The sequence below is a fragment of the Agelaius phoeniceus genome, chromosome 7 (genome assembly GCF_051311805.1).
Source record: "Agelaius phoeniceus isolate bAgePho1 chromosome 7, bAgePho1.hap1, whole genome shotgun sequence".
Lineage (NCBI taxonomy): Eukaryota > Metazoa > Chordata > Aves > Passeriformes > Icteridae > Agelaius > Agelaius phoeniceus.
The window spans coordinates 8,073,823-8,145,342 of NC_135271.1; the positions used below are offsets into that span (position 1 = coordinate 8,073,823).

A 71,520-nucleotide genomic window follows, 5' to 3' on the forward strand; every position below is an offset into this window, starting at 1 on the left:
GAAGCTGCCCCTGGGCCAGGTTTCAGGCCAGTGCCTGAGGCAGGCAGATGCAGTGGGGGAAGGAGGATGGAGAGCTCTGGAGAGGCGGCCTTGGGGCCAGCAAAGGCCACTTGCAGAAACTCACAGCCAGGCCAAAGACACCCGTTTGGCCCCATCGGAGGTGCATGTGCTGTGCTCTGGCCAGCTCCCCAGCACATCCAGGAGAGTCAGCTGTGCCAGCTCTGCAGTCCTGGCTGAGCCCATGATGGTCTTCCACATGGCCATGGCAGCTCTGCGGGGTCAGAGCTCTGTCTCAGGGGGGTCTCAGACACAGCACCGGGGGGAGCTGAGCTGGCTGCCAGTTCTGCCTCTGCCCACTGGCCCTGGCCAGCAGCAGCCAGGCAGCCCAGGCCTGTGGGGACAGAGCCCTGAGGGGCAGGGAGGGAGCATGGCAGCAGGTTTAGGGGCCGACATGCCAGGGCTGGGAAAGGCAGCAGCCAGAGGGCCCTGGAAGTCTCTGTTCCTCAGACACCTGCAGCAGGCTGTACAGGGTGATGGGATGGGGAGGCCTGAGCCCTCTGGGCAGGTGGGCCCCATACCTGTCACAGGACGGGGCCACACGCAGGAGCGTCAGGACTGCGTCATCTGGCTGTGCTTCCGTGAGGTCCAGCAGGGCCTCGTCCAGCCTGGGCTCAGCACAGTCATTGGCCATGAGCCACTGGTGGATGAACCTCACCATGGCGGGCACCTGGAGAAGGCACAGGGAGACTTGGGAAGCTGCCAGAGGGAGCAATGTTCCCAGCTTGCCCAGAGAAGTGCTTCCCTTCCCTGCGCACTGCCATGTGGCCTCAAAGGCTCACAGCAACCAGCATGCGCGGCTTGGGAGGCCAAGCAATTCCTGGCAGGATCAAACCCTGCTCACAGGCTGCTTACTTGGTCTGGATAGTAAAAACCTTCCTCTACAAGCATACACAGGAGGGCAGCGCTGGTCTTGGTTTGGAACATGGGCGAGTATGCTTGGAGCCCAGTGCCCATGGCGATGGTCTCTTCCTCCTGCATTCTCTTTAGGAATTTGCAGATGAACTGTAGGAGAAGGGCAGGAAGCCGGAGATGTTGCATGGAGTGCTGCACACACGGTGCTGGGCTGAGCAGGGACAGCAGGCCCAGCCCAGCTGGGGGTGGCTGCAGGTACCTGGGCTGTACTGCGGAAGCGGCCACGGCTGGATTCCTGCTCTTGTGTGCGCACCAGGGCTGCATCTGGCAAAGAGCGAGCGCAGCCAGAGCTGAGGGGCTGCGGGAGAGGCCGGAGAACACAGCCCAGCCCTGCGCTGCCCAGGCAGGGAGAGCCCCAGGATGGCCCAGGGGATGGAGCACGGCTAGCGGGGTGTCTGCCCGGGCCCTCTTCCATCCTGTCCGTGGGCATTTCCCCATGGGATGGGATGGGATGGGATGGGATGGGATGGGATGGGATGGGATGGCATGGCATGGGATGGGATGGCATGGCATGGCATGGCATGGCATGGCATGGCATGGCATGGGACGGGATGGAATGAGATGGGATGGGATAGGATGGGATGGGATGGGGCCAAGTTGGCTGCAGCCTCCAGCCCTGCAGCCCAGCTCTGCCACTCACCCTCCTGTGGTGGATGGAATGGCACCACCTCCTCAGTCTCCTGTGCTGGGGCAGCTCCAGGGCCTTCTTCCTCCTCTTCCTCCTCCAGCCAGGCCATCTTGGGTACTCTCGGGGGTCTCTGCTCCATGTCTCTGACTGGAGCTACTTGCGGGAGAGGTGCCCTGGGAAAGCTCTGGGGCACCAAGTCCCACGCTCTGCCCTTGAGGGCAGCTGCAGAATAGAAGCCTCGCAAGGCCACGGGTCACCGAGTCCTGTGCGCTGGCCTCGAGCTCAGCTGCAGGAACAAGGCTGCGGAAAAGCTCGGGCTCAGACGGGAACGAGCGTGCTGTGCGGGGGCTCCTCACAGCACTGCTCTGTCCCGTTGTGCCCCGTTGCGTGCTCCCAGCTCCCGGGCAAGCTTCTATTTCCCACGTGTCACAAAGGGCCCTTGGACACCGGGTTCCGTTCCATGGCACGGTGACCATGCTGCAGCGTGCCACCCAGGGCCCTTGCACACACTGCCGCCTGCTCTGGAGCCGCCCCCATCCCAGCCAAAGTGGCCCAGGCTGGAAGGAATGCCTGGCCCCAGGTGTCTAAGGCAGCCCCACAGGATCTTTACGAAGGGCTCAGAGCATCAGCAAACGCTGCCCTGCTCTGCGGGCTCAGGGCAGCAGAAGGAGCCCCCAGGGCTGCCGACGCAGCCGTGCTGGGAAGGGCATGGGGCCTTCCAGGGAAGCTGGCACGGCCTCCGTGGGACACGTCCCGGCCCGTGGCCATCCTAAACCCGTGGGTGTGACATGCACAAGGAACGTGTGGGCCCGGGCACGAATGCTGCTCTGAGCCCTGGGGCCCGGGCAGCGCTGACAGCAGCAGCTGTAGCAGAGTCCCCGCCCAAGCAGAGCTGCCACCCCCCGAGCCCTGGCAGCGCTGGTGCCCGTCTCCTGCCCCAGAGACCTGTGCCCCCGGGGGGCTTCTGTGCCACAGGGAGCCAAAGCCCACCTGCACTGGGGGCTGTGCTCCTTCCTGCAGGGGCTGATGGCCGGAGCACCTGGAGCAACTGCTGGCAACACTTGGTCTCTGTCAGATGATGTTGTTCCTTCCTGAAATGTATTTTTTTCATGGAAGGGATTGGCAGTAGCACCACAACACCATCCATTTCTGAGTTTCTCAGGGCAATTAGATTGCAAAGTAACACTGTCATGTTTCCTTGTGCTTTTCTCACTCTCTTTCCTCCATTCTGGAAAAAATAGAATCTGCCCAATCTCTGATATTCTTGGCTTCAGTTGCTGCCTTCACTGCTGGTTGTGGCAGCTCATGTCCAAACAAAACTGTGTCCCTGCTGACTACAGCAATGGGTGGCCACAAATAGGGAGGTTCCCCAGTGAACATGAAGGCAGACATGTGGAAGTACAGAGGATAAGGATAACTCTGGGAGGAGAAGCTGTTCAGTGTCTCTGATTGTGGTGCCCGCACCCTGAAGCAGCAGCCAGGAGAAGTGCTGTAAGCAGACAGGGGCAGTTTTGGGCACCACAATATAAAAAGTAAGCTATTAGCCAGAATGCAAAGGAGGACTGCAAGATGGAGTGTGGTCTGGAGGGGCAGCCCTAGGTGCAGCTGAGGCCACTCTAGTCTGTTCAGCCTGGAGGAGAGTAAAGGGCGTCACTGTGGTCTCCAACATCCTCCTGAGGGGAATCAGAGGGGCTGCTGCAGCTCTCGTCACTGTTGGGAGCAGTGACAGCACTCGAGAAAAGGGCAGGGAGCTGGGACAGGGCAAGTTTCATTTCCATAGCAGGAAAAGGTTTTTCACCCAGAGCACGGTCGGGCACTGGCACAGGTTCCCCATTGACGCAGCCCAGTGGAGCCCGGGCCGGCTCTGGGGAAAACTCCGGCGCTGTGCCAGGAGTGGGGAACGGCCAAGGCGTGGGCTCTGCCTGCGGCTGAACCTGATGAGCCACTGCTCAGTGGCTCAGGATCTAATAACTGCGGCATGGAGCAGGCAAAAGAGAAGGAGGAGGCTCCTCCATTGTGAGGTTCCACAGGCAAAGGTTTATCCCAAGGGCAGGATTCAGAAGCAAAGAGCCACCAGCACTTCTGTGCATGGGATTTTATAGGGGTACAACTCAGGGGGTGGATACAAACCTTTGACCAAGAAGGAATCTGCAGGGCAGGAGCGAGGGGATTACATCAGTTGCTTGGGACTAATTAGGACAGATGGGAGGAGAGGGTAGGTGCCATGGGCCAGTGGGGTTTCCTGCAATAGGGGAATTCCAAAGGGGTGGTGCAGTCAGGGATTGGTCCAAGACAAAACCAACAGGGAAGGTTCAGGAATAAAGAGCTGGGTTACCTTGACAGGCAGGGAAGGAGCTGGAACAAAGAGTGGGGAATGAGGGACAGCTTTGAGGGAGGGCAAAACCTAGGGGTAAACCAACTTGGGAAAAACAGGGTGTACATTAAAACAAACTATTATACAATAACTGATAAAAAAACACAAACTGCAACACCCCAGGGAAATGGGCACAGCACCAAGCCCCTCTGAGGCTGAGAAGTCTTTGAACAACATCGAGCAGTCACTCAAGCTGTTAGACACTACATCAAAAGTCAAGGGTTGTGAACTCTGGATTTACATGTGTATATACTCCTGAGTTTTACTTTAAGCAGTGTTTTAAGAAACTTGTTTTATGTCCGATCATAGCCCAGTTCCTTGTAGATTGTGTGGAACGTGTAATCCTTTTGTTTTCATTGCTTGTTAGGACTATAAAAAAGAATATTGGTGCTGGGTGACTCAGAGACACCCAGTGTGTGTTAAGTGCAGTATACAGGGCATAAAGAGAAGGAAAAGAGAAGAAGTAGTAATACATACTGGTAAGTTTGGAAATTAAGATAGCATTAAGAATGAATAACACAAGAAGTAAAAATGTTATTAAAAAGAGTCCACTAGAATGTATTTTAGCACATAAGAAAGCTTTGGGAGGAATCCCGGAGGGTATTTTTTCAAAGAAAGGTAATCTGATTAAATACTCTACCCAATGGTAGTAGCCTTGGTATTAGTTAGAAAGTGGGGAAAAGCGATCCCCTTATGGAACTTTAAATTATCATACATTGTGACAGTTGATGTTATTTTTATGAAAAGAAGAAAAATGAGATCATGTGATGTATGCAGACGTGTTTTTTACCCTGGAGAATAAACCTGAGTGGCAGAAAGAATGTGGCTTTGATTTGGCCCCACAGGACCCTTTAGTCCTAACTTTGGAAAGAAATAACAGGCAGAAAATAAAGAGATGCTATTCAGCATGTAGCATAGGGCAGAGATGTTTGAAATTGGCTAAAAAGCATGAGGAAGATTGTGTTCTAGGTGTCCAAGAGTTACAGCCGAGTTACCCCAGGCCAGCTTGGGTACACTCCCCCTCACCCAACCACTCCGCACCCTGAATGAAACCCAAAAGGCAGTGAGGATGAGATGAATAATCCTGGGGAGGGGACAATTTCAGAGACCCCAGTGACAACCAACACAAGGAATAAAACCAAGGAAACTCTTCCTTTAGTCACCCCTTAAGGCAAGTAGTGGGTCCCCAAGAAGAAGCCATGTGGGTGAACTTCTGCTTTTCTACTAGTGACCTGAAGAGTTGGCAGGAAAAAGTTAAAATTTCTAGAGAAAACCCCAGCAAAGTAGCAAAACAATTTGAGTTCATAGTCAAGAATCGAGACCCAGACTGAGGTGATACTGATTTCATGCTGACAGAGCTAAGAAAACCAGCAAAAGAGTTGGTGATAAAGGTAGCCAGAGCCCATGTGCAGGGACAAATTGTTAGTGGAGCCTGACAAGGTTGACCAGCTGTTTCCTACTGTAAACCCTTTGTGGGACCCAAATGATGCAGGCAGCTGTGCAATGTTAGCCAGATACCAGGAACTAGTCAAATTTGAATTAAAAATGCCATTCCAGAAGCAATAAATTGGTCAGTAATATATAATGTTACACAGGGACAGCAGGAGTCACCCACTGACTTTGTGAACAGGCTCTGAGCAGCTGCACGGAAACGCACAGCCCTGGATCCCTGGTCGGATATGGGAAAGCAGCAGTTCCTTTCCCTGATGTTTGGGCAATCTAGCCCAGATGCCAGGCAGGAACTTGAGAAGCTGAAAGAGCCTGTAAAGAGAGACTTAAAGGCATTAATGAAAAAGCATAGAAGGTGTATGATAATAAAGACAGAGAAAAAGAAAAAGAACTCCCTGCAGCCACGGTGGCAGCTCTGGATCAGCTCCAGGGAGAGGACGTGGGCGGGGATGAAGCAGAGGCAGGGGCCAAAATTCCAGAGGCAGAGGAGGTTCAAACCAGCCACAGGCCAAGCTGGGGCCAAATCAATGTGCATATTGTAAGAAAGGACACTGGAAATGCCAGTGCCCAGAGTTAGCAGACACAGTGCACAAAACTCTTGTAGCCACTCTAGATGATAAGAAATGACCAAGACTGGCAGATCTTACCCTAGCAGGCCCACTGGTTAAAATACAGCTGAAAAATGATAAAGAAGTTGAATTTTTAGTCAAGCATTGATACCCAAAAGTGAAAACTGTCTTCAAGCAAGAGGAGCCACTGGCCAGCCAGAACAATGCATTAAATGTAAAATTGAGAAGAAAATGGGAATACATCAGTTTCCTGATTCACCAAACTCACCCAAATCTGTCCTAGGCAGGGATTTGCTGCAAAATTTAGAAGCGACAGCTCAGCTTAAAAAAAGAAAAATGAAATTTAAGGTACCTGAAGACAAATTGGTTTTAGCATTAGGACTGACAATTGACACAAGACCAACAAACAATAAGAACTCTTTAGAGGAAGTATTGAACCAGGTGTACCCAAGAGTAGGGGATACTGATAGGCCAGGAAAATCAAAATGAGCTGACCCTGTAAAAATCGAGCTACAGACAAGAGTTAGGCCAGCAGTCAGAAAGCAATAGCCTTTAAGATTAGAAGATAGGAAAGGAATACAGGCAACAATCAATAAATTCCTGACATTAGGATTATTGGAAGAGTGGGAGTCCAAATTTAATACTCCTAGATTGGCAATAAAGAAACACAATGGAACTTAGAAACTAGCGCCAGATTTACAGGCAATTAATGATTTATGCCTGACTACCTTACTAGCTAAGCTTGGAGGTGATTTAATTTAGTTTCCAGTGATAGATGTGAAAGAAGCTTTCTTCTGCCTGCCACTTGCGGAAGAAAGTCAAAATATATTTGCTTTTGAATGGGAGAACCCTTGCACAGGCAGGAAAAATCAACTTAGGTGGGCAGGATTACCTCAGGGGTACAAAAACATTCCCAGTTTTTGTGAATCAATCAGCTGAAGAATTAGAGCTATGGCAATCACTGCCTGGGGAAGGAACACTCCTACAGCATGTAGGTGGTTTGTTAATTGCTACTGACTCTACTAAAGAATGTTTTGAGCGGGCAGTGAAGCTTTTGAATGTTCCTGGACTGAGTGGTTATCGAGTATCTGCACAGAAAGCCCGGCTGGAGCAGCAGCTGTGGCTGTGCCCCTCCGAGGGGGTGCTCGCAGTCCCCGGCTTGCCCTGGCACAGAGAGCGGCGGGGACACTCTCCCGCTCCTCGGGAGGCCGCGAGAGCGGCTGAGGCTTTCGCCTGCTGCGGACGAGACACCGAAGCCACGCTGGCAGGAGAAGGAGAGGGGACTCCAGCTGGGGGCAAAGTCCAGCTTTATTACAGAGCTCCAAGGAGATCTGCATTGGGCATCCAGAGAACTGGAGACAGAGAACTGGGCTGTGCAAGGTGTTATAAAGGGGAGGTGAACAGGGGAGGGGATGGCCCATCTGCCAATGGAATTCCAGGAGGGCGTGGGGAGCAGGGAAACAGACATGTAGGGGAACCAATGGGGATAAACCAGGGGAGGGGCCCCGGTGCCTGAGCCTATCACTCGACACCCTTGGGAGAAGTTTCTGGAGGGAAGGGATGGGCTGTGGAGTGACAGGCAGGACACAGGGGAGGGGTTGAGGGGATGACAAGGCAGTTTTCAGGGAACCAGGGAAGGAGGCAGCGAGATTGACATTAAAAAGGAGGGAAGAGGCAACGGGGGCAGAACCACTGTAACAGGGAGGAACTGCAACAAACCAAAGTACAGCTTAATGCAACTCAAACATATAAGAACACAATACAACAAGCAACAAGTGACCTGCTTGGATATGGGGTCTCCGGAGGACAATGATCTTTGGGAACTGCCTGGAAGGAGCAATTTGCCAGACACTCGACCACAAACCATAAGATAACTCCATGCTTTCCTTGGAATGACAGCTTGGTGCCAACTGTGCATATACAGCTACAGATTGTTTATGAAACCTTTATACAAATAAGTGAAAATCTCTAAAAATACTGTGATATGGATCCCTGAATTGAACAGGGCCTTTGAAGAACTGAAGGGTGAGTTCATGAGGGCCCCTGCTGTGGGGCTGCCTGACGTGAGCAAGCCCTTTTGGTTTTTCCCACATGAAGGACGGAATAGCTTTAGGGGTTCTGGCACAACACCTGGGTCCTTACAAAAGGGCAGGGGCATTTTTTTCTAAGCAACTGGATACTGTGAGAAAGGGCTGGCCCTCCTGCCTCAGGGCAGTAGCAGCAGTGATCATGAACATTGAAGACACAAGGAAGTTTACACTAGAACAAAAGATGACTGTCTCAGTGTCACACACGGTGTCAGCTGTTTTAGATCAGAAAGGGAACCATTGGCTGTCTTCCTCGAGGTTCCTAAACTACCAAGCAGTCCTGGCTCAATCGGATGATACTGGAATTCAAGTGAGTGACCAATGTTGTTAACCCAACCTCTTTTCTGCAAGGAAAGTCCAAAGCTGAACCTGTAGTACACGACTGCCTACAGCCCATGGAAGCTGTGTGCTCCAGCCGCCCAGATCCAAAGGAACAGCCACTCCCAGATGCCGTGAACAGGTTCAGCCATGAACTGCTGCTGTGATGGCAGCAGTTTTGGGAGACAGGGAGTGCGAATGGCGGGCTACGCCGTGAGCACAGTCTCAGAGGTAATCGAGTCATTTCCAGCAGGAACCTCAGCACAAGAGGCTGAGCTGATAGCCCTCCCTCTAGCATTAGAAGTGGCAAAAGGAAGGGAAGTTAGTGTTTGGATGGATTCCAAACATGCCTATGGAATTGTTCATGCCCACGGAGCCATATGGAGGGAAAGAGGACTCCTGACTGCACAAAAGAAGATGGTGAAATATGCAGCTGAAATCCTCAGGCTCCCTGAGGTGGTGGAGCTCCCACTGCAAGTGACAACTGTACATTGCTGAGGGCACTCTAAAGGTAACACCCTTCTGGAAGCAGGTGACAGATTTGCAGATTATGAAGCTCAAATTGCTGCTGAAAGAAATGAACCACTTGTGGCAGCTCTAAGACCTACTGCAGTATCAACTAACCCTTGTGGGGCTGCAACAGCGCGCTGATGTTTTTAAAATGGATAGAGAAAGGCAAGCAGCATAAGATTTATTTACTAGCTTTTTACAAAAGTGTCAGGTTAAGGGCATAGATTTGCAGAAAGAGCTTCCTGGGTTGTTAGCTTATGGGTATGAACAGGGACTTTTTCAAAATCCTCACACAGTACATGAGTTAACAGAGTGGCGTAAATTTGGAGATAAGTTGTGGCAGGCAGTCATAGATGGTGATAAAACTGCAAAAAATTTGGGAAAGTTGTGGCGAGTTGTGCATAATGAGTTATTACAAGATCAGGCAGAAGAAAAGGCTGCTAAACAAGCTACTGTGGCACATGAAAAGAATAAAAGTTATGGGGACTGGTATAACTGTCCATTACCCCCTGCCACGTTCACAGTCAATCTGCCACCAGCATCGGCTTCTGCTTTAAGCAGCAGCTCCCCGCCAGCATCGGCTCCTGCTTCAGGCAGCAGCTTCCCCCCCGCGTGTGCTCTAACAGCACCGTCCGCACCAACTGTGCCTGTGTTAAACCCTCCATCTCCTCCTCCTAGTGATGAGCCGATCCCTGGGTCAGAAAATGACCTAGCGGGGGCCATTGCACGGGAGCAAAGGAAGGCATGGGCAGCGGTAGCAAAAGAAATCATGGACACGGGGGATGAGGAGGCTATAAAAGCTGCTATGGATGTTGCCTGTCCGGTGATTTATTCTCCTGTGGCAGGGGGAGGGTTTCAAGCAACAATAACTGCTTTAGATTAGAAATTGTTATCACAGTTATGATCCACGGTTAGTCAATTTGGAGTAACCAGTGAGCCCACAAAACAAATGCTGGATTACATCTGGGGCACTCAGGTTTTGCTGCCGGCAGATTGCAGAGCATTAGTAAGGCTTATTTTCACTCAGCATCAGCAGCTTCTGTTCAATGCCCATTGGCAAACGATCTGTCAGCAATGCGTGGCAATAATACGGCAACCAGGCGACCCGTTATATGGGGTAACCCTGGAGGAATTAATGGGGCTCGGGCCTTTTCTTTGAATGGAAGCACAAGCATTAATTTTTGGTCCTGAAAAATGTAGGGAGGCTATGCTGTTGGTACGTTTGGCTATAGATAGAATAAAAAAGACGGGGGGAATTCCTCCTTACATGGGAATAAAGCAAGATAGAGATGAGTCATTTGGAGCTTTTATAGATAGGGTAGCCAACGCTATTGAACGGGCAGGAGTCCCTGAGTTCATGAAAGGGACCTTGCTAAAGCAATGCGCCCTCCAAAACAGCAATCAGCCTACCAAGAATGTGTTAAATACCCTGGGAGCTAATTGGTCTATAGAGGAAGCTTTAGAACGATTAGCAAATGTTCCTGTTGGATCACAAGCAATGTTAGTAAATGCTATTAAAGAGATAGGAGCGTTGGTTACAGAAACAGGCAGAATCATCACAGAACCAAATGCTAGCCGCCCTCACCCTGCTCCAGGCAGCAGCAATAAATACTCCACGAGCTCCATCTACTGGCTGATTCAAGTGCTACCGGTGTGGAGGTATAGGGCACACGCGACGGGCTTGTCCCGCAATCAGTGTTTGGTGTAACAATTGCCGCCTGGATACCCACAATACCGGAATCTGCAGACGCCGCTCGGGAAACGGCAGAGCCAGCGCGCCCACCAGCCGCCGCGCTCAGACACGAGTAGCAGCTGTCACCGCTTCAGCTCAACCTGCCTCCAGCCAGCCACCGCCGGGAGCCTCGGATTGGACAGCAACAATAACTTTGATGACCATCCACCCAGAAAAGGTTCCCCTGGAATAAAAGGACCACTCATTATTGATGGATTACCTATGGGAGCTTTGCTTTTAGGTCGTTCCTCGGCTACCATGATGGGATTATTTGTTTTATCTGGAATAATAGACGCTGACTATACAGGAGAGATTTCTATTATAGTGCATACTCTTTTTCCACCTATGCAAATCAAAAAAGGACAAAGAATAGCTCAATTGATTCCTTTGCAACAGTTGGCTAAAACTATACCCCCTCGTCAAGCACAGTCGAGAGGAGAGCATGGATTTGGATCCACTGGGGGCCTTACTCTTTTAAGAATGAACCTGAATGAACGACCAAAGCGCACTGTAATTTTGGATTATCAGGGTGAAAAGCAAACCTTGGTAGGATTATTAGATACTGGCGTGGACTCCAGCATTGTGAGTCCGGATTTTTGGCTCCACAACTGGCCATTGCAGTCATCCACAATGCCAATAACCGGAGTTGGAGGCCTGACACTTGCAAGAAACACACCCATGCTATCTGTGACCATTGATGGCAAAACTGTGCGGAGTGTTTTATCAGTTGTACCTTTGCCTCCTACTGTGCAGTGCCTTATTGGTCGGGACATTTTGGCTCAGATGGGAGTAGTACTGGCAAATGAACACCCTTTGGGCTAAAGGCCATTGCATGGACTTTCCCAATCCCATTAACCTGGACCACGGACGTTCCAGTATGGGTTAAGCAGTGGCCATTAAAAAGGGAGAGTCTTGAACAGGTTCACATACTGGTACATGAACAATATAAACAAGGACATTTACAGTTGTCAACAAGCCCATGGAATACCCCCATCTTTGTTATTAAATAGAAGTCGGGAAAGTATCGCTTAATACATGATTTGCGGGCTGTAAATGAACAAATGGAGCCTATGGGAGCCTTACAACCAGGATTACCTAACCCGGCTATGTTGCCAAGGGACTGGCCACTTTTGATTATTGATCTGAAGGACTGCTTTTTTACTATTGCTTTACACCCTCGAGACACTAGGAGATTTGCATTCACTCTGCCGGCCCTAAACAGGGAAGAGCCGGACAAAAGATTTGAACGGATTTCTCTTCCCCAGGGCATGCACAACAGCCCCACCTTGTGTCAACTGTATGTTGACAATGCTTTACAACCTTTGCGGCATGCCTGGCCTGAAACAATCATTTATCATTATATGGATGATATTTTGTTTGCGCAGCCACAACCTTTTACAGGTCAACAAATTCAAGCAATATATGATGCTTTGAAACTTTACGGACTGACTGTAGCTTCTGAGAAAATTCAATTATCTGCACCTTGGAAATATCTAGGGTGGATACTTACTGATCAAATTGTTACCCTTCAGAAATTGCAATTAAACATTAAATTACATACATTGGATGATGTTCAGAAATTACTGGGGGACCTACAGTGGCTGCGCCCCATTGTCGGTATCCCTAATGAACTGTTAGATGAACTTCGACCTTTGCTAAAGGGAACTGATCCGGCACGGCGTGTTCGTATAACCTCTGAACAGGTTGAGACACTGCAGCAGATATTGGACTGTGTTACACAAGGCAGTGTTCAGAGACGTGATCTTGATCTTCCTATACAGCTGACAGTTTGGTGTGGACCAAAATTTTTACTGGGTGCACTTACTCAGCATAACAGAAAAACGGGGGAGATATGGGCCTTGGAATGGATATCTCCTCCACTTCAACAACATAAAACCCTTCTTCAGAAAATTGAAATTTTAGCTGATTTGTTCAAAAAGGGTCGTGAACGGGCGGTACAGATTACGGGAAAGGAACCTGATCAGATACAGATACCAATGAAGAAAGATACATTGACCTGGTACCTGACAAACAGCATCGAATTACAAGAGGCTCTATTGGGAGCCGGTAGTGTGACTGCCACTGATGATATTCCCAATGTACCATTGAATTGGATAGGACAGTGGGGTTGGATTCAATGCCCAAAAAGATCACTAAAGCCCTTATTGGATGCTATAACTGCTTACACAGATGCAGGAAGAAAATCCAAAACTGCTGCAGTGACCTGGCAAGAAGAGGGACAATGGCATCATCATATACTCTGAGCTACTGAGTTGGACACTTTGCAAACAATGGAGCTATTGGCTGTTGTATGGGCCATGATGCATTTCTCTGGACCTCTCAACATTGTAACAGATTCTTTGTATGTTGCAGGAGTGTGTGAGCGAATAGAGGATGCCTCTATAAAAGAGGTTCAAAACAGGAGGTTACATGAGCTGTTTATGCAGCTGCAGAGAGCAATTAAGCTAAGAAAGCATTCTTTTTGTGTTATCCATATCAGAAGTCACAAATGGGATATTGGTCTGGGAGAGGGCAACATGCGAGCAGATAAATTAGTCTCAATCACACAAGCAACTCCAATTCCCAAGCAAACCATAGCCAGAGAGGCACACTCCATGTTCCACCAGAATGCAAAAGGCCTTCATAGAGAATTTCAGATATCTATGGAGGAGGCACGGGCAATAGTCAAAGCCTGTCCTATATGTAGTCATCATAATGGAGGCTGTGGCTTAGGTCTGGGAGTTAACCCAAGAGGCCTGAGCACAAATGAGACCTGGCAGATGGATGTCACACATGTTACAGAGTTTAGGAGGTTGAAGTACGTACATGTTACCATAGACACTTACAGTCATTTTATATGGGCCACAGCACAAACTGGTGAGAAATCAGGGCAGGTGGAGAGACATCTCAGCAGTTGTTTTGCAGTAATGGGAGTGCCACAGCGCATCAAAACAGATAATGGGCCTGCTTACTGTAGCAAAAGAATAAAGCAATTCATGCAGATGTGGGGGATAGAACACGTAACAGGCATCCCCAATTCTCCTACAGGGCAAGCGATTGTGGAGAGAGCAAATGGTACATTGAAAAGATATTTGAGTAAATATATGGATACCAGAGAGCCACAAGAGAGATTGTTAAAGTGTTTGTTTGTTTTGAACCACTTGTGTGTTTTTGGGGAAAATAAGGTTCCTGCTGTGATTCGTCACTACGTACAAGAAACAGATGGTGTAAAGAAAGATGTATGGGTAAGATACAGAGATCCTAAAACAGGACAATGGCAAGGTCCTGCTAAGGTGTTATATTGGGGCCGCGGATATCTTTGTGTTTCTACCCCTACAGGATCTCTGTGGGTACCTGCTAAATGGACCCGAGCAGCTGTGTTTGATGGAACACCTCGATCAGCTGAGCGAAGAGGATCGTCAGCGAGTGGAGACGAGGCTGTTGATCATCCTTCGACCGATACTTCTTAAACTGAAAGAACAGTGTGATTTTGCCATCGATCGAGCAGTTGATCGGTGCAGATCTCTTGATAACATATTAAGCTTGCATTCGATGTTTTCTGATTTTGAATCTGAAGGGCCTAGGGATTTAGCTTGTATTAAGTGTCAAGATAGACGTTGTGCTGCATGGGTACTGCTTTTTTGTGGGGGTTGTCAGGAAACTAAGTGGGTACATCAAGCTCGATTAGCTGAATTGTGGTGTGAAAAGTGTGGTTTCTATTGGCGGTTTGACTCTTGGCAGAGAGATCTTAAATTGTTTACAGGACTACCTGGTTTCCAAGGGTTACAGTTGTATGAGTCCCCAGAACAGAAAATCCTTGCATGGTTTAGATGGGAAATACAACATTTAGTCAAACGTGTTTTGGGGCTATCTCAGTCGTGTATTTTGCAGACTAAGTGTGGTAGAAATATTCCTCTGTCACAGTCGAGTGTGATAGGTCCTATTTCGGGAGGTCAGGATCCCAACCAAGTGTGGGAAGATTGTTTGAAGAACCTAAAGAAGCTAAATCTGAGAAAGAAGAGATATTCTTAAAAGTTTGTGACAGACATGATGGCTGGGTGGTTCAAAAAGGTGCCTGGAGGGATCAGGATGAGATGGAAACTTTATGTTATTGCTTTATTAGTTTTTGCTTCTTTTGGGGACAGTGTAGACCATCAGGCATGGGCCCCCCACCTCAGCCCAAGACTAACATATGGGTCACCCTGGCAAACCTGACTAAACAGGAGACTATTTGCCTGTCATTATCTTCTCCTGGCAATCCATTCACAACCTGTTTGGTTGGACTACCAGCAGATCCCTGGCCGTGCCCTTCACATGTACCAACTTGTAAGGTCAGCAATGCTAGGACGAGTGTGGATAATTGGGATCAGTGGATTTCCCACTTTCCTATAGCACCACAGGAACCCCAAGAGTTGGAGCTGTTAGGGTCAGTGATAGCAGATGCATGTATTCATTTTAACCATAGAAGCCTGCTGTCAGTCAAAAACCATTCTAATGTTGTAACTTCCAGCATGGCCATCTACCGAAATGCATGGGCCTGGTGCAATTATACAACAAAGAGAGTGTCAGTCTCATCAAATGACCCTATTCAATTGCCAGCAGGATATTTCCTGATATGTGGAGACCGTGCTTGGGCCGGTATCCCATCAATGCTGCACAGGGACCATGTACAATTGGACGGCTGTCTCTACTTACACCTAACATGTCCATGATACTGAACATGAGCCGCCATCGTAGAGGCAAGCGAATGGCTCATGCGTTTGCAGCAGACTGCCGAGATGATGTAAAGTTTTGGTCCCCAGCAGCCATAGTTGCAGCATCTTTCTGAGCTCCAGGGGTATCAGCAGCACGTGCTCATGCTATTTTAAATAGGTTAGGGTGTTGGCTTGCTAAACAAACAAATGCAACTTCTTTAGCGATTTCTAGTCTTTTGCTTGATGTTGATTCTATTCACCATGCGACACTTCAAAATAGGGTTGCAATTGATTTTCTCTTACTTGCACAAGGCCATGGCTGTGATGAATTTGAGGGCATGTGTTGCACGAATCTTTCTGATCATGCACAGTCTGTTCACTCACAGCTCTCTGAGTTATGGAGGTTAACTGGGAACTTACAGGTAGAATCAGGCCTTGGTATTGATGGATGGCTCAAATCTTTAAGCTTAGGATCATGGTTACGCTCTATTGTTAAGGTTAGCATTGTAGTAGCTATTGTAGCTTTGTTGTTAGTATTAATTTTGCCATGTGTTTGTATATGCTTACAGAATATGGTGCGAAAGATGATAGCTACCGCATTTAATCAAACCATGCTTGTTCAACAGAAAAACGGGGGAAATGTAGAGAGCTTTTTGGATAATTGGTTAGCTGAGAAGGGCCACTTCGATGTGATACCGTTGGATAAGGATAGGGGAAACAAGCTGGGGATTATGCAACCAGTGTCCAATCACTGACAAAGGCCATAGTGACCTTCGCTTGAAACAGGAAGATGGGGGAGAAAATCACTTGCCAGAAAATGAAGATAGCCTAGGTAGAGAAGCTAGAAGAATGTAAACATTGAAACAAAATAATCATTAGAGCATAGAAGTAGGTGTGGTTGATCTAAGTGTGCTTTAACCAATAATGAGCTCAGCTTTTGCAATATGTATAAGCTTCATTAACACCAATATAAATGTGTGTGAGCTTTCAATAAACTTTGGGATTTCCCATTCACGCATATTGTGTGAGGCATTTCTTCCGCCGTTCATGACACATTTTTACCAGGCATCCATAGCCAAAATTAGGATTCCACCTCCAAATTTCTGTGTATCCAAGGGTTAGTGCCAGACAAAAGCTGCCAGGACAGACAAGTCTGGCTGGTCTTTGATTCCTGAGTGCCGGCACTCACCTGTTTTCCAAACACTGGCAAGGGCTCTGCGATTTTCTTTGTATGGCAGAAAAACATCCCTCTTCTCCAGGCACAAATGCCTGAAATTAGAACTCCACATTCATAATTTCAAATATCCAAGGGTTGCTCCAAGCAAACCTGCCAGGACAGACAGGTCAGGCTTGCCTTGGCCTCTGGTGGTTGCCGTTCATCAGCTCCTGAAACATGGGGGCTCCGTGGTTTCCTTCCTATGGAGACCAATGTGACACTTGGAAGCCTTGTGAAATGAAGGGGCCATTGTGGCACTGCAGAGCACCATGGATCCAAGGAGCCTTTGTGACACTGTGGGGCCTCGTGGAACCAAGGACATCATTGTGGCTCTGTTGGGCCACATGGTCCCAAGGGATCAGAGCAAAGCAGCAGTGTGGGAGTTAGCCCAGCTGTAACTCACAGTCAGCCAGATTTTACCCCAGAAGAACTGGTCGTGAGTTTCAAGTCCTAGGAATCATTTGTTTAACTAAGGGTAAGGTTGAGAGGTCTCCCATAAGCCTTTAGTGTTGTTATGCTGACTTGTCCACGTTCTACCCCCCTATTGGTTTAGGTTGTTTATTTCTTCTATATGGTAATTGTTCTAGTTTTCTAGCCCAGAGTGTCTATGTTGTTGCTACCCTTTTGTCTCAGGTCTTAAGATCCTGCCCCTTGTACTGTGCTCAACTTCTCCATGTTTATTGTTTTTCACCCTGATTTCAAAATTCTTTTTGGGCAACTCCATTGATCCTGCTACTTTTCATTTTTGCCATCCCTCGCCCTGAAGTCAGGGAACCAGAGAGGTTTGTCACAGCCACCCTCATTGTGACCTTTGGCGCCCAAACAGGGACCATGACACTAAGGGCTCCCTGTGTCAGTCACGTCAGCTGGGGTTAGCTGATGGATAGGCCAGTGCTCCCCGGGATTTTGGATTGTGCCGGGCCCGGTGGATTCATCATTGCTTTGAGGGACCTTGTCCAGGATTGGCAGGGACAATGACGGTTTCACCTGCAGAGGATTGCAGGTGGGTTTGGGGAAATGCAAGACATTTATTGCCCATTTTGCCACTGTGTTTTTACAATATGCACCCATGTCCCATAATTGATTTGGTGTGTTCTGGTGGCTCTTCCCCATAAGGTGGAGAAAAGAGAAAAATGGGCAGCCAAATGTCCAAAGTAGAAAGCAGCATATATGGATGCTTTCAGTAATTCTCACTGATCATGACAAAATATTTTCAAAGAACATATTAAAATCAATAATGAGGTGGATCATTAAAAATTATCCAGACGCCTCTGCTGATGAAATCCATACCACTGAATTTTGGGACTCAGCGGGAGTTAAACTGTACAACGTTTCAATCAAAAAGGACCCCATTGCACCCCGCATGCTCCCCATCTTCCACACCACCCTTCACCAGCAAGCAGTTTGTTGAAAACTCGATCCGTTGGTCACTCCTAACTCAGGACCTCCCCTCAAACCTGCCTTTCTCAGACCTTCCACAATGGTCCAAGATGGCAATGGCCACGCTGTCTTGGAGCATCATGCCCTGGAGACTCAAGATGGAAGGAGCCTGAATGTGGCTCGGGAGCCCGACCATCCTCCCTCCATCTTGCCTCCTTCACTTCCTGCTACCACAACCTTCTCTTCCGCCCTGAATGAACCTCCAGACTCCACCCCCACAACTGTGGTCATGCCCCACTGTCAATCATTCCACCTCCACCCTGGGCCATGCCTCCAGAGCTCCACCCCAGAAGTCCGCCATCCTAAATCAAGGCCCGGAACACCTGACAAAATGGCAGTGCCCTTTGCCTCACCCCTGGCAACAATATAACCCCAAGGTCAAAGATACTAAGCCCAACTGTCACACTATTTCTAATCCAGATGTTTCTGCCCCAAGTTATTCTTCCTCCCCAGAAGACAGTTTGGATTCCCCAAAGCCACCTTGCCCCTCAGCCCCAGAAGATCCCTAGGAAAGGATCCGGAAAGAAGCAGTTAAGGAAGGAGACTGGCAAATAGTCTTGAAACTCCTCACTGCCCCCACATGTTATGAAAGAAGGGGGCAGAATCCCAGGGGTCAGCCATTGGTTTATGGAGAAATCAAGGATCTGTGTAGGGCAGCTAAATACCATAGGAAGGACTTACCTTGTTTTAATGGCCTAATGAGGGCCATGCTTACAGCACGTCTTAACTCCCTATGATTTAAAATATATTATGACCATGTTGTTGTCACCTACAGAATACACCCTGTGGGAAGGGGGATGGAAGTGTTTACTAAATCAATTAATAGCAGACTATGCTAATAATGAGGCAAGGGCAGAATTGACAATCAACCATCGAGCTGGAGAAGGACAACACAGCCTAGCAGATGATCAAGCAGCATGTATCCCCAGAGAAGTATTGGATGATACCAAAGAGATGGCTTTGAAAGCTTTAATCCAGGTGTCAGATGGTAGCACCCCCAATTTGGACTACCTTGTGTGGCTGCAGCTAAAGCTTTAGGACAATCAGACCATCTTGGGTGCCTGTTAAGTAAGCAAACCAATGCTGCCTCCCTCACATTGAGTGGCTGCTCTCAGACACAGAGACCATCAGACACGCCACCTTGCAGAACAGCGATAGAGTTTTTACTCTGGGCACATGGGCATGGCTGTGTAGACTCTGAGGGCATGTGCTGCATGAACCTCTCCAGCCACAGCGAGTCAATCCACAAGAGCATTCAGGTACTGAAGGAAGGGTTCAAGAAGCTTCAAGTGGAAAACAAAGACTGGGTCAATAAACTCTTCCAATCCAAGGGACTAAAGGGTCTGATGATGTCTAGCTAAAACAGGACTATTCATTCTCTTAGTGGTTGTTGTTGTATTGTTAATTGTCCCATGTTTGTTTGGATGCTTTTAGAAAGTCTTACAAAATTCTTTCAATTCCATCTTTGTTGTAAAACAGAGAGGGGGAAGATACCCAACACAGGCTCCTCATGGACTCCTTGGAGGAGAGAATTGGAGGCCAGGATGGCACAAAAACCTCCCAGAGACTCACTGTGGGAAGGAAAATCTTTAAAAGTACCTAAAAGTATTCTTAAATCCATAAAGTACCTGAAAAACTCACAGTATCTCAAGGCATTAATGAGCCCCACTGAGTGTCAGTACAAAGCTCTCCAGGGACTCATTAAAGCAGATAATTGGGGCCATGATTGCACAAACCTCTCACAGAGTCTGAATCAAAAGGGAAACGCTAAGTACCCTAAAATAACTGAAGTACCCTGAAGTATTAATGAGCCCACTGAGTGTTGTTACTGACAAAGCCTCTCCAGGGACTAATTACAGCAGATAATTGGAGGCCATGATTGCACAAACCTCTCAGAGACTGCAAGGCAAAAGCCAAAGCCAAAGTCCTTTGAAAAACCTGCATTCCCTGCAGGGAGCATGAAGGAGCCCCCAGGGCCATTGCTGAGCAAGGCTCCCCAGGGACTCCTTGCAGCAGATCCTTGAGGCCACTGGGATGTGGGCTAGGGGGGGATGCTGAGGGCAGCACAAGGGGCTGACAGTGCCCAGCCTGGCTGGGGCTGTGCCAGGAGGCCCCAGGGCCTCAGGACAAGGTGTCTCCTCCCAGCCCTTGCTGGCACAGACCCTGCTGTGCCCCAGGGCACCAAGACTTGGCTTCTCTTTGTCCCCACCTGTCATCACTGCCTGCAGTTCTCTGCTCTGCCTGGGGCCTGGGGACACTTGCTCAATCCTGTCCCTCAGTGGGACCCATTAAAAGTCCAAGAAAGTTTGGAGTTGGATTCTGGCTTGGAGTTCTGCAGAGGTTTCTTCAGCTGCCTCTCAGGGACTGATGTCCAGGGCCTGAGCACAAAGCCCCAGAGGCTGATTAAAGTCCTTGTGCTGTGTCTGTGCTGCTGAGCTGGGCTGGGCTCCTGGCCCAGAGGCAGCTCCTGGTCACCAAGAAGAGCTTCAAAAGCACATTTCTCTGGATGAGCAGCTCTTCTGCCAGCCCAGCAGGGCTGGGGCACTGCCTGCAGCCAGGCCGGGCACAGCACAGAGGCACAGAGAGCTTCAATCAGTCAGGGCTGGGAAGGGGCTGAGAAGTGCCTGGGGCACAATCACTGCCAGCCCTTGGCACAGGAACCTCTGGCTGCAGGACAGTGCAGCTGCAGCTCCTGGAGCCATCTCCTCAAGCTGCAACATCCCAATGCCTGCAGAACCTGTGAGTACAACTCTGGGTATTTCTGGTGTCGGGGAGGTGAAATGCTCATGAATCTCTCACATGCTGAGGGGTTCTGATCAGTCATAGAATATTTCCAGGGCAAGGATTTTGTAAAAAATGAGGAAATTTCTTAAGATTATGAATTCAGCTTCCTACTACCGGAGAATGGCAGGGAGGAGGGGATACATATTAAAGGTAATTCTGAATTATTAATTATGAATTTTGACAACAGCTTCAGACATCCAAACTCTTGCTTTCAGTGATCAGTAGGTTCACAGGAGATCCCTAATGTGCTTTCAGCCACTCTACCCATGGACTGCAGCAGCATCAACTTTGCTGGAGCCATCAGGCTCAGCCTGAGCTCTCCTTTCTCCAAGCTGCAAACAGAACCTGCCCCAGCCAGTGCCCTGCAATCAGGCAGGGCTCTGTCAGGCCAAGGAGAGTGCACAGAGATTTGGGGTCTGTGGGTGCTGGCAGGGAGAGATCAGGCACAGGGAAACAGCTGCAGGAGGGAAATCTGCAGGAAGCAGAGAGAAGATCAGGCAATGAGAGAAAACAAACCCCAGCAATGCTGTGGCAGGGAGAGTTTAGAGATGCCCACAGGAGCCCCTGCAGTGCAGCCCCTCCCTCTGAACAAGCCCCCTCCCTCCTGTGCCCCAGCCAAGCCTCTGCCCTCAGGGCCAGGGCTCCAAGGCGTGCAGCCCCTCCTGTGCAGGCAGAGCTGCAGCAGAGCCGTGGGGCAGCTCTGCAGCCCCGGGCCCAGGTCCCTCTGCAGAGCACAGGGCTGGGAGCAGCTGCCCGGCCCTGGGGGCTCTGGCAGGGGGCACAGCTGGCTCAGGGTGACGCTGTCCCCAGGGCCCGGCTCTGGGCAATGCTGTCAGGGCAGCCAGGGAAGGAGCTGCCTCTCCCACAGTCCAATGCCATCAGAAGGACACTTGGAAGTCTCCCTGAGATTTCAGTCCAAGCTGCGAGCTTCAATCCAGGGTGCAAACCTGTCCTAGAGCATCTCTGAGTTAGAAGATTGATGGGGAGAGGCAGAGGTGTTGTGAGACTGAAAATGTGCTGGGTTGGTGAAATGAGCAACGTGAGTCCTTGGCTACAAATGTGGAGCTGGGCTGAGGTGGATCCATCTGCTCTAAGCGATACCTGGTGATCTTTACAGAAAACTTCACAGTGTGAACATCCTCCATTTGAGAAAAGTGACAGCCCAGAAAAACTCCAGACAGACTCAAGTGAGAGACCATCTCCCCACGGTCTTCACTTACCATCTTTCCTCAGGGAACTCACTCTGTTCTACCAGAGGGCAGCAGAAATGCTGAGGGTTTCTGATATCCTAGAATACCAGAAAAGACATAAGGGGCAGCTTAAAAAGAAAACCTCAGAACTCTTAAACACAGAAGCATGTCCATGTATGGTACAGAAGAGGGTATATGGGAAAATGCTTTGATTTTGGTTACAGGTATCTCCTCTAACTCTTCACTGTCCTTTCTCCATGAACAGGTGCCCATGTGCAGCCCCAGCAAATGTCCAACAGCAGCTCCATCAGGCACTTCCTCCTGCTGGCATTGGCAGACACGCGGCAGCTGCAGCTCCTGCACTTCTGCCTCTTGCTGGGCATCTCCCTGGCTGCCCTCCTGGGCAACGGCCTCATCATCAGCGCCGTAGCCTGCGGCCACCACCTGCACACGCCCATGTTCTTCTTCCTGCTCAGCCTGGCCCTCACTGACCTGGGCTCCATCTGCACCACTGTCCCCAAAGCCATGCACAATTCCCTCTGGGACACCAGGGACATCTCCTACACTGAATGTGCTGCTCAGCTCTTTTTCTTTGTGTTCTTCCTCTCAGCAGAGCTTTTCCTCCTGACCATCATGTGCTACGACCGCTACGTGTCCATCTGCAAACCCCTGCACTACGGGACCCTCCTGGGCAGCAGAGCTTGTGCCCACATGGCAGCAGCTGCCTGGGCCAGTGCCTTTCTCTATTCACTGCTGCACACGGCCAATACATTTTCCTTGCCCCTGTGCCATGGCAATGTCCTGGGCCAGTTCTTCTGTGAAATCCCACAGATCCTCAAGCTCTCCTGCTCACACTCCAACTTTGGAGAACTGGGGCTCATTGTTGTTAGTTCCTGTTTTGGTTTTGGTTGTTTTGTGTTCATTGTTTTCTCCTATGTGCAGATCTTCAGGGCTGTGCTGAGGATCCCCTCTGAGCAGGGACGGCACAAAGCCTTTTCCACCTGCCTCCCTCACCTGGCCGTGGTCTCCCTGTTCCTCAGCACTGTAATCTTTGCTCACCTGAAGCCCCCCTCCATGTCCTCCCCATCCCTGGATCTGGCCCTGTCAGTTCTGTACTCAGTGGTGCCTCCAGCCCTGAACCCCTTCATCTACAGCCTGAGGAACCAGGAGCTCAAGGCTGTAGTGTGGAGACTGATGACTGGATGCTTTCAGAAACATTAAACTGCTAGCCAGTAATTGCAAATCACTTGTAATAAAAGTCATCTTTGATAGTACTTGTAGCTTTCATTTTGGAGGTTCTTTCCCTTTTTACTTTAGGTTTTTAATCTTGTCTACAAATAAATGTCATTTATTGTACTATTTCTTATTTTGTTTCCCTTCACCTACTCTGTGGCCACAGATTGTGTCAATGAGGGGCTGTGCTCTTGGTGCCTTTAAAGGAACTAAAGGATGTCCCAGCAGAGTTTTCTGCAGAGATGCCCTTTTGTTGCCTTCTCTGGAGCTGCAGCAGCAATGTCTGTGTGCAGAGCTGGGGCAGATCAGTGCTGGCCCAGCAGCTGTGCCCAGCAGCAGCAGCAGCAGCAGCACTTGGTGTTGCCAGTGCTGCTGCCGTGGCCCTGCCCCACTGCCCTGGTGGCCCTGGTGTTGCTGCAGGGCCTGAGTGCTCTCGGGGCCGGGCACAGCCCTGGGGGTGGCAGTGCTGGGGCTGCAGCAGGGACAGGCCATGGAATATAAATCACCTTTAATAATTCTTTTGGGTTTGGTTGTGGGTTTGTTCTTTTTTCCCGCATGTTTCAGTTTTTTAATATTGTCCACAAAGAAAAGCCATTGGTTTTGCCATTTATCATTTTGTTTCTCTCCATCTTCCCTGTGGCCACAGATTGTGTCGGTGAGGGGCTGCACTGCGTGTGGCTTTAAAGAAAGTAAAGGATCTCCCAGCAAAGTTTTTTCCAGAGATCCCCTTGTGTTCCCTGCTCTGGAGCTGCAGCAGCAATGTCGGTGTGCAGAGCTGGGGGCAGATCAGTGCTGGCACAGCAGCTCTGCTCCTGCAGGCCACACCATTCCTGATCCAGGCCAGGAGCCATTGGCCTTCTTGGCCACCTGGGCACACTGCTGCCTCATGTCCAGCCTGCTGTCCATCAGTCCCTGCAGGTCCCTTTCTGCCTGGCTGCTCTCCAGCCACTCTGTCCCCAGCCTGTAGAGCTGCAGGGGTTGTTGTGGCCAAAGTGCAGGAGCCGGCACTGGGACTTGTTAAACCTCACCTTGTTGGATTTGGGCCCTGGATCCAGCCTGTCCAGGGCTCAGTGCAGAGCCCTTCTACTCCTGCCCTCCAGCAGATCCACACTCACACCCAGCTTGGTGCCATCTGCAATTTGTGAATGCTGGACTCGATCCCCTCACCCAGACCATCAGTGAAGATATTAAACAGGACAGGGCCCAGCACAGATCCCTGGGGACAGCACCAGTGCCTGGACACCAGCTGGGTGCAGCACCATCCCCACCACTCTCTGGGCCCAGCCTCCAGCCAGCTCTTAAATCTCCCAGCCAGGAGGGAACCTGCCCAAGCCGTGGGCTGCAGCTTTTCCAGGGAATGCTGTCAGAGACAGAGTCAAAGGCTCTGCTGGAGTCCAGGCACACAACATCCACAGCCTTTCCCACATCCACAGGTGGGTCACCTGGGCATAAAAGGAGACCAGCTTGGTCAGGCAGGACCTGCCACCCCTAAATCCACTGAGCTGGCTGGCTCTGATCCCTGGGCCATCCTGTGGGTTCCCTGTGATGGCACTCAAGGTGATCTGTTCCATAACCTTGCTGGGCACCCAGGTCAGGCTGACAGGCCTGGAGTTCCCCAGCTCCTCCTTCCAGCCCTTCCTGGGGATGGGCTCACACTGGCACCTCCAGTGCTCTGGGCCCTCCCTGCTGAGCCAGGACTGATGGTAAATGATGGAGAGCAGCTTGGGGAGCTCATCCACAGCTCCCTCATCCCCCTGGGATGGATCCCATCCGATCCCATACACCTGTGAGCAGCTGAGTGGCTCAGCAGGTCCCCAACATCTTCCTTCTGGATTCCAGGGGGCTGTTCTGCTCCCTGTGCCCATCTACCAGCTCAGGAGAACACTTGTCCTGCAGGAAACCTGTCCTAATATTGAAAATTGAGAGAAACAAGGTGTTAAGTAGCTCAGCCTTTTCCTTATCTTTGGTACTGTATTCCCCACTGCATCGAATGAAGAGTAGAGGTTATCCTTCTCCCTCCTTTTGCTATAATTTTTTTTTTATAAAATCCTTTTTATTTTTTACAGAAGCTGATAGGTTAAGTTCGGATTCAGTTTTCAACTCCCAACTTTTCTTTCTGCATAACCTAATGACATCCTGAAACACTTCCTGAGCTGTCAGTCCATTTTACCCTTGACTTCCCACAAAAGCTGCATGGGCAGCCAGGCCAGTCATTTTCCTCACTTGCTCGTCTTTTGCCACACTGGGACCAGCTGCTCCTTCCCCCTTAAGATTACTTTCTTGAAATGTGTCCATCCTTCCCAGCCCTCTTGGTTTTTAGGGGCTGTTGTGGGTGGTAGACTCCTCAGGCACTGCTGGGACGTTGCACATAGCTCAAGGAAGAGTGTGATTGTTATTAAATTGTGTCTTGTTCAACTGTGGTCTGTTGGCCATGAAGAGAAACTTTCTGTGCCTCTGAATCTCAGCAGTTCCTGACCCCCAAAGGACACAAACCTGATGAGTTGTGGTTCCCACTCCAGTGGTGGCACTGGCACCTCCCTCCATAGCCAGAGCAGAGCTCCCTTGTCCCAGAGAGTCCCTGGCAATGGAGGGATGAAGGAACCAGGACAGGCTGTGGGGATCAGGGGCAGGGCAGAGCCAGGGAGAAGAATGACTTTTGCATTTGATGGAGCTGTGCCTTCCCTTGGCTTTGCTGGCTGACAAGAAATGAACATCCCTCTGTGTCTCGGGCAGCTCCTTCTCCAAGGAAAGCAGGTGGGAGTTGGAGCCAAGGAGCTGAAAGCTGCAGGTGCAGCCTGGGCTGGAGGCAGCTCAGATTTGCACAAGGCTGCTCTGAGTGCCAGGGCTTGGATGGGGGAAATGGTGGGGTGGGGGTAGGGACAGAGTCTGATTGATTGTCAGCCATGAAGGGTCTTGATTTTCATATCCATTCAAACTGCATGCGGAGGTACTTGGATTCAGTGTCAATTGGAGATTGCACATGTCAATGAATTAACAGGAAAACAAAACTAAACAGGACCTACAAAATGTTTTCTCGCTGTCTTTTTAAATATCATGTATTCAGTTTGAATACACTACTGAGATCTACTTAACCACAAAGGATTTGAAAATTAAAATCAAATGATTCCCAGAGGCTTGGCTTGTTCGGGTGTTCTGAATGTTCATGAGCCCTGGGACACTGAATTCCTGCACTGAAGAGCTGAAGGCTGAACAAGCCTCTGGAGCAGGGAAATTCAGCAGCAGCCTCCAAGCTGCTGAGGATGTCAGCAGCCCCCACTGAGGCCATCCCTGCCCAGAGACCGTGGGGGAATGGGCAGACAAGGAGAGCGTCCCTGGGGCTGGGGCAGCACAACTCAGAGGCACCAGCGGCTCCAGCTGGGCAATGGAGTGTGGAATGGGGCTGGGAAAGCCCTGCCTGGGCTGTGCCAAGCAGGACACACAAGCCCTGACCCCCATCCACTAAAAAACTCTCTCAAGGAGACATTTAAAAGGAATTGCAGTTGTTTGTGTCCTCTGAGTTTTATGTGCTGGAGAAATACCAACAAGAGATTCTCAGGTGCCCAAAACAACCAAACAGTCTTTACTGGGAGCTTTAAAAAATTAGAGAAACTTTGGCAAAACGTTTATTATGACATTGATTCAACAAAAACCACTTTTCAAAGCATTGACTTGGCCTATTCAGCTTTGCCAATTCTAAGACTGTTCTATTTAAATTGAATCAAAATTTGCAAAAAAGAGGGAACTAGAAGATGAAGACACAGAAAGAGAAAAAGACAAAAAAGATGCAGAGAAGTACACACACAGAGTTTCCAACTCCTGGATTCCAGTGGTGTTCAGATGGAAATTCTAAGAGGAGGTAGGGTCAAGATGTGTTCTTGCCTTGTGGTCAGCCTTCAATACCCCTTGGCCTCCCTGGGCCCTTCCCCCAGGTGGGGCTTGGGCTCATTTGGTCCCTAAGGAGCTGGGCTGGGGGCTGCAGAGGTGGCTGTGGAGCATTGCCTGTGCTGTGCCAGGGACTGGCAGCCACTGCTGGGCTGGGATAGAGGCTCTGGGGGGATTGGGGTTCCAGGGCAGGGCAGAGCTGGGGTTCCAGGGCAGGGCAAGGCTGGACCTGCCCCTTCCTCTCCCCCACACATGAAAGGTTTTGAGCCAACAGTCTCCTTGGGACTGTCACAATAGGGAATGCTGGAGGTGAAATTCCAATTCTGGCCATGGGCACCTGGACTAGAAGGACAGTTCTTATTCCTAGGAAGCGAAGTACAGAGCCCCAGTGTTTGGAAGGCAGGCGAGATCATCACTAGGCCAAGGCCAGCCAGACTTGTCAGGAATGGCAAATTTTGTCTGGGACCAGACTTTGAATTTACAGAATTTTGGAGGTGGAACCACAATCTCAGCCCTGTGCGCCTGGAGAAGCAGGACATTTCTTTCCCATAGGAAGGAAAGTACAGAGCCTTCCCCAATGTTTTGGGGACAGATGGAAAATGTCCCTTGTGAAACCACTGAGAGACAGACTTGTCCTGGCAATATTCCTATGGAACAATCCCTGTGTATAAGGAAATTTGGAGCTGAAATCCCTGAAGTTCTGGGCATGGGTGCTTGGAGGAGGACAGATCTTTTCCATTGGAAAGGAAAGCATGGAGCCCGAGTGTTTCAGCAGCAGAAGAGAAGAGACCCTCAACATGCCAAGGTCAGTTGGACCAGTCAGGTGGTCCATGGGAGGCCAAACCAGCCAGACCTGTTCTGTGTAACCTTGGTTTTGTGGGGGCTCACAGTGTCACAATGGCCCCATGACTACAGGAAGACCTGCAGTGTCACAATGGACCCTTGGTTCAATGGGGTCCCACAATGTTACAATGGCCCCTAGGTTCCAGAAGGCCCTGCAGTGTCACAATGGTCCCAAGGATTCCATGAGGCCTTGCAGTGTCACAGTCGTCTCTGTAGTTCCCCAGGCCCCACAGTGTCACGGGACTCCTCTGTTCCATGAGCCCTGCAATGTCACAATGGACCTTTGGTCCCTGGGGGTTTGCAGTGTCACAATGGTCTCCTTTGGCTCCACAGTGTCACAATGGACCACTGATGACACAAGGCCCTGCAGTGTCACATTGGACCTTTGGTTCCATTCAGCCCTGCAGTATCACAAAGGCCTCTTGGTTTCACCAGGTCCAACAGTATCACAATGGTCCTCTTGGTTGTGTGGGGACCCCCAGGGTCACAATTGTCTCACTGGTTCCATGAGGCCTGACAGTGTCACAATGCTTTGCTTATTCCATGGGGCCTTATAGTGTCACAATGGTCTCCATGATCCCATGAGTCCCCTCAGTGTCACTATGCCCCCTTGATTTCATGAGGCTGTGAAGTGTCTTAGTGGTCTCTCCATTGCTTCATGAGGCCATGCAATGTCACAATGAACCTTTGGCTCCATGGGGTCTCGCAGTGTCACAATGGCCCCTTGGTTCCTTGACACCCCAAAGTGTCACAATGGTCTCCACAGTTCCATGAGGCCCCACAGTGTCACAATGGACCCTTGGTTTGATGGGGCCTTTCAGTGTCACAATAATCCCTACATTCCATGGAGCCACACATGGAAAGGAACTGTGCGGATCCATGGAATGTAGGGATCATTGTGACACTAGCTTGGGGACTCAGGGGGACAGGGGACCCCACTGTCCCCAAGCAGCCTTGGACTTTTCTGAGGTAAACTGTGAGGGGAGGCTGGGGTGGATTGACCACCTCAGTGACCTCAAACATTCCCTTTGATGTCACACAGCCCCTGTGATATCACAGAGCTATCTTTGGTATGGCACCCTGTAATCTCATACAGCAGTGCTGTGATGTCAGAGAAGATTGTGATGTCACAAAGTCACTCTGTGATATCATAGTCTCTTCTGTGATGTCACAGCCTGCTCTATGATGTTTCACAGCCACCTGGTGATCTCACAACCCACTCTCTGATGCCACAGAGCCACCCTCTATCATGGCAGAGTCTGCTCTATGGCCTCATATCCTACTTTGTGATGTCACAGACAGCTGTGTGATGTCACAACTCCCTCAGTGATGTCACAAAGCCCTCAAGAACTCAGTTAAATTGAAACACTGAAGTTTCTTGAACTTTGAAGAGATCCTTGTCAGGGACACAACTGAGAAAGTGTCCCCAGGTTCCAGGTAGAGCAGAACACTGGAGGCAGTGATGACAGCTGGGGACAAGCAAGGCAAAGGTGTCTCTGGTGCTGAGCAAACCTGGATGTGTTCCAGGAATGCAAAGGGCCAAGGCCTGAGCCCCAGCCCCTGGCCAGGCAGATCCTGTCCCTCCCTCATTGCTCAGGGCTCTTCCCGGGATGGGCACTGGGATGTGGGGATGTGCAATGCCAAGGGCAGGAGCATGGGGCAGCCCCTGCCAGGCTGCTGAGCAGGGACAAGGAGGCAATGAGGCCCCAGGCCTGCAAGGGTCACTTGTCCCCTCGTGGCCTCAGGCCCAGGGCCAGCAGCCATGGCCAAAGTGCTGCCCAAGTTGGCTCTGTCAGGGCTGTCTTGCAGCTGCTGCCCATCCCTGTGCCCTGTGCAGCCCAGGCTGTCCTATGGTGTCCCTGCCCTGCGCCTCTGTACCTGCAGGCTGTCGGCATCCCCCGGCTGCCCCACCTGGCTGGCCCCTTCCTTTGCTGACAGCTCTGCCTCCTGCCTGCCTCTGCCTGCCCACACAAAGCCGTGGGCCTGATATCAAAAGGGTTAATTCAATTTTCACTGTGCCTGTGAACTTTTAGTACAGGAATAAGGCATTCAGGTGCTGCTTTCTCACCAAGGATGGTTGGAAGACAAGAAGAAGACATTTGGCTCAAGATTGCAGTGACAGAAAATCGAAGGACTGAGTGTGGGAACTTGAGGTGGGTTTTATGGGTAAATTGTAATATGCATGTAGTGATGCTGGTAGAATTACATGTCCACATAAGGTTACAAGTTATATCTCACTAGACCTCAGACCCAAATAAATGATATCCTCTTAAATAAGAAATTAGTGTTAAGGAGTCTTAATCTGATATTTTGGATATTTGGTGGTGGTGGGGCCTCCTAGAACAAGGAGTCAGCTGTGACACTGAGCAAAGTCAGGGCACAAAGGGTCCTTTGTGAGTCTGCAGAACCCCATGGAACCAAAATCCGTTTTGGTACATCGGGGCCACATTGAACCAATGGTCCATTGTGATACTGCAGCTCCAAGGAGACCATTGTGACCCTGAGAAACCTCTTGGAACCAAGGGACCATTGTGACACAGCAAGGCCTGGTGGAACCATGAATCCATTGTGACACAGCGTGGCCACATGGAGCCAAGGGGCCACTGTGACACTGCAGATCCAAGGAGACCATTGTGACTGAGGAACCTCATGGAACCAGGAGTCCATTGTTCCACTGTGGGGCCCTGTGGAACCAAGGGCATGACAGTGACTTTGTGGGGCCTTATGGAACAATGGAGACTGTTCTCACACTTTGGGACCCACTGGAACCAAACGACCATTACAGCATGGCAGGGCCTCATGGAACCAAGGGGTCTCCAGTGATCCCCGTGAGTCTCCATGGGATGAAGGGTCCAGTGGAACCAAGGATACCATTGTGACACTCTGGGGCCTCATGGAACCAAAGGTCCATTGTGACACAACAGGGCCTCATGGAACCATGGAGGCCATTTTTACACTTTGAGGCCTTGTGGAACCAAAGGTCTTTTGTGACACTTCAGAGCCTTGTGGAGCCAAGGGGACCACAGAGACACTGTGGGGCTCAGTGAAACCAATGGTCTGTTGTGACCCTGAAGGGCCTTATGCAATCACGTAGACCATGGTGACACCAAAGGCCTCAATGAACCAGGGGACCAGTGTGACACGACAAAGTCTCATGGAAGCAAGGAATCATTGTGACACTATGGAGTATTGGCAGGCCAAGGGGCAGTTGTCACACTCTGTGGCACCATGGAACCAAGGAGTCCATTGTGACACTACAGGACCCCATGGAAATAAGGATCCATGTAACAGTGTGGGACCCCATGGAACAAAAGTTCCATTGTGACACTGCAACGCCTCATGGAATCCTGGAGGCCATGATGACACTTTGAGGCCCTGTTGAATCAAGGGGCTCTGCAGGGCCTCATGGAACCAAGGAGCCCCTTCTGACACTGTGAGTCCCAATAAAACCAAGAGTCCAGTGTGACACCGTGGAACCAAGGAGACTGTTGTTGGCTGTTGTTGGCAGTACAAAAGCTCATGGAATCAAAAGTCCATCGTGATGTTGTGGGGCCTCACAGAACCATGGAGACTGATATGACACTTCAGGACCCACTGGAACCAAGGGGCCATTGTGACACCACAGGGCTTCACAGAACCAAGGGGCCATTGTAGCACAGCGGGGCCTCATAGAATCAAGAGCATCACAGTGACCATGTGGGGCTCCACAAGGGGCTGTGCGGCTCTATAAGGGGCTGTGGGGCTCCATGAGACCATGGAGCCATTCTAACTGTGGAACCAAGGATACCATTGTTACACTATGGGGCATCATGGAACCAAGGAGAGCACTGTGACACTGCAGGGCTCCGTGGAACTGAGAACTTGTGTGGCAGTGAGGAGCCCAATGGAACCAAGGGGCCATTCCATACTTCAGGGCTTCACGGAACCAAGGTGCCATTGTGATACTGTGGAACCAAAAGAGACCATTGTGACACTGAGGGGCTTCATGGAACCAATGAGACCATTCTGGCACTCTGAGTCCCCATGGAACCAAGGGGCCATTGTGACACCACAGGGCCTCACAGAACCAAGGCAGCCACTGTGAAACTACAAGGTCTCATGGAAGCAAGTGGCCATTGTGTCACTGTGGGTCCCCATGGAAGCAAGGGGCCATTGTGACACATCCAGGCCTGGTCGAACCAACAGGGCCATTGTGACCCTGAGGAACCCAATAGAATCAAGGGGCCAGTTTGAGACTCTGCCACGTGATGGAACCAATGGGTCATTGTGGCATTGTACCATCCCATGGAAACAAGGAAACCATTTTGACACTGCAAGGCCTCATGGAAGCAAGGGGCCATTGTGCCACTGTGGAGCCAAGGAGACCATTGTTATATTACTGGGCCTCATGGAAACACAGATCTGTTGTGATCCTACAGGGCCTCATTGAACCAAGGGGCCATTGTGATGCTGCAGGGCCCCAAGGATCCAAGAACATGGTACAGGTCTGGCTGGCTGGGCTTCCTGGGGGCTGCCTGACTGGTCCAGCTGACCTTGGCATGTTGAGGACCAATTCTCATCTGCCCCTGAAACCCTGGAGTTGTGTGCTTTCCTTCCTGTGGGAAAGAACTGTCCTTCTCCTCCAGGGGTTCATGGCTGAAATTGGGATCCCTCCTCCAAATTTGATTATATCCAAGGATTATTCCCATATGTCACCTGTCAGGACAGACAGCTCCGGCTGGTCTTGGTTTTTTGGGGGCCAACTCTCATCTGCCTTCAAAAAAGAGGGGGCCTGTCCTTTTCTTCCCATGCAAAAAAACATTTTTATGTCCAGGCATCCATAGCCAAAACTGAGGATCTACCTCCAAAATTCCTTATATCCAAGGATGGCTCCCAGACAAAAGCTTCCAGGCCTGTCCAGGTTCCCTTGGCTTCCTGAGGGCCAGCTCTCATCATCCTTTGAAACACTGGGGCTCTGTACTTTCCTTCCTATGGAAAATAATTGTCTTTCTTGTCCAGATGCCCATAGACAAAAGTGGGGTTTGGCCTCCCAAACTCTGTCTATCCAAGGATTCTTCCCTGACAACAGGTCTGGCTTCCCTTGGCCCCCTTGGGGCTGCCTCAAATCAGCCTTTGAAACACTGGGATCCAACCTTCCTTCCAGGAACCCATGGCTGAAATGGAATTCCACCCCTAATACTCCCCAAATATTCAAGGGTTGCTTTCAGACTAAAGCTGCAAGGACAGGCAATTTGAGGTGTCATGGGACCAAGGGTCCATTGTGAAACTGCGAGACCCCATGGAGCCAAAGGTCCATTGTGACTTTGCAAGGCCTCATGGAATCATGGAGACACAATTAAGACACGTCACAGCCTCATGGAACCAAAGAGACCAATGTGACACTAAGGGGACTCATGGAATCACAGAGACCATTGTGACACTGTCAGGCCTCATGGAACCAGTGAGACAATTGTGACCCTGGGGGTCCCCACAGAACCAAGAGGACCATTGTGATATTGTGGGGCCTCCTGAAACCAAAAGGCCTTTGTGACACTGCAGGGCTGTGTGGAACCAAAGCTCCAGGGTGACACAGAGGGGCCTCCGGTCATCACTGGTCCATTGTGACACTGTGGAGCCAAAGGAGACCATTGTGACACTGCAAACCCCCAGGGTCCAAAGGTCCATTGTGACACTGCAGGGCCCATGGAATCATTGGGACCATTGTGACACTGCGGGGCCTTCTGGAGCCTAGGGGCCATTGTGACACTGCTGGATCCCATGGAAACTAGGGGCCATTGTGACACTGCTGGACCCCATGGAAACAAGGGTGCATCCTGACACTGCTGGACCCTGTGGGATCAAGCCACCATTATGGCATGGCAGGGCCCCGTGGATCCAAGGCACCATTGTGGCACTGTAGGACCCCACAAAACCAAGGGAACACAGAACAGATCTGGCTGGTTTGGCTGCCTGACTGGTCCAGCTGACCCTGGCATGTTGAGGGTCTCTTCTCATCTGCTGCTGAAGCACTGGGGCTCCGTGCTTTTCTTCCTATGGAAAAGAACTCTCCTCCTCCTCCAGGCACCCGTGGCCAGAACTGGGATTTCACCTCCAAATTTCCTTATTATAGTAGAGGAAATGTATTGTATTTGAATATCTGTATAAAGGCTTTCCCCCAGGAGGTCCCGGTTGTCCTTGATGGGCTGCAGCTGCGATGTCCTTAATTGGGCTGCAGCCGTGGCTAATGAAGATGACTGGGATAAAAGGATGTGGGTTAGCCAGTCAGAGAGGGCTTTGGAGGAGCCCTGAATTGAGAAAGAGCAAGATGTAGAGGAAGGAGTCTGTGCTGTGAAGATCTGCAGCCATAAGAACACACCAAGGAGGTATGGACTTTAGAAATTTGATAACAACAGTATGGGACTCCAGAAATAAAACAACACCACCTTATATCCCGTGATTGTTCCAATAGGAATATTCCCAGGACAAGTCTGTCTTGCAGTGGTTTTACAAGGGTCACTTTGCATCTGTCTCAAAAAACACTGGGGAAGGCTCTGTGATTTCCTTCCTATGGAAAAGAACTGTCCTGCTTCTCCAGGTGCCTATGGCTGAGATTGGGGTTCCACCTCTACTATTCCCTATATCCAAAGTCTGGTCCCAGACAAAATCTTCCATTCCTGACAAGTCTGGCTGGCCTTGGCCTAGTGAGGCTCTCCAAACACTGGGGCTCTGTGCTTTCCTTCCTATGGAAAAGAACTGTCCTTCTCAGCCAGGTGCCCATGGCCAGAATTTGGGTTCCACCTCCAATATTGCCTGTTATGACAAATTGGAGGAGATTGTTGGCTGGAAACATTTCATGTGTGGGGGAGGAAGGGGCAGGTCCAGCCTTGCCCTGCCCTGGAACCCCAGCCCTGCCCTGCCCTGGAACCCCAATCCCCCCAGAGCCTCTATCCCAGCCCAGCAGTGGCTGCCAGTCCCTGGCACAGCACAGGCAATGCTCCACAGCCACCTCTGCAGCCCCAGCCCAGCTCCTGAGGGACCAAATGAGCCCAAGCCCCACCTGGGGGAAGGGCCCAGGGAGACCAAGGGGTATTGAAGGCTGATGGCAAGGCAGGCGGAGATCTTGACCCTTCCTCCTCTTGGAATTTCAATCTGAACTCTGCTGGAATCCAGGAGTTGATAGCTGTGTGTGTGCCTCTCTGCATCTTTTTTGTCTTTCTCTCTTTCTGCATCTTCTTCTATTTCTGTGCTCCTGTAAATTGTTATTAACATGAAATTGAACAGCCCTAGAGTTTGTGAAGTTGAATGGGCCAAGTTAATGCTTTGAGAAGTGTTTTTTGTTGATTGAATATCTGTCCATATTTGACATGAGAAGAATTTTTAAAAGTAATACAAAACTTTTTGTGTAACTGACAATCTGTTAAACCACTGAGATACTGAACACGCCTCTGTGTCGCAGACATCTTTCATGAAAAATCTTTTCTTAAGATTTTTCCTTGTGAGAAGCTGCAGTTTCAGCAACCAAAAGTAAACAATGGTTATCTGCTGCTGTGGAATGCAACAGGTAGACCTGGGATTGGTCTCCTGTGGGTGTTTGGATTTACTGACCACTCATGGCAGAGCTGGCTCTTGCTCTCTGTCTGAGACACAGATCTTTGTTATTCATTCTTTTCTATTCTTAGCTTAGCTAGCTTCTGAAGAAACCTTTTCCTTTCTATTTCTTTTTAGTATAGTCTTAATATAACATATATCATAAAATAATAAATCAAGCCTTCTGATCAGAGTCAACGTTCTCATCTCTTCTTCATCCTGAAAACCCCTGTGACCACGGTCACACCTCTGTGAAACACAAATGCTAAAGATGAAAAAACCCAGGAACCTCCTCTTTCTTTTCCAGTCAACAAAGAAGCAGCAGGCCCCGGCACTGGCCCCCATCTCAACCAAACCAAACCAAGCAACCCTGCCATGGGCTCAGCCCCTTCCCCCCTCCCCAGGCTGCCCCACCCCCATCAGCCCCATTCTGACCAAACCAAACCCCAACAACTCCCAAACAGGAAAACAAAAGAGGCTACAAAACCCCAACCAGAACAAAGCCAGCTACAGCTGTTAAAATCTCACCATGATCATATAAAAAAATATATAAAACCATCAAAGTCAGTAAAGGAGAAATTAGGTCCCAAATAAAAAAGAAGAAAAAATACCTTAATCCTAAAACTAAAATGTTCTTGTAAACTATAATGAAAAAACTCTTTCTTTATAACACAAAAAAACTTTTTAAAAAAATTACAATTAATATCAAAAAACCCCTCCATACTAAAATAAACAAATGTTAAAATAACTGTAATTTCATCACAGGTTTAAACAGCAGGGAGAAAAATCCAACTAATCCAGTATCCCCAAGAGAAGATCTCTATTCTCAGAGATAAAAATAATTTTAAAAGTAAAAAATAAAAACTTTTACCCCTAAAGAACTCATCTTTAAAACAATACCCCATAAGTTGACATGGCCCATCTACAAGCTGTAAAAAAGCTTGTTGCAATAAAAACAACTTCCCAAGAACAAAGTTCCCCTGACAACTGTTATCCATGAAAGAATTAAGAACCACAAAAAAATATTTTTTTTCTTGTAAAAAAATCTCCATAAACTTAACAAGAAAAACTTCTCTCCCGAAGAAAACTAAAAAAAGACTATTCTAGAAATAGTAAACCAACTAGAAATTTTAAGTTTACTTACTTAACATTGTCAGTAAAAAGAAAAAGTTATAACGAAAAAAAAGTGTTCTAAAGGGTTTATTTTAATTCTTACTACTTTTTTCTTTTTCAATTTACATTTAATTAAAATTCCTTTATACCCGTTTAAAAATGTTAGGCCTACTTTACCTTTCCATTATTCCTATCTCACAATAAAATAAATACATAAATAATTAACCAACACTAAATCTCACTACACTCATCAATACATTAATTAAGAAATCTCAATATTAGAAAAATCTTAAATTAACAAACTAATACCACTACAATGTCATAATAAACCATTTGCCAAAGTTTCTCTGATTTTCCAAAGCTCCCAGTAGTGACTGTTTTGTTCTTTTGAGCTCCTGAGACTCCCTTGTTGGTATTTCTCCAGTGTGTCCAACTCAGAGTACACAAACAATTGTAATTCCTTATAAATGTCTCCTTGAGAGAGTTGTTTGGGGGGATGGGGGTCAGGGCTTGTCTGTGCTGCTTGGCCCAGCCCAGGCAGGGCTTTCCCAGCCACATTCCACACTCCATTGCCCAGCTGGAGCCGCTGGTGCCTCTGAGTTGTGCTGCCCCAGCCCCAGGGACGCTCTCCTTGTCTGCCCATTCCCCCACGGTCTCTGGGCAGGGATGGCCTCAGTGGGGGCTGCTGACATCCTCAGCAACTTAGAGGCTGCTGCTGAATTTTACTGCTCCAGAGGCTTGTTCAGCCTTCAGCTCTTCAGTGCAGGAATTCAGTGTCCCAGGGCTCATTAACATTCAGAACACCTGAATAAGCCAAGCCTCTGGGAATCATTTGATTTAACTGTTTAAATATTTTGTGGTTAATTTGACAGATGTCATTTGTGTGTTCAGAGTGAATGCATTATATTTATAAAGACAGTGAGAAAAGATTTTTAAGTCCTGTTTAGGATTTTTTCCTGTTCATAAATCAATATGTGCAGTCTCCAATTGACATTGAATCCAGGTACCTCCTCATGCAGTTTGAATAGATATGAAAATCAAGACCCTTCATGGCTGACAATCAATCAGACTCTGTCCCTACCCCCACCCCACCATTTCCCCCATCCAAGCCCTGGCACTCAGAGCAGCCTTGTGCAAATCTGAGCTGCCTCCAGCCCAGGCTGCACCTGCAGCTTTCAGCTCCTTGGCTCCAACTCCCACCTGCTTTCCTTGGAGAAGGAGCTGCCCGAGACACAGAGGGATGTTCATTTCTTGTCAGCCAGCAAAGCCAAGGGAAGGCACAGCTCCATCAAATGCAAAAGTCATTCCTCTGCTGGATATTAAATCCACTTTTCACAGGAGACAGTCTCAGAGCAATGGAAAACACCTTCTGTGCCCAGCACAGATCTCAAGGTCCCCCCAAACCCTCCCTGCCCCGATTCTGCCCAGATTTGCTCTTTGCACACACGAGTCACAGGCTGAAGTCAGGAGCTCCCTCCATGCCCAGAGGGAGGAAAAGAGAGAAAGGGGATGAAGAGCTCTCCTGTGCAGAGCCAAGGTCCAAGTGCAGCCCCTGCAGTGGGACCCACAACTCATCAGGTTTGTGTCCTTTGGGCTCAGGGCCTGGTGACACTCAGAGGCACAGAAAGGTTTCTTGCCAACAAACACAAGGTGAGCATTTGAACAGTTTAAGAACCATCCCAGCTCTTCCCTCAGCTCTCTGGGATGTCCCCGCAGCATCTGACATGTCCCCCATCCCTCAGGGATTTCTGAACAGGAACAGTTTTAGACAAAGACATAAGAAAAGGTATTTCTGTGATAGATAGAAACACAATTAAGATGTTGACTAGTGTAGTATTTATTTGAACTTCAGAAAGACTGGGCAACTCGCTGAAGCTCAAAGCATGAAACCAGTCAGTTGAAAGGCACTTGAATGGCCAGAGAGCATCTGGAGGTGAGAATCTGGAAGGAATGGGAAGAATAAAGTTCCAGAGAGCCTAGTGAAGAGATGCCCTTAGACATGGCCATTTAAACAAGAGAGCTGCAAACACATGTAGGAAGAGCGAGAGGAAATATTAGACTGAATATTGGTGACACAAGTAGAGGGAAAGATCAGTATTGCTTCTTCTGCCATTATTAGAAGAATCCAGTAGATCCAGGAAATTCCTGCTCCTGAAGGGAAAACATTGCCATTTCTTAAAAGTACTCAAATGACCCAGATAATAACGATTTCCTTGCATATTATGAAACTAAGAGTTATTAACACCTGTGCCCCTTTCCAGGCAGACATCAGTTGCCCATGAACAGGCAGTGCCACTTGTGCCCTGAGGTGCCCAGCTGGGATTGGATCTCTCCTGACTCGAGCACCTGAGGGAGAGCAGAGCACCTTGCAAGCTGCAGGTCCCTGACAGCCCCGCAGGGCTCCTGTCCCATCAACATCTGCTCTGCTCCAGTCTGAAACAGGGCCCAGCAGGTGCTGGGACCATCAGAGAGCTGAGGTGTGTGCTGGAATTCAATGCCTTCCCCATCCCGCAGCAGCCCTGCATTTCCCTCCTGCAGCCTTGGTCTCCAGCAAAGCCATGGAGGCTCTTTGGGTTCTGGAGTGTTGCTGCAGCCCTCAAGGGCAGCTGAGCTCTGCCTTTGGCACAGTCAGGCCTGGCCAGCGCAGGCCATGCTCAGCAATAGCTTGTGTGTGCCTGGCCTTGCTGTGAGCCCCGGCAGCGGCTGCGTGGCCCCTTTGTGGCCCTGTGCTGGCCCAGCCATGGTGGCCCAGCCCCTGTGCAGGCCCAGCCCAGGCCAGGAGCATTGCGGCTGGGAATGGCCCCTGTGCCGTGGTGCCCACAGCAGCCTTGGGGCTCTGTGCCCCATGGCCTCCCTGCTGGGCAGCCTCTGCCAGCTCCTGCAGAGCCCGTGGCACCTGTGGGGCTGCACAGACAGCCCTGCCCCGGCTCTGCCGGCCTCTGGGCCAGCAGAGAGGCAGCCAGGGCTGGCCATGGCCGGGAACAGGCCCTGAGCCCCGCAGGAGGATGGAGCTGGGCCACAGCCAAACTCAGCCCAGGCCAAAGCTGGGCTCAGCAGCCAGGGCTGCCAAGGGCTGGGCACAGAGGCTGGCGCTGACAAATGTCCTGGGCCCCCTCCCTGCTCTGTCCGTGCCACCAAGGGCACAGAGCAGCCTCCTCTCTGGGCCACTTGCCTGTTTGCAATGCCTTGCACAGGAGCTGGCCCTGCCCCACAAGGCCTGGCCTGAGTCCTGCCCCTGCACGCTCAGCCAGGCTGAGATGGACACTGATGGTTTCTGGGCCAGGCTCTCGGAGCCCAGCCCAGCTCCCTGCAAGCTCTGCCAGCTGCCCTGAGCTCTGGGCAGCACCAAGGGCCTCTCTGAGCCCAGCCCAGCCCAGCCAGCTCTGGCCCCACAGCTCTGCTCAGGCCAGGCTGCTCTGGGCACTGGCCCCACGGCCTCAGCCCCTGCCAAGGGCACAGCAGCAGCTGCAGCTGCCACAGGACTCAGCCCCAGCCATGGGTGAAGGTGCTTGGCCAAGGCCAAAGGAGGCTCCCTGGCTGCCCTGCTCCCCTTGGGCTGCGGTGCTGAGAGCTCTGCAGCCCCTGCTGCCATCTCATCTGCCATGGGCAGCACCAGAGCACTGGCCTTGGGGCCCTCAAGAGCTGCTCCAGCTCCAGGCCCAGGGCCAATGCCAAAGCTGGGCCAGCCACAAAGCTGTGCCCATTTCTGTTCATTGCTGCTCTGATGGGCATGGATCCTCAGCCACTTGGAGGTTGCTGATGAATTTTGCTACTCCAGAGGCCTCCTCTTTCTTGAGCTCCTCAGTTCAGGAATTCAGTGAGAAGAACTCATAAACATTTGTTCCGAATACCTGAACAAGAAAAGGCCCCATGGGGAATATTTCAAGTTTTCAGTTCTTAATGTGGTTAATTAGAAAGGTGTCAGGAGTGTACTCAAATGGAATATACAATAGTATAAAACAATGCCGAAAGTACAGTTTTGTTCTGTTAAGTTTTTTTTTCCTGTTTATTGCTTGATCTCAGCAGTGTCCAATTGATATTGATCCCCAGCAGCTTCTAATGCAGTTTGAACAGATATGAAAAATCAACACCCTTCATGGCTGACAATCAATCAGAATTTTTCCCCACTCCCTCCCCGCAATTTCCCTCATCCAACCCCTGGCACTCCTATGGATCAGGAATGGTGTGGCCAGCAGGAACAGGGCAGGGATTCTTCCCCTGTGCTGGGCACTGGTTGGGCAGCACCTCGAGTGCTGTGTGTAGTTCTGGGCCCTCAAATTAGGAAGGACATGGAGGAGCTGGAGCATGTCCAGAGAAGGGAAACAAGGCTGGGGAGGGGACTGGAAGAAAGTCTTGTGAGGCGTAGTGGCTGAGGGGGCTGGAGTTGTTTATCCTGCAGAAGAGGAGGCTCAGTGGAGACCTCATCACTCTCTACAACTCCCTGACAGGAGGGTGCAGCCAGGTGGGGGTCGGGCTCTTTTTCCAGGGAACAGTGACAGGACAAGAGGACACAGCCTTTTGCTGCACCAGGGGAAGTTTAGGAAATATTATCCACACAAAGGGTGATTGGGCATTGGAATGGGCTTCCCAGGGAGGTGTGTGAGTCACCATCCCTGGAGGTGTTTAAGGAAAGACTGGATGTGGCACTCAGTGCCATGGCCTGGGTGACAAGGTGGTGTTGGGTCCCAGGTTGGACTTGATGCTCTCCAAGGTCGTTTCCAACCTGGTTGATTCTCTGATGATTGTGATACTGCAGGGCCCCGGGGAAGCAAGGGGCCATTGTGACACTGCGGGGCCTGGTGGCACTAAGAGGACCATGGTGACACTGTGTACGACATGGCAGCACAGAGCCAAGGGGCCATTGTGACACTGTGGGGCTGGATGGAAGCAAGGAGTCCATGGTGACAGTCTGGGTCCTGCTGGAACCTCAGAGGCCACTGTGACCCTGCAGGGCCTTGTGGAACCATGCAGAGCAGTGAGACAGAGCAGGGCCTGGTGTCATGATGGGGCCATTGTGACACTGCAGGGCCCCGTGGAACCAAGGGGCCAGGGCTGCTCCTTGGGGACTCCGGGGACGAAAGAAAACATGTTTGACACCGTGGTGGCCCTTGGGACCAAGAGGCCATTGTGACACTGTGGAACCAAGGAGAGCATTACTGCACTGCCAGACCTCATGGAACCAAGGATCCATTGTGACACTGCTGGGCTCAAGGATCCAAGGGACTTTGTGACACCAAGGGGTCCCATGGAACCAAGGGGACATTGTGACACTGGGAGGCCTCTAGGAATCATGGAAACCATTGGGACACTCTGGGAAAACCTGGTGACACCAAGTTGGGTGTCAGTGTGGATCTGCTGGAGGGTAGGAGGGCTCTGCACAGGGCCCTGGACAGGCTGGATCCAGGGCCCAAATCCAACAAGGTGAGGTTTAACACGTCCCAATGCCGGGTCCTGCACTTTGGCCACAACCACCCCTGCAGCACTACAGGCTGGGGACAGAGTGGCTGGAGAGCAGCCAGGCAGAAAGGGACCTGCAGGGACTGATGGACAGCAGGCTGGACATGAGGCAACAGTGTGCCCAGGTGGGCAAGAAGGCCAATGGCAGCTGGCCTGGATCAGGAATGGTGTGGCCAGCAGGACCAGGGGGTAGATGGGCTGTTTGCAGGGGAGGGAACAGGGATGGGCAAGAGGAAGAAATCTGGACCTGAGAAGAGTAAAGAAAGCAGAGATGAAGGAAAGGAAATGCTCAGGGCAGTGTGGGAGTGGCTGCCAGGCAGCCCTGGCTCTGAGCAACAGCGTCTGCAGTGGCACAGGAAACTCCCAGCTGATGGGAACAAACTTTCTGGCTGACTGCAGAGGCCAGGACAAAGCTGAGTGGTTTCCCTGGTGTCCCCCAGCCCTTGCTGGCCCCAGGGGCTGATGGCATTTGTGCTCCCTCAGGTTCATGTCCCCACAGCTACAGCATGGGGGTGCTGCCCCTGCTGTGTGCAATGCAAACAGGGGCTGCTGAGGCAGTGCTGACGTGTCTGTGCCTGCAAGGATGGGGCACCTGTGTGAGCTGGGGGAGAGGCCAGGGCTGCAGAGGGGGGATGTTGTTGGCAGCTGCATGAGGATGCTCTGGGACGCTGCCCTGGGCTGTGCAGCGCACTGGGCATGGATCAGCCCCTGCTCTGCTGCTCCTTCCCGTCTGCCCCAGGGCCCTTGCAGAGCCCCAGCCATGCTGTTTGCCCCCAGCCTGCCCACGGCCAGCCTGGGGCTGCTCACGGGGGTTTCTGTGCTGAGCATTGGCCTGGCCGTGTTCTTGAGAGAGCCTGGGCAAGGAGCCTGGAGCCCCCAGGGCCTGGCCTGAGGCGTCAGTGCTGCCCCAGCAGTGCCCATGGCCTGTCCCTGCTGCAGCCCCGGCACTGCCACCCCCAGGGCTGTGCCTGGCTCCGAGAGCACTCAGGCCCTGCAGCAACACCAGGGCCACCAGGGCAGCGGGGCAGGGCCACGGCAGCAGCACTGGCAACACCAAGTGCTGCTGCTGCTGCTGCTGCTGGGCACAGCTGCTGGGCCAGCACTGATCTGCCCCAGCTCTGCACACAGACATTGCTGCTGCAGCTCTAGAGAAGGCAACAAAAGGGCATCTCTGCAGAAAACTCTGCTGGGAGAACCTTGAGTTCCTTTAAAGGCACCAAGAGCACAGCCCCTCATTGACACAGTCTGTGGCCACAGGGAAGGTGGAGAGAAACAAATGAGAAATGGCACAAACATTGATATTTCTTTGTGGATATTATGAAAAATTAAAACAAGGGAAAAAAGACCCCAAATCCAAACCAACACAAAGCATCATATATGAGTTTTATTATAATTAATTTGCAGGACTTGGCCAGCAGTTTAATATTTCTGAAAGCATCCAGTCATCAGTCTCCACACTGCAGCCTTGAGCTCCTGGTTCCTCAGGCTGTAGATGAGGGGGTTCAGGGCTGGAGGCACCACTGAGTATAGAACTGATAGGGCCAGATCCAGGGATGGGGAGGACATGGAGGGGGGCTTCAAGTTGGCAAACGCTGCAGTGCTGAGGAACAGGGAGAGCACAGCCAGGTGAGGGAGGCAGGTGGAAAAGGCTTTGTGCCGTCCCTGCTCAGAGGGGATCCTCAGCACAGCCCTGAAGATCTGCACATAGGAGAAAACAATGAACACAAAACAGCCACATGATAAACAAAGGCTAACCACAATGAGCCCAAGTTCCCTGAGGTTTGAGTGTGAGCACGAGATTTTGAGGATCTGTGGGATTTCACAGAAGAACTGGCCCAGGGCATTGCCATGGCACAGGGGCAGGGAAAATGTATTGGCCGTGTGCATGAGAGCATTGAGAAAGGCACTGGCCCAGGCAGCTGCTGCCATGTGGGCACAAGCTCTGCTGCCCAGGAGGGTCCCGTAGTGCAGGGGTTTGCAGATGGACACGTAGCGGTCGTAGCACATGATGGTCAGGAGGCAAAGCTCTGCTGAGATGAAAAAGGCAAAAAAAAATAGCTGTGCAGAACATGCTGTGTAGGAGATGTTCCTGGTGTCCCAGAGGGAATTGTGCATGGCTTTGGGGACAGTGGTGCAGATGGAGCCCAGGTCAGCGAGGGCCAGGTTGAGCAGGAAGAAGAACATGGGCGTGTGCAGGTGGTGGCCGCAGGCTACGGCGCTGATGATGAGGCCGTTGCCCAGGAGGGCAGCCAGGGAGATGCCCAGCAAGAGGCAGAAGTGCAGGAGCTGCAGCTGCCGTGTGTCTGCCAATGCCAGCAGGAGGAAGTGCCTGATGGAGCTGCTGTTGGACATTTGCTGTGATGCCTTGGCATGGGGATCTGTAAGAAAAGTAATCATGGAATAGTTGGGTTTGGAGAGGACTTGAAATATCCCAGCACAGCCTGGGGGCACTTTCCCCCCACTGCCTGCCCAGGGCTCTGCTGCCTGGAGCTGTCCCTGCCAGCAGCTGCTTCCCTGTGCCCAGGGCTGGGCCCTGCCAGTGCTGCCAGAGCCCAGCCCAGCCCTGGGGGCTCAGCTCTGCCCTGCAGAGCCCTCCCAGCTCAGGCACTGCCCAGGGGCAGCTCTGGCTCTGCAGGCTCTGATGGCAACGTCAGAGCAACACGGAGGAGGCTGGAAAAGCGGTCCTGACACTGCCTCTACAGGCTGATTTCTGTCACTGCTGAATTTATTCAGATCTGAGGGAAATTTTCTTTTTATTTTTCTCAGCCTGAACTGAGAGATTAATATCTATGGGCAGTTTCCCATCTAGGCAACACAGAGCAGAAGATTAAAAAAGCAGGTTGTCCCCTTTTATGCAACCCCTGCCTCGCTGTGCTCCCTGTATAGTCTATTTGGAAATGTTCTGCAGTTAAATGCCATGCTGGGAGCAGTCCTGAACAATGCTGCATCCTCCCCACACAAGGAGAACACTTCCAAGCCTCACCAGCTGTCTCCTGCCACCCAGATCTTGTCCCCCAGTGCTGGGAGCAGCTGCCAGGGCTGGCTGAGAGCTGTCCCTGGCAGGCAGCAGAGTCCCTGCCCCAGCACAGCGCCCTGGGCTGCAGGACCCTGCTCTGCAGGACAGCCCTGGGCACCCCTGGCTGCTCTGCACAAGAGACAAGCAGAGAATGTACTCACAGGCTCTGCAGGCATTGGGATGTTCCAGCTTGAGGAGATGGCTCCAGGAGCTGCAGCTGCACTGTCCTGCAGCCAGAGGTTCCTGTGCCAAGGGCTGGCAGTGATTGTGCCCCAGGCACTTCTCAGCCCCTTCCCAGCCCTGACTGATTGAAGCTCTCTGTGCCTCTGTGCTGTGCCCGGGCTGGCTGCAGGCAGTGCCCCAGCCCTGCTGGGCTGGCAGAAGAGCTGCTCATCAAGAGAAATGTGCTTTTGAAGCTCTTCTTGGTGACCAGGAGCTGCCTCTGTGCCAGGAGCCCAGCCCAGCTCAGCAGCACAGACACAGCACAAGGACTTTAATGAGTCCCTCTGGAGCTTTGTGCTCAGGCCCTGGACATCAGTCCCTGAGAGGGAGCTGAAGAAACCTCTGCAGAACTCCAAGCCAGAATCCAACTCCAAACTTTCTTGGGCTATTAATGGGTCCCAGAGAGGGACACGACTGAGCAAGTGTCCCCAAGCCCCAGGCAGAGCAGAGAACTGCAGGCAGTGATGACAGGTGGGGACAAAGAGAAGCCAAGTCTTGGTGCCCTGGGGCACAGCAGGGTCTGTGCCAGCAAGGGCTGGGAGGAGACACCTTGTCCTGAGGCCCTGGGGCCTCCTGGCACAGCCCCAGCCAGGCTGGGCACTGTCAGCCCCTTGTGCTGCCCTCAGCATCCCCCCCTAGCCCACATCCCAGTGGCCTCAAGGATCTGCTGCAAGGAGTCCCTGGGGAGCCTTGCCCAGCAATGGCCCTGGGGGCTCCTTCATGCTCCCTGCAGGGACTGCAGCTTTTTCAAAGGACTTTGGCTTTTGCCTTGGAGTCTCTGAGAGGTTTGTGCAATCATGGCCTCCAATTATCTACTGTAATTAGTCCCTGGAGAGGCTTTGTCAGTAACAACACTCAGTGGGGCTCATTAATGCTTCAGGGTACTTCAGTTTTTTAAGCTACTTGGTGTTTCCTTTTTTTACAGACTCTATGAGAGTTTTTGCAATCATGGCCCCAATTATCTGTTTTAACGAGTCCCCTGAGAGCTTTGTACTGACATTCAGTGGGGCTCATTAATAGTTTGAGATACTCAAGGTTTTTAAGGTACTTTATGGATTTAAGAATACTTTTAGGTACTTTTAAGGATTTTCCTTCCCACACTGTGTCTCTGAGAGGTTTTTGTGCCATCCTGGCCTCCAATTCTCTCCTCCAAGGAGTCCATGAGGAGCCTGTGTTGGGTATCTTCCCCCTTTCTCTTTTACAACAATACTGGAACTGAAAGAATTTTGTAAGACTTTCTAAAAGCATCCAAACAAACATGGTACAATTAACAATACAACAACAACCACTAAGAGAATTCATAGTCCTGTTTTAGCTAGACATCATCCAACCCTTTAGTGCCATGGATTGGAAGAGTTTATTACCCAGTCTTTGTTTTCCACTTGAAGCTTCTTGAACCCTGCCTTCAGTACCTGAATGCTCTTGTGATTGACTCGCTGTGGCTGGAGAGGTTCATGCAGCACATGCCCTCAGAGTCTACACAGCCATGCCCATGTGCCCAGAGTAAAAACTCTATCGCTGTTCTGCAAGGTGGCGTGTCTGATGGTCTCTGTGTCTGAGAGCAGCCACTCAATGTGAGGGAGGCAGCATTGGTTTGCTTACTTAACAGGCACCCAGGATGGTCTGATTGTCCTAAAGCTTTAGCTGCAGCCACCCAAGGTAGTAAGATGGAGGCTGCTATTCTTTTGTTTTGACTCCAATAGATGACATTATTTTTGCAATCAGATTCAAAGTAGTGTGTAGATATTTTTGCTCTGTTTCCCTGGCCATTAATCATTTTTTTCTTGGGTGCCAGCAAGGTAAGCCTCCCCAAGCTACAAGGTCTGCCTTTGATGTGTGAAGGGACACCAGGCCATGCTCTATCCTTGCAAATAAGAAACACACCCTGCAGCAAGTTGAGTGGGTAGCTACTGGCCCAAGAAATTATGGAAGAGGTGTAACTACACCATCAGGTCTGGTTTTTGTAAGTGGGATGGTATGGGGAGATGTCTCTCCTGATAGTTTCTTTTTTCTTGTAATTTTGTGTCTTTCGCCCTCTTCCCATCTCAAACAGTAATAAAACCTTACACAAAAGTCCATTTTTACAGAGCTGAGAATTTCTACCCCCTGAGTTCGAGTGGTGCATGCAGGAGCTTCTGGGTCCAGTAGTCCCAAGCACCGACAGGGTTGCACTTCTATTTGCCGTCAGGATTGTCCCCTGGCATACTGCAAATGGCACCCTCAGGTATTGGCCAGACATCTGTAGGCAACCCCAGTAGGCAGGTGGAGAAGGGGTCATCAGGGCTAGCGACAGACAGGCACAGGGTGTCTTGTTTCATGGCTTTGCTAGAGTTATCCATACACTGTGCTTTGTGTTTTTGAGGGCTACCCATCCACTCGCGAGGAGCATGGTTGCAAACAGGCTGAGGAATGTGAATAGAAGCTTCCTATGTGTCATCTTCAAGAGAATTGTCTAGTCCAGGTGCTAGAGCCACTGTCTGGTGGGTTTTGTCTTGGGGTGGACTTGGGGGTTCCTTTGCAGAATCCACACTCAGTGGCTCCAGGTAGGGCTTGATGTTCTTATCTGGGATACACCAAGGTCCTTTATCACAAATGGTCTCATTGTGGCAATTTGGCCTTCAGGTCCTTTGATGTTAATAAGTTCTGCACTTTGGAGACTGTCACTGTCACCTCCAATCTCGGACAATATTCCTGCAGTAGTTGTAAATGCCCAGTTAGGAGCCCACTTGGAATGTGAGATACCTGTCACATCTGCTCCCATGTCCACAAGCCCTGTCAAAAGAATCTTTTCACCTGCAGACAGGTCCAAGGGTCAGAGCAGACCCTACTAGCTTGGCAGAAGGGTTCCAGAGTGCAGGTGATTTTTGGTCAATCCTGATTTATCACATCCCTAGTGAAGTGTCATCAGCATCCTGCCTGGGCAATTGTTAGTCCTTGGGGTATAAAACAAGGTGGGTTGGGAGACAGGGCCAGCACTGTAATTTCTCATTGTGAGGACATTGATAGTATGGATGGCAATACAAAAAATCCTTCAGTGCTTGACTGGTAGTTTACGAAAATTAATAGTTCACAGGGCTGATCTTCGGGCCCCAGCTGTCCTGTCGATATTTCATGGGCAAAATAATCAGTTAAAACAACAGATTCCAGACTCACCAACCTCATTTTTGCCCTTGGTGGTAAGGTGGTTGGCAAATGGGAGATGAGGTGCTGGAGTTTAGGGCTACATTATCTGTAATGGGTGTACAATTCGGCGATTGTAGGCATTGTTGGCTTGAACATTTGTGCCATAGCCTGAGGCCACCTTGCACTCCAATGGCAGTTTTTGGCTGCTTGGTGTAGTTACCTTTTGAGAAATTCCACCTAATTTGATGTTGATTATCCATTAGGGACCAGATAGCCCCTCCTCCTTGGGGACAATCTTCTCTAAAATGTCCTTGTTGACCACACTGGAAACATATTTTTGGGCCCTGTAGATGTTGCTGCCGCCCCTTAAAGGGGAATTGCATGGCCCCTAGGGCTTCTGCAACTCCTTGCCTGATGGCCTGGGCTTGTACAGCTGCTCTGTGTTCTGTTGTTCTGAGGCGAATACAGGCCTCAGTCATCTGCAGGAGTCTGGGTTCCAGCTCTAGTGGAAGGGCACACAGCACTTTCTTACATTCTAGGTTGGCATTAGCTACTCCCAATGATTTTAGTAATTCATTTTGAGCTTTTTATCCTGGACTTGTTTCTCTAGTGCCTGTTAAAGGTGATCAGTGAATTTCATGTAGGGCTCTCCAGGTTCATGTCTTATGTTTACATAGTCCAAATTTGGGGTGCTACCATCCAGTACCTAGATTAAATCTTTCAAAGCCATCTTTTTTATATCATCCAATACTTTTCTGCGAATACCTGCTGCTTGGTCAGCTGGCATGCTGTGTTGTCCTTCTCCAGCTAGGTGGTTGATTGTCAATTCCGCCCTTGCCTCATTATTAGCATAGTCTGCTATTAATTGATTTAGCAAAAGCTTCCATCCCCCTTCCCACAGGGTGTATTCTGTAGGTGACAACAACATGGTCATAATATATTTTAAATCATAGGGGGTTAAGACATGTGCTGTAAACATGGCCCTCATTAGGCCATTAAAACAAGGTAAGTCCTTCCTATGGCCTTTAGCTGCCCTACACAGATCCTTGATTTCCCTGTAAACCAATGGCTGATACCTGGGATTCTGCCCCCTTCTTTCATAACATAACAGGGCAATGAGGAGTTTCGAGACAATTTGCCAGTCTCCTTCCTTTCCCAGGGATCTTCTGGGGTTGAGGGGCAAGGTGGCTCTGGGGAATCCAAAGTGTCTTCTGGGGAGGAAGAATAACTTGGAGCAGAAACATTTGGATTAGAAATAGTGTGACAGTTGGGCTTAGTATCTTTGATCATGGGGTTATATTGTTGCCAGAGGTTAAGGCAGAGGGCACTGCCATTTTGTCAGGTGTTGGGGAGGAAGGGCCTTGATTTATGATGGCGGACTTCCGGGGTGGCCTTCTGGAGCATGGCCCAGGGTGGAGGTGGAATGATTGACAGTGGGGGCGTGACCCGCAGTTGAGGGGGTGGAGTCTGGAGGTTCGTTCAGGGCGGAAGAGAAGGTTGTGGCAGCAGGAAGTGGAGGAGCCAAGATGGAGGGAGGATGGTCAGGCTCAGGGGCATCTGGAAAAATTTACATGATCCACTTCACGATTGATTTTAATTTGTTCTTTGAAGGTATTTGGTCATGATAAATGAGAATTAACTTAAAGCATCCATATACACACCTTTCTACTTTGGACATCCAGCTGCCCATTTTTCTCTTTCTCGCCTTAGGTGGAACAGCCACTGGAACACCCCAAATCAGTTATGGGATGTGGATGCGTATTGTAAAAACACTGGCAAAATGGGCAATAATTGTCCTGCGTTTCCCAAACCCACATGCAATCCTATGCAGGTGAAACTGTCATTGTCCCTGTGGATCCTGGCCAAGGTCCCTCAAAGCAATGATAAATCTGCTGGCCCGGCACAATCCAAAATCCCGGGGAGCACTGGCCTATCCATCAGCTAACCCCAGCTGACATGACTGAATGTCAGGGCCCCTGTTCGGGCGCCAAAGGTCACAATGAGGGTGGCTGTGACAAACCTTTCTGGTTCTCCGACTTCAGGGCAAGGGTGGTGAAAATGAAAAGAAGCAGATGCTGGGGAAGATGAAACAGGAAAGCCTTATAAATATGATTGCCTGGCAAAAGATTTTGAGAATATGGAAACTATAAGCGAGATTGAAATGAAAGCAAGCTTTGAGATACCAAGCCTTAGTTACTGAACAACTGGAAAACAACGGTATGGCCGGCTGAAGGTAATCTTCTTTTGATGAAACAAAACCCTCTGCCTGCAGACAGGTCCAAGGGTCAGAGCAGACCCTACTAGCTTGGCAGAAGGGGTCCAAAGAGGAGTTTTTAGGGTTTAAAATGTAACACAGTATGGTAATGTAATGATTCTTATAGGCTGCATGTAAATGCTATAAGATTTGTATCTTGTACTAGATTGGTTAGTGAAAATTAGAATATGCAGCACAGAAGAAGATTTATTCTATTGTAACGGGAACTCCCCTGCTCTTTTGGGCATCCATTTTGGGCGCCTCTTTCGAGCTCCTCTTTCGGGTCTGCTGTGAGCTGTGGCTGGCAGCTCCAAACAAGGCCCCTGCACCCACACCCTTTGCAATAAACCACAAGTTCCAAGACCTGGCTTCAGAGATCTCTCGTCTCCGTCCATCCCAACCATCCTACCCCCCGGCGCTCCTACAAGCAGGATCAATGGAGTTGCCCAAAAAGAACTTTAGTAACAGGGTGAAAAACAATAAACAGGGAGAAGTCAAGCACAGTATGAGGGGTGGGATTCAAAGACCTGAGATAAAGGCGAAGCAACAACATAAACACTTGAGGATAGAACACTCTAGAACAATAACCCTATAGGGGAAACAAGTAACCAATAGGGGAGGAGAACTTGGACAACTCAGCAAAACAACACTAAACACAACCTTTAGTGTTGTTTTGCTGAGTTGTCCAAGTTCTCCTCCCCTATTGGTTACTTGTTTCCCCTATAGGGTTATTGTTCTAGAGTGTTCTATCCTCAAGTGTTTATGTTGTTGCTTCGCCTTTATGGGGGAACTCTCAAGCTCACCCTAAGATAAACAAATGATTTCCAGGGCTTGAAACTCACGCCCAGTTCTTCGGGGTAAAATCTGGCTGACTCTGAGTTACAGCTGGACTAACTCCCACACCCCTGCTTTGCTCTGGTCCCTTGGGACCTTGTGGCCCAACAGAGCCACAATGATGTTGGTTCCATGAGGCTCCACAGTGTCACAATGGTCCCTTCATTTCACAAGGCTCTCAAATGCCACACTGGTCTCCATAGGAAGGAAACCACAGAGCCCCCATGTTTCAGGAGCTGATGAACAGCAACCACCAGAGGCCAAGGCAAGCCTGACCTGTCTGTCCTGGCAGGTTTGCTTGGAGCAACCCTTGGATATTTGAACTTATGAATGCGGAGTCCTAATTTAAACCATTTGTGCCTGGAGAAGAGGGATGGGGTTTTTTTCATACAAAGAAAAGCAGAGAGCCCTTTCCAGTGTTTGGAAAACAGGTGAGTGCTGCCCCTTAGGAGTCAAAGACCAGCCAGACTTGTCTGTCCTGGCAACTCTTGTCTGGGACCAATCCTTGGATACACAAAAATTTGGAGGTGGAACCCAAATTTTGGCCATTAATGCCTGGAAAAAAGGGGCAGTTCTTTTCCATAAAAAGAAGAGCCCAGAGCCCCAGTGTTTCAGGGGCAGATAGGAGTGGCCTTCCACATTCCAAGGTCAGCCAGACCTGTCAGGTGACCCCTGGGAGGCCAAGGCAGCCACACCTATTTCATGTTCCCTTGGTTCCACAGGGCCCTGCAGTGTCACAATGGCTCCTTGCTTCCATGAGAATATGGAAAACTTGCAGTGTCACAATGGCTCCTTGCTTCCATGATGCCCTCAGGTGTCATAATGGCCCCTTGATTACACAAGTCCTTAAGGATCCTAATGGTCTCCATGGTTCCACAAGGCCCCACAGTGTCCCAATGGTCTATTGGTTCCATGAAGCCTGGCTGTGTCCAATGGCCCCTTGGTTCCATTGGGGCCCAGTAGTGCAACAATGATTCCCTTGGTTCCACAAGTTCCCATAGTGTCACAATGGCCCCTTCCTTACATGACGCCCTGCAGGGTCACAATGTTCCCCTTGGTTCCACAAGTTCCTGCAGTGTAACAGGTTCCACAAGGGCCTGCAGTGTCACCATGGCCCATTGGTTCCACAACACCCCACAGTGTCACAATGGTCTCCATAGGAAGGAAACAAGTGAGCCCCAGTGGGGCAGGGGCAGATGAGAGGCAGTCGCCAGAGGCCAAGGCTGGCCAGACTTGACTGTATGGGCAGATTTTGTCTGGGAGTAACCCTTGGATATAGGGAATTTTAGAGGTGGAATCCCAGTTTTGGCCATGGGTGCCTAGACAAGGAAGACAGTTCTTTCCCACAGGAATAAAAGCACAGAGCCCCAGTGCTTCACGGTCAGATGGGAAGTGGCCACTGACATGCCAAATTCAGTGGGACCTGTCAGAAAGCCCCCAGGAGGCCAAACCAGGCAGACCTGTTCCATGTTCCCTTGACTTCATAGGTCCCCACACTGTCACAATGGTCTCCTTGATTCCATGAGGTCTGGCAATGTCACAATGGCTTCTTGGTTTCATGAGCCCCAACAGAGTCACAAGGGGCCATTGGCCCCACACAGCCCCGCTGTGAAACAATGGCTCCTTGTTTCTATTTTAAATCAATCACAATCAAACCACAGTTTGATCATTGATCCTTCCTTCCATGGGGCCCATGATTTGCACAATGGTCTCCTTGATTCCAGGATTCCTGGATTGCACAGTCTCACCATCATTTCCTTGGATCTCCATTGTCATAACTGACCCATGGCTCCATGAGGTTCTGTAGTGTCACCGTGGTCGCTGTCAGAGGCTGGATGAGATCCATGTCCCGAGACACCTTGGGATGTTCGGACTGCCCGTGTGGGGCCAGGGCCGGGTCAGGCCTTGGTTTGTGGTGGGACAGAGCCCCGCCCCCAGCCCTGGCCTGGCAGAGCTGTCAATCACACAGCAGGGGCGGTTCTAACCCAGCTCTGATTGGCCCATCTGTCAATCAATCAATCACACACTAGCAGCTGGTGCTACCCTGGCTCTGATTGGACAAGCAACTGGCAGTCCCACCCCAGGGGCGGGGCCATGAAGGCCCAGGGGTTAAAAGCCGGAGCACAAGGCCAGCCCAGGGTCTGGATGCTGCCTTCTGCTGGGGTTCCTCTGTTGGTGATGCTGGAACCAGAGCAGTTTGTACCCATGTGCGTGTCTTTCTATGGATTTTCTGTCTTTCTGTTGTTCTCTATTTCTTCTCCTTCTAATCCTACTTACCTGGAACACTTTTGGGTAACTTCACATGTTAAGGGTTAAAGGATTTTAGGTTAAATGTGTGGGAATCCAGGGCACAGGGAATATTTCTCTGTCTGCTCTGAGGGGTCCTGACCCCCAGAGAAACACTGCATTTAACCTTTGCCCACGGAGAGGACTTCCAGGACTTGGAGACAGATTACAATTTGCCAAAGTGTGAAATAGATAATAGAGAGTAGTATAGTATGTCACTTGGGTGAGAAATTTAGGTTTTGGGTTTTTTAGTGTGGTGTAGATAGGAAGCAACATGTGGAATTTGAGTGTAGTCCGTGTCTTCTTCATCTACTCCATTTTCTGCAGTGTTGGTGGCACAGGGTGATTGGTCAAGGAAAGCACAGTGCAGAGGTTATGTGGACAGTCAAGGGATGAGTTAGTGGTAGATAAGTAGAAAAAACGTATGTTTTAAGAGTTGATTGGATGAGATAACTTTAAAAGACCTTGAAACCCTACATTTGGGGCCATTTTGTGGTGCTTTTCTAGTATGCTGGGCCTGGTGTAGACAGCAATGCAAAACTTTACATAAGATAACTATAAACAAGAAGCTGAAGACTGAAAAAGTCCTGTGCATCTCCTTTTGCCTGGCACAGAACTGCTACAGGAGGGTTTCCACAATCCAGGAAGCCCCAGAAAGGCCCAATGTAAAACAAATATCAATAACTGGTGCCCCAACAATGTTTGTAATAAGTTAGCTTTTTTCCATAAAGTTGTTTACTGAAGGGTGTTGTCTTAATTGGCTACTCATGTGAAATGTGTTGATTAAATGACCAATGAGGTCCACCTGTAGTAAAGAAAAGGATTGAAAAAACAGGTGACTTTTAACCCTTAACCTTCTGATCTGAGTCTGTGTCATCTCTGACTCAAGGGTGACATTTGGGGATCTATGGGGGCTATTGGGGATCCTTTCTGCACCTCGTGACCCAACAGGAGCTTCTCTAATAAACATTGCCTGAAGCTCCCACTGTGCCCATGACAGGAACCCCTGTGAGTGTCTGGGCCATCCCAGCCCTTTGGCAGCCTGGGGACTCCTGGGATGTCACCGTGGAGCCCCCGTGAGTGCCTGTGACAGATGGGTGCCTTTGCAGCCCAAGGTGCCCTGGGATGTCACCATGGAATGGCTGTGACTGCCTCTGACCACAGGGCTCTTTACCATACCCAGAAAGCCCTGGGAGGTCTCCATGGAGCCCCTGTCTCTGCCTGTGACATTCCAGCTCTGGAACAGCCTGGAGACTCTTGGAAAGAACCCATGGAACCCCTCTGAGGGCCTGTGACAAATCTGATCCTTAGCAGGCAACCATCCCCAGCCCCCTGTTGCTATGGTCAGTTTCCATGGCAACCATCACCAGGCCCCCTGTTGCTATGCTCAGTTTCCATGGCAACCATCACCAGGACCCTGTTGCTATGGTCAGTTTCCATGGCAACCATCACCTGCCCCCTGTTGCTATGCTCAGTCCCTTGGCAGCTCCATGGAGACCCCATGCCGGGGTGGTTGCCATGGACACCAGCTCAGGCCTGCAGCCAGAGCCCATTGCCATGGCAACCATTGGCAGCCCCATCCCCAGGCTGATGGGATCCCAGAAGCACAGAATTGGCTGAGCTGGGAGGGACCCATCAGGATCCTCCAGTCCAACTGCTGGCCCTGCACAGGACACCCCAACAATGCCAGCCTGGGCCTGGCAGTGCTGGCCAAACGCTGCTGCAGCTCAGAGAGCCCTGGAGCTGGGACCCTTCCCTGGGGAGCCTAGCCAGGGCCCCAGCAGCCTCTGGGCAAAAACCTTTTCCTGACATCCAACCTGAGCCTGCCCCGACTCAGCTGCAGCCGCTCCCTCCACTCCTGTCCCTGGGCACCAGAGGGAAGAGGTTCCCACAGCCCCAGCCAGGGACCTGCTCCCAAGGCTGCTGCCATGGCCACCAGGGCTGGCACCAGCTGGGATGCTCGGTTTCCACGGGCCGGGCGTCAGGAATGGGATTCCCCAATTTCCTGCTCCCGCTAAAACCGCGCTGCCCTCGCTGCCCTCCCGCCTCCCATGGAAAGCACAAAAGGCAAAGATCCCGAGCTGGGAGAAGAACAATTTATTGGGAACAGCAACCAGATAAGGAACAAACAGAACAGAAACAATATTGATAACAGAGGGGATAAATAAAACTGTTTACAGGGAAAACTACAGCACAACTCATTGGGTCTGCCTGGCCACCTTCCTTCTTTCCCCTCTCTGGAAAGGACACCCTTCTACTCAGGGAGGAAGAGAGAGAGAGAGAGTCCCTTTCCAGCCCCTGGCAATGACTTGGGGTGGGAGTGAATGTAATGACAGGGCCGTGGCCAGACCCCAATATTCTTCCATCCCACATCATGTCATTGGCAGGGGCAGGAAAAGGGACAGGTGTCTTCCCAGCATGGATCATGGGGAACATGGATCACCAGGGCTGTTCTCAAAATGGAACCTTCAATGGGGGATGAAGCTGGGGCTGGGCAAAAAATCTTCCTTCAGTTGGGGCACTCGCAGAACTTTCCTTACTGGTGACTCCATTGGTGTCTGGTCAAGTGACAGCTCATGGAGAAGCTCTTCCCATGATGTGGAGAACTCTTTGGGCCTCTCCCCGGTGTTGATGCGCTGGTGCCTCATGAGGGTGAATATTTTCCTGAAGCCCTTCCCACAGTCAGGGCAGTGGAAGGTCCTCTCCTCAGTGTGAATGCACTCATGCAGGTGAAGATCTGAGCTGATCTGAAACCTCTTCTGACACTTGGGACACTCGTAGGGCCTCTCCCCAGCGTGGATGCGTTGGTGGATGATGAGGGCAGAGCTGCAGCTGAAGCCCTTCCCACACTCCCCACACTCGTAGGGCCATTCCCCAGTGTGGATCATCTGGTGGCTGATCAGGGTGCTGCTCTGCCTGAAGCTCTTCCCACACTCCAAGCACTTGTGGGGCTTCTCCCCATTGTGAAGCTGCCCATGGACCACCAGCTCTGAGCTCTGGCTGAAGCTCTGTCCACCTTCCTGGCTCAGGGTGGGTCTTTCCTCCTCAGAGCACACTGGGCTGGGTTTTGAGCCCCTCCTCCTGTGGGATCTCTGGGGCTTTTCCTCCACATTAGAATTCTGCACCGTGGAGCCATTTAAAATGGCCTCTTCCATGTGGTTCTGCTGTGGGGATTTGTCCTCCCTGGTCTCCATCCTCAGCTTCTTCCCTGAGGGAGGAAGGACAAGGAGAGGATGGGATTTGCCTCCGTGCCAGAGGGAAGGGGAAGGAGATCCCCCCAGTGCATCCCCAGCAGGACGGCGATGGCAGCAGGGTTGTCCTGCAGCTGGGGGCTGTGCTGGGCTGGGAGATGGAGCAGGAGAGAGGGGGAAAGGGGCACTGACTTCCTCCTCACCTGCCTGGGTATCCCAGGGCTCCTTCCTCTTCCTCACAGCCTCCTCCTCCATCCAGTCAAAGTTTGTGAATGGGAAATCCTTTTTTGGGAACCAAACAAAGGGTGCACACATCGTCTTTTTACAGGATTTAAGGGAAACCTGTGGGAGAGTCTAAGTCAGAATTACAATTTAATAAGAAAATGAAGATCAAGGCAATGCTACAGAAACACTGCCTTAAACTGACAGAGTCAGGATATAACCTGACACCCTGTTACTGGTCAGGGTGGTGGCAGCAGTCCCATGAAATGGTGGCTGCAGTCCTGTTGGAGTGATGAACGTGATTCTGTCCAAGCAGTGATCCTGTAGAAGGGTCTGGTCTTCCTCTGGAGGTCCAGTGGTGGTTCTGGAGCTCTTGTCCTCTGGGAATCCAGTAGGCAAGCTGCTCCTGGTGTTGCAAGGCTCAGCTTATATCCAGGTAGGAATGCTTGGTTCCTCCCCCTGGGCGGAGCATCCCACAATGGGATGATGGAATTTTATCAGTCCTGCAGTGACACTCAATGGCCCATTCACAGAAGATCTCTCCCCTGGAGGGCGTTATCAGGGCTGAGGCATCAAAGAGATAAAGAACACTGCCCTGCCTGTTTATAGCAGTTGATGAAGATGGGGATTGAAAACACGCATTTGGTTCCATCTTACATTGCAGCCTGAAACAGTGGGGGAATCCCTGCTCAGGGGGTGAACACCATCCCCCTTATCCAAACTGGCTCAGGTGTGAAACACCCACCCCGGGAAGGCCACACACACAGGGGACAATGTCACACTTGCCCTGCTCCAGGGGAGGTCTCTGTCCCTGTCACTCCCTTGCTGTCCCCCCTTTTCTCTTTCTTTCCAACTCTCTCTCTACCTCACATTTACTGTTTAATAAAATCCACCTTGGATTTGGTCTTGTTAGCACCTTAATTGAGGTGGAGGCATTACTCCGGAAATTTTCTTAACCAAATTGCGACATTATTTTGGCACCGTGAGTTCAGGTACTCTTGTCTGACCCCAAGTGCCTTTCACAACATCATGGTTCCCTCCACTGAGGAGGTTGTGGTTCTCTCTGGAGGAACTCTTGGAAACTTGTACGCAGTCCCTCCTTCCTCCTGTGGAACTTACGGGAGAAACTATGAGGAAAATGGCTGTGGTGGGTGGCCAGGAAAAAAGAAAATATTTTGTTGTCCTTCCTTGAAAAGTTTGTTAAAATCACAGGGAGAGAGGGAGCAAATGATATCAGAGTGACTGATAAAGTTCATTTACTCAAAGGTGAGGAACCCAAGGCTGCTGAAAGTCCCACAAGAAGCCCAGCTCAAGTAGCTAAATTCCCAAATAACTCCAGCCAGGCGTCTCCAGGAGGGTTTTTTTGGAGAGTGTTCGGAGCCGGCAGATCCCGGACTCGAGCCCCGGATATCTCCGGGCTCCCTAAGAGGAGCTTTTTCGGGGGCAGAGGAGCTGCGATCGCCCCTCGGGAGGGTCCCGGGGGGTCCACGTGGGGATGGCCCGGTACCAACGGGGCGGGACATTGGTTTTGGGGATCCCCGTGAGAGCCGGGGCTGTGGAACAGGGGAGCCCCGGGGCGGGGAGAGGGGAAGGGGCGATACCGGAGCTGGGGCACCCCCGGCAGCCCAGAGATGAGGCAGGGACGGGACCCCCTGACCCTGACAGGGGCGCGTCCTGGGGTGACTTCATGATGCTCGTGCCCCATCGGTCCGTTTAGCCCAGAAATGAGTTCTGCACCTTTAAGGCCGGTTCTGAGAGCCAAGGGGAGGAGGAAGAAGCTGCAGTTTGTTTTCATACACTGCTCTCACTCCTCCACATTCCGGCTCCTGGCTGGACAGAGGGCTGGACAGAGCTCTCCTTTGCTTTTAGTTAGTTTTTAGCTCTCTGAGGCAGAGAAGTTCCCTGGACTGTGGTTCTTCTTTTTCTTTGGAGCTGTTTAAACCTGCTCTGGACTGAACACCCAGAACACCACTGGCAGCTCCAGCCTGTGGCCCGCCTGGCTGAGCCTGGGCAGTGGCATTTCCAGCACTGGAGGGACTGATAAGAAACGGATAAGAGACTGATAAGAGACTGAGTGATCCGAGCTTCAGCCCTCGGAGGGACTTGTGGAGTTTGTCATCTCTTTTGGAGCAGCAGGAGGTTTTCTTGCTTAATATTGTTCAATTTTTGTGCTGGTGAATGCTTTGCCTGGTAAATAAAGTTTTTTTCCACTTTTCTCCAAGGAAATATTTTCCCGAACTGCCTGAGGGTGGGGTTGCTGAATCTGCATTCTAGAAGAAACTCCTTTTGGGGGTTTTCAACCAAATTTGCCCTAAAGCAGGACAGGGTGGTGGGAAGAAGAGGGAACCCCAAGTGGCTGGATTGAGGGGAGGCTGGAGAGGGGGACTCTGGGACTCCAAAACCTCCCAGAATCCCTAAGCAGGACCCTGGAGAGGGGGGATACCCAGGATCCCCAGCAGCCCTGAGACGGGGGACCACCAGAAACCCCAGAGGGATAAGATTTGAAATGGGAAACTCCGGGTGGCTGTTTTTATTCACTCTTGATTTTTGGACATCAGGTGACTTCCAGAGATGGACTTGGGCAAGAGGAATCCCCAACCGAAGGCATTCAAAGCTCTTTTTTCCCCAAAACAGGATTTTCCCCAAACCTTCCCACAGTGACATCCCCACTGTCCCGCTCTGGGTGAGCTCAGTCCAAAACCTGACCCTGATCCTGGTCTCAATCTCACTCCACGTTTAGACACACTCACAGTTCTGAATTTAATCCCATCCCAGTGCCAGACTCGTCTAGCCCCAGACCCAATCCCAACCCCAGCCCTAAAGCCAATCCCATGTCTAGCCTTAACCCCAATCCCAGCTCTAATCCAAATCCCAGCCCCAACTCCAAGCCCAGCCCCAATTCCAGCCCCTTCCTAAATCCTCGGCCCCAAACCAAATCCCAGGTTCAGCCCTTCTGGGGGTTTGGGGGTGTCTCTGTCCCTGTGCCCCCGATGATGTTTGTGTGGGGTCACAGCAGGGCTGAGAGGGACAGAGACCCCCCCGGCCTCCCCAGGGGTGAGAAGGTGGCAGAGCCCCCCCAGCCCCGAGCAGCCCCAGCGGTGAGAGGGACACAGAGCCCCTGGTGCCCAGCCCTGCACAGGCATTGCCTGAGGCCAGAGGGATGGAGACCCCCCTGAGCATCCCCCAGGGCCAGGGGACAGAGACCCCCGAGCATCCCCTGGGCTGAGAGGGACAGAGACTGCCCCAAGCACCCCCTGGCACAGGGGAGAGAGGGAGGGAGACCCACCAGGCATTCCCTGGGTGAGAATGATGGAGACCCCTGGGGAATGGCCTGGGGTGACAGGGACAGGGACACCCCTGGGGAATGGCCTGGGGTGACAGGACACCCCTGGGGAATGGCCTGGGGTGACAGGGACAGGGACACCCCCCCAGCCCCTCCCAGGCATTCCCAGGGCATGAGGTACAGAGACCCCTCGAGCATCCACTGAGCACTGTGTTATAAATGAGAAGCTTGACTAGGCCAATATTCAAGCAGCAATCAATTGAATGAGCAATACTGTGCTGGGTACAGTGAGGGAAGCTTTCCCTCCAACTGCACACCGTTTTTTGAGGCTTACAGGTATTTATAGGGGCACTCATAAGCTTTCTCAGCAGTTTCTTTTCCCAATTTTTACTCATCAGCACTTTCTCTTCCCAGTTTTTACATTACAATTCTATACACTATTGTGATTTAGTTTTTCTCAGGATGTTTCCCAGAAAGGAGTATCCCCAGATGGTGGTGGCTCGGTTTCTGAAAGAAGGAAAAAGTCTCCCAGCTGGTGAGGTCCGGCTCTCCAGATGTGGGTCCACCTTTTAATTGCAAGGACTATAAATCTCATCTAATTCATGAGCCCCTGCAATGTCAAAATGGACCTTTGGATCCATGGGGGCCCACAGTGTCACAATTGCCTCTTTTGGTTCCACAGCTTCCCTATGGCCCCTCTGTTCCATGTGTCCTGCACTGTTCCATGAATCCTTAGTTCCATGGGGTCCTGTAGGGTCACAATGGTCTCCTTGCTTTCATGGTGCCACAGCTGCCATAATTTCCATGGTATCACAACTGCCCTTGGATCCCAAGAGGCCCCATCGTGTGACAATGGCCCCTTGCTTCCATGACGCCCTGCAGTGTCACAATGGTGCCCATGATTCCATCAGGCCCTGCAGTGTCACCATGGACAGTTGGTTCAATGACACTCCACAATGTCACCACGGCCCCTTGGTTCCACAGAGCCCCACTGTGTCACTGTGGTCCCTTTGGTTCCAGGGCTCAGAAGTGCCAGAATGACCCTTTGGTTCCATCAGGCCTTGAAGGTTCAAAATGGTCTCCATGGTTTCATGAGTACCCCCTGTGTCACAAGAGACTCTTGGGTCCCTGAAGTTCTTCAGTGTCACAATGGGCCCTTGGTTCCATGAGGTTTGGCAGAGTCCCAATTGACTCCTTGGTTCCATGAAGCCCTGCTGTGTCACAATGCCCACGGTTCCATGAGTTTCCATGGTGTCACCACGGTCTCCTTGGATCCCCAGTATCACCATGGTCTCCTTGGTACCATCCAGGCCTTGTAACAAGAGATACTGAGCCATTTTGTGCCTTAGATGAAAGGCTGCAGAACTCACGGTTGTGAGGCTGTGTCACTGATAAGAAACAAAAACCACCTGAATCTGAACGCAAAATATCATCTCAAGTACCTTCAATCCAGGTCTCGACAGAGGTAGAAAATACAAACAGAGATTCCACAGTAAATCAAAAACAGGGACTGTACTTTGAATGCAGGCAAAATGCATTCAAGTGCATTCCACTGCACTCGATATGATGGGGAGGTGATGATCCCCTATTCCAAGAGTGAACTTAAGAAGGGCTGACTATTGAAGGAACCACAGAGAACCACAATATAAGAAAAGCAGGCGGCGTAGGTAATTCTGGGATAGGCAGACCAGAAAGCAAGAGCAGATGAACCAGTGTAGTCGCCACCAAGGAGATCACGTTCACATGCTGTGGGCAGCAACCCCATCAGGCCGTGTCACCATCCCCTGGCACAAGGGGGGTCACGATGGTTCGTTTTACTGATCTCAGAGCGCAAAGACACACAGCAGGGGACCTTCAGTATTAACCAAAACAAATGCACATTTCATTGAGTGCCCACAGCAGATGCAACACAAGGATTAGAAAGCAGATAAAGGATAGAGAGACAGAGAAAAGGAGGGGGGGAATAGCTGCCAAGAGAGAGATGAAATCCTCGTGGTCCGGCCAATAGATCTGTCTTGTCACATCGGGGAGAGTCTCAAACTCTTTGGTTAACTCAGGGCTCTTTTATAATCTACTGCCAGGAGGGGAGCAGGACGGCACATGGAGGGAAGAGTGGAGAATAAATCCATTGAGAACAGGTACAGACAGCCCAGTTCTGAACAGCACAAACCGGTGCCAGCAGTGAGCGGGGCCCGTTGTTTCAGGACTGGTTCCTATGGGAAACATCCCGCTTCCCATGGCAGACATCCCGCTCCAGTCAGGCCAGCACCCCTGGGTTAGAATTTGAAGGGTCTCAGTCTCAGTCCTTGGGGAGGGCTTCAAGCTCTGTCCTTGACAGCAGTTGTGAGGCACATGAGGGATCTTTGGACTGTCACTTACAGACTGACATCCCAAAACATAATTATGCATTTCCCTTTAAAAGTAAAATTTACTGAATTAATAAAATTATAATTATTTTTCTTATTTATAAAAGTTATGCTATATTTGTATTAACAAATTTGAATATTTATATTAAAAAAATCCACACCTTTTTAGCAAGCAAAAAATTTATTGGTCATTGGTTCTAAGGAACACAATTCCCTTCATTAATTCATTGACAAGTATGGCTATTGATTTCTCATTCTTTATGCTAATTAGTCCTATTTTAAATCCCTCTGTCATCTTTTTTATCATTTTCACAGACAGGATAAAAGGGACCACTTTGGGGTCCAGGGAGAACTTTCTGGGGCACATTTGGGGCAGTTCTGGGTCTGGGGAGGGAATTCAGAGAGAACTTGAGGGTCTGGAGGACACTTGGGGGAGCCGGGTGGGCACTTGGAGGGGCACTCAGGGATTCCGAGGGACAGTTCGGGGTCCGGGACAGCACTTGGGGGTCCCGGGGGGCCCTTGAAGGTCAGGGAGGGGAATTTGGAGCCCTGCGGGGTCCGGGTGGGCCCTTGGGGGGGTCTGACGGGGCTCTCTGGGGCGCGGGGGGTGATGGGAGTTGTAGGCGCGGGTCTAATACAGTTTAACGGGGCCGGGGAGCATCACGGGAGTTCAAAGCGCAGCTGCAATGGCTCTCGGTGGGGCGCGGGGCATGATGGGAGATGAAGTCCTGGCTGGAAAAGCTCTGGACGTGCGCCGCGGAGCATGATGGGAGCCGTAGTCCCGGAAGTGGTTCGAACGCTTTGTTTAGGGGTCTGGGAAGGCACTTGGGGGACACTTTTGCGTCCGAGCCGCGACTTGAGATCCTCGTGGTAACGTAAACGGGTCGAGAGAACTTGCGGGGATCTCGGGGAGCTCTAACCGGGCTCTTTAGGGTGCGGGGTACAGCAGGAGCTTTCGGCGCGGGACTGTTCTGAGGGGCTCTGGGGCCGCGGGGGATGAGAGGAGATGAATTCCCAGAAGTGGCTGTACCGGGCATCTGTGAGGTTGGGAGCACTGGGGGGTCCGGGGACGCTTCTGGGGGGTCCCGAATGGGCGCTGAGGGGGCACTGAGGGATCCTGGAGGGTCTGATGGACACTTAAGGGACAAAGAGGGGGCGGATACCGGGGTTCTGTGGAGCGCGGGGCATGACGGGCGTTGTAGGCCCCGCTCCAATGTGGCTCAATCGGGCCGCGGGGCATGACGGGAGTGTAGGCAAAAAGGAAAGATGGCGCCCAGCCGAGGACCGCCTTCGAGGCCCCTTTCCAGGCGCTGATTGGCTGTGGGTGGTGATGAGCGGAAGAGCCATGGAGGCGGGAACAGCCCATTCAACCTCTCCAGTCCCTCCCAGTACAGCGCAGTTCATCCCCAGTACAACCCCAGTGCCCCTCCAATCCCTCCCAGGACAGCCCAGTAAAACCTCAGTTCCTCCCCAGTCCCTCCCAGTACACCTGAGTGTACATTCCCAGTCCCTTCCAGTTCCTACTCAATGTCATCCACAGGATGCCCCAGTGTCTCCCAGTCTTCCCCAGTATGTCCCAGTCCTCCCCAGTGTTTCCAAGGACAGTTTAATTTCTCTCGGTGCCCATGGCAGCCAAACCCAGCAGTGGGGTCAGTGCAGTGCCCATGGCCACAGCCCCTTGCAGTGGCCCAGTGCAGCTTGGGCTGATGATCCACCCTCACAGCCGGCCCAGGGCAGCTCTGCAGTGCCTTTGGTGGCACCTGGGGCTGGCACACACCTGAGCAGTGTGTCTGTTTGCAGTGGGGAAACTCAGGAGTTTGAGATTGCTGCAAAAAGCACAAAAAGGGAAAACCCCTCTTCGGCTGGGTGCAGCCAGCTCTCCAAGCACAGCAGCTCCCAGGGCAGTGAGGACAGACAGGATGGGGCTGGGCAATGTGGAGCAAGGTTGTCCACGCTGGGTCAGAGCTCCAGGCACAGCTGCTGTGAGCAGGCCAGGGCTGCTGAGGAGAGACCCTGGGTCAGTATCAATCACAGAATGCTGCAATCACCTCTGCTCTAAAGAGAAATAAAAGACACTCTTTAAAATAGGAATGTGTATTTCTTACAAGTTCTTTGAAATCTTTTTCCATAACTGGACTAGGAAAACTTTAATAACCCTCTCAGGGCTTTGGTGTTGTTTACATCAGACTCAGTGCCTGACAGTGTCTTGAAAAAACTTCTCAAAAACTCAAATTTAAATTTAGACTCCAAATTTTCTTGAAGTTTTAATGGATCCCACTGAGGGACTCGACTGGGAAAATGTCCCCAGGTTCCAGGTAGAGCAGAACACAGGAGGCAGTGATGACCGGTGGGGACAAGCAAGGCAAAGGTGTCTCTGATAGTGGAGCCCTAAAAAATGTTAAAAATAGTCTTTGAAAATATTGGGCTTTGTGTTTTCTCAGATCACTGCAGCTGCGTAGGCACTTTGATAAAAGATATAATTGTTAGATGTGGTGATTGTTTAGTAATTAAATATAATTATTATATAACCATAAGAAGAATTGTGAGAAACTATGTTGGAAATTTAAAGGGGGCTATGTTTAGCTGAAATCTGTGTATACAATAGAACAATATAAGTTTAATAATTAACATGAAAATTATGTAATGATAGAGTATAAAACACGTTCACCTCGAATGTATGGTCGGAATCAGATTTGGGTGGAAACTACCTCGATTCCCAGAGCTCTTGAATAAAAAGCACCGCATATAATCGCTGATGTGATTATGTGTTTGTGAACGCTAACATCTCTGGTGCTGAGCAAACCTGGATGTGTTTGAGGAATGCCAAGGGCCAAGGCCTGAGCCCCAGCCCCTGGCCAGGCAGATCCTGTCCCTCCCTCAGTGCTCAGGGCTCTTCCCAGGATGGGCACTGGGATGTGGGGATGTGCAATGCCAAGGGCAGGAGCATGGGGCGGCCCCTGCCAGGCTGCTGAGCAGGGACAAGGAGGCAGTGAGGCCCCAGGCCTGCAAGGGTCACTTGTCCCCTCGTGGCCTCAGGCCCAGGGCCAGCAGCCATGGCCAAAGTGCTGCCCAAGTTGGCTCTGTCAGGGTTGTCTTGCAGCTGCTGCCCATCCCTGTACCCTGTGCAGCCCAGGCTGTCCCACGGTGTCCCTGCCCTGCGCCTCTGTCCCTGCAGGCTGTCAACCCTGAGCAATGAGAGAGGGACAGGATCTGCCTGGCCAGGGGCTGGGGCTCAGGCCTTGGCCCTTTGCATTCCTGAAACACATCCAGGTTTGCCCAGCACCAAAGACACCTTTGCCTTGCTTGTCCCCAGCTGCCATCACTGCCTCCCGTGTTCTGCTCTACCTGGAACCTGGGGACATTTTCCCAGTCGTGTCCCTCTGTGGGACCCATTAAAACTTCAAGAAAATTTGGAGTCTAAATTTAAATTTGCGTAAACTTGAGAAGTTTTTTCAAGACACTCTCAGGCGCTGAGTCTGATGTAAACAACACCAAAGCCCTGAGAGGGTCATTAAAGTTTCCTAGTCCAGTTATGGAAAAAGATTTCAAAGAACTTGTAAGAAATACACATTCCTATTTTAAAGAGTGTCTTTTATTTCTCTTTAGAGCAGAGGTGGTTGCAGCATTCTGTGATTGATACTGACCCAGGGTCTCTCCTCAGCAGCCCTGGCCTGCTCACAGCAGCTGTGCCTGGAGCTCTGACCCAGCGTGGACAACCTTGCTCCACATTGCCCAGCCCCATCCTGTCTGTCCTCACTGCCCTGGGAGCTGCTGTGCTTGGAGAGCTGGCTGCACCCAGCCGAAGAGGGGTTTTCCCTTTTTGTGCTTTTTGCAGCAATCTCAAACTCCTGAGTTTCCCCACTGCAAACAGACACACTGCTCAGGTGTGTGCCAGCCCCAGGTGCCACCAAAGGCACTGCAGAGCTGCCCTGGGCCGGCTGTGAGGGTGGATCATCAGCCCAAGCTGCACTGGGCCACTGCAAGGGGCTGTGGCCATGGGCACTGCACTGACCCCACTGCTGGGTTTGGCTGCCACGGCCACCGTGAGAAATTAAACTGTCCTTGGAAACACTGGGGGGGACTGGGACATACTGGGGAACACTGTGAACGCTGTGGGAGACACTGGGACATACTGGGAGTGACCCTGGGGGGATACTGGGACAACCTGGGAACACGAGGAATGCTGAAGGGGAATCAGTGGACTGGGATGGACTGTGGGGGTGCACTGAGACAGACTGGGACATACCAGGACATACTGGGAGTGATACTGGGAGATACTGGGTCAAACTGGGGACACTGGGGCCATTGCAGAGCAGACTGGGGACACTGGGTCATCCTGTGGATGACACTGAGCGGAACTGGAAGGGACTGGGAATAAACTCAGGTGTCTTGGGAGGGACTTGGCTGTACTGGGAGGGGCTGAAGGGGCACTGGGATTGTACTGGGTTCTACTTGGGATCAGTTGGTCTGTACTGAGGATGAACTGGGCTGTACTGGGAGGGACTGGAGAGGGAATGAGCTGTTCCGGTCTTCACCGCATCCCATTTGCCGAGGCTTCCGCCCATCACCATCCGCAGCCAATCAGCGCCGGGATCGGGGCCTCGGGGCGGTGCCTAGGGTGGGCAACATATTTTCATTGTTCTTACAACTCCCGTCATGCCCCGCAGCCCGATTGAGCCCCATTGGAGCCGAGACTACAACGCCCGTCATGCCCCGCGCTCCACAAACACCCCCCCCCCCCCCGGTATCCGCCCCCTCTTTGTCCCTTAAGCGTCCCCCAGACCCTCCAGGATCCTTCAGTGCCCCCTCAGCGCCCATTCGGGACCCCCCAGAAGTGTTCCCGGACCCCCAAAGTGCTCCCAACCCCACAGATGCCCGGTACAGCCACTTCTGGGAATTCATCTCCTCTCATCCCCCGCGGCCCCAGACCCCTCATAACACGGTCCGGCGCCGAAAACTCCTGCTGTGCCCCACGCCCTAAAGAGCCTGGGTAGAGCTCCCCGAGATCCCCGCAAGTTCTCTCGACCCGTTTACGTTACCACGAGGATCTCAAGTCGCGGCTCGGACGCAAAAGTGTCCCCCAAGTGCCTTCCCAGACCCCTAAACAAAGCGTTCGAACCACTTCCGGGACTACGGCTCCCATCATGCTCCGCGGCGCACGTCCAGAGCTTTTCCAGCCAGGACTTCATCTCCCATCATGCCCCGCGCCCCACCGAGAGCCATTGCAGCTGCGCTTTGAACTCCCGTGATGCTCCCCGGCCCCGTTAAACTGTATTAGACCCGCGCCTACAACTCCCATCACCCCCCGCGCCCCAGAGAGCCCAATCAGAGCCCCCAAGGGCCCACCTGGACCCCGCAGGGCCCCAAATTCTCCTCCGTGACTTCCAAGGGCCCCCCCGGGCCCCCAAGTGCTGTCCCGGATCCCGAACTGTTCCTCAGAATCCCTGAGTGCCCCTCCAAGTGCCCACCCGGCTCCCCCAAGTGTCCTCCAGACCCTCAAGTTCTCTCTGAATTCCCTCCCCAGACCCAGAACTGCCCCAAATGTGCCCCAGAAAGTTCTCCCTGGACCCCAAAGTGGTCCCTTTTATCCTGTCTGTGAAAATGATAAAAAAGATGACAGAGGGATTTAAAATAGGACTAATTAGCGTAAAGAAGGAGAAATCAACAGCCACACTGGTCAATGAATTAATGAAGGGAATTGTGTTCCTTAGAACCAATGACCAATAAATTTTTTGCTTGCTAAAAAGGTATGGATTTTTTAATATAAACATTCAAATTTGGTAATACAAATATAACTTTTATAAATAAGAAAAGTAATTATAATTTTATTAATTCAGTAAATTTTATTTTTAAGAGGAAATGCATGATTATGTTTTGGGATGTCAGTCTGTAAAAGACGGTCCAAAGATCCCTCATCTGCCTGTGAGATGCAAAGCTGTGTCTCGTGTCAGGTACAAACAGGCGAAGTGTGTACTTGCGAATGCGAAATGTGTGGACATCGACAATGGGATAGTTGCGAATTCTAATAATAACTGATGAAAATAAAGCACGGAAAAAGGCCTTTGAACCTATCTTTTGTTTGCAATTAACTCTGGTTGATTTAGGGGCATTGGAATTAAGGTGTTAAGGATGTTGCTTTTTGCTTTTATTTAATCCATAAAAAAGCTCTGCAATAATAACCTTTTGAAGTATATTTTTAGAATATTACTTGTATCCTTGAAACTATAGCTTTGGAATATATATATAGGAAATATGCTTATCTCACGCCTTATTGAAGCAGAGAAAAACAGCTTGAGAAAGGAAGATCAACATCACCTCAAGGATTTATGGTTTTGACCAAGGGAAGCTGGACATCACTGTTATGAGATTTATAGTCTCTGCAATTAAAAGGTGGACCCACATCTGGGGAGCTGGACTCCACTAGATGGGATTCGTCTTTCTTCTCTTGGAAACTGGACCGCCACCATCTGGGATCCTCCTTTTGAGATACATCCTGAGAGAAACTAAAATCACAATAGTGTATAGAATTGTGATGTAATAATTTGGAATAAAAATTGCTGATGAGTAAAAATTGGAAATAGAAACTGCTGAAAAAAACTGATGAGTACCCCTATCAATACCTGTAACCCTCAAGTATCGGTGTGCAGTTGGAGGGAACACTTCCCCCACTGTACCCAGCGCTGTATTGCTCATACTTTACCAGATTAAATAATAAATTGATTGCTGCTTGAATATTGGCCTAGTCAAGCTTCTTATTCATAACAGAGCTCAAGGTGCTGCAGGTGAGGTTTGGGTTCCCTTAGAGAATAGTCAGGGGTGGCGAGCACTGGAAGATCCAGCTGCAGTCCCCATCCATGTCCCTTTCAGTGCTGCCTTCAGGGTGTCTGCAGCCTGGATCCAGAGCGCCCTGGGGGGCTCCTGCCTCTGCCTTTGCACTCAGGGTGAGGATGCCCAGCAGCCGCTGAGGCCGGCAGTGGGGACCAGGGCTGGGGCTTGTGGCCTGGCAGGTGCAGCTCTGGGGGCTGTGACACGCCAGGGCACGGGTCACTGTCACTGCCCTCCAGAGCCCTGGCTAGCTCTGTGATGCTCCAGGGACAATAGCAAGAGAGGGGAACTGGCTAGGTTAGGGTTCTGCCTGAGCCAGAACCTCTAGGCCAGCTGCCTAGCAGTAGAGACCCCCAGAGGACCGAGTGAAGGAGGCAGAGGAGGCTCTTCTGTGGTGCAAAATGCAGCGAATTCATTTGGAGAGGTGGTGGAAGGCACTTACAACAACACCCACAATGAAAAACAGAAGTTAAAAGAAACCCCAGAACTCGTGTGGACGGGTTTTTAAAATCTTTCAAAACGGGGGGTGGACACCATTTAGTAACCAATAAGCAACCCTCAGGGTGTGGTTTTGAGGGCTACAACAAATCAGAAGAAGGGGAGGAGAGAGGGTTGGGACAGGGATTGGAGCTTGGGGTGAGGGACAGGGAACTGTCTGGAACAAAGGGTAGGGTTTGGGCTGATGGATGGGCCAAAGGGGCCGGGTTGTCTTGACAGACAGGGAAAAATCTGGTCAGGAGGGAGGAGATTCCTTGAGGGACACTTGGGTAGGAGGGCATAACACAGGGGAGAAACTGACTGTAATAACTCGGGGAACACTTGAACACACCACAAGCTAACAGAACATTTGGCTCAGAAACTCACACACCGCAGCACAGACATTCAGGCTTTCAGCAGCCGAGAGGTGGCACTGTCAGACCCCGCGGCAGCTGCTGAAAGCCATCTCTCTCCTTCAGGCTCTTGCTGGGTGGGAAGGGGCTGTGAGCTGTGGGGGCTGCACTCCCCCTGTGCTGGGAGGATGATCTGTACCAGGGGAGAGCGGAAAGCTGCCACGGTGAGCAGAACATGCTCAGAGCATTACAGTTCAGAGAATGGCACTGCCCCTGAAGGGCAAAAAGCTGGAAAGCATAGAATTCTGTGCAGGACCATTGCACAAATTTTCTCTTCAAGAACGTGCCCATTTTTGTATTCTGTAGATGAATACTCTGAGTTTTATAGAATACATGGGGTTTTTTCTTAAGGGTTTTGGGAGAACTCTCAAGTTTATTTCTATCTGCATTTTACATCCAGCATGTGTAGAGGTTTTTAAAATTTTTCTTTTGTAAATACTTAGGGAAAAAAATACCCAACCATTTTTTAATCCTTTGGAATATTGTGATTAATATTTTTAGAAAGAAAACCTTGTTGAACATGGTTCAAATGTGAAAACACAAAGAGAAGAAAAATAGCATAAGTCTTTTTTAAAAGGGTGTATAATGAGGACTGCAGGACTGAGTAATTCCTCCAGGGGCAAATTCTTCAAGAACGGCCAAGATACTTCCTTAAATGAAGGGAAATATGACCTGAAGCCATACAAAGTACAGCCAAAGCAAATGAAAACCCTTTGGAAAAGAGGGAATTTTGCCCGTGACATCAGTCTGTTGGGATAACTGAGGGATGCCCATCATCCTTGCACTGTATTCCTTGATATTTGTAGTGTGTTTTCTCCCAGTTTCTGTGAAGTGAATAAGAAGCTGCAGTTGTTTACCATTAATTTAAGCTCTTAGGGCAATTACCAAGCACCATAAATGTTTTTTTGTAGCTGAGCAGGACTGAGTTTCCCAAATCTTCTACAAAGCAGA

The 71,520-nt window shown here is 50.7% G+C and overlaps 1 protein-coding gene across 1 annotated transcript; it reads right to left on the reverse strand.

Moving 5' to 3' along the window:
* Window positions 1-43,476: 43,476 nt before the first annotated feature.
* On the reverse strand, window positions 43,477-44,409 carry LOC143694548 (olfactory receptor 14J1-like). The gene has a single exon (XM_077181853.1). It carries the CDS (start codon window positions 44,407-44,409, stop codon window positions 43,477-43,479), a length of 933 nt encoding a protein of 310 aa, XP_077037968.1.
* Window positions 44,410-71,520: the final 27,111 nt, after the last annotated feature.

Coding starts and splice junctions, on each gene's coding strand:
- LOC143694548 (XM_077181853.1), bottom strand. CDS start 44,409: ATGTCCAACAGCAGCTCCATCAGGCACTTCCTCCTGCTGGCATTGGCA.